Source organism: Myotis yumanensis, unplaced genomic scaffold, assembly GCF_028538775.1.
Source record: "Myotis yumanensis isolate MYYU_CA2020_CCGP unplaced genomic scaffold, mMyoYum1.0.hap1 SCAF_1, whole genome shotgun sequence".
In the NCBI taxonomy this organism is placed as follows: domain Eukaryota; kingdom Metazoa; phylum Chordata; class Mammalia; order Chiroptera; family Vespertilionidae; genus Myotis; species Myotis yumanensis.
In genome coordinates, this window is record NW_027223752.1 from 72,329,484 (window position 1) to 72,398,697 (window position 69,214).

At 52.6% G+C, this 69,214-nt stretch overlaps 3 protein-coding genes and 1 pseudogene across 7 annotated transcripts; 1 reads left to right on the top strand and 3 right to left on the bottom strand.

The window, feature by feature from the left end:
• Positions 1–6,356: 6,356 nt before the first annotated feature.
• Positions 6,357–8,632, bottom strand: CHST14 (carbohydrate sulfotransferase 14). The gene has a single exon (XM_070405071.1). It carries the CDS (start codon positions 8,301–8,303, stop codon positions 7,173–7,175), a length of 1,131 nt encoding a protein of 376 aa, XP_070261172.1. The 5' UTR covers positions 8,304–8,632; the 3' UTR covers positions 6,357–7,172.
• Positions 8,633–10,089: 1,457 nt separating this feature from the next.
• Positions 10,090–37,847, bottom strand: BAHD1 (bromo adjacent homology domain containing 1). Of its 4 annotated transcripts, none has more exons than XM_070425129.1 (7): positions 37,831–37,847; positions 18,771–20,210; positions 16,353–16,735; positions 15,257–15,416; positions 14,792–14,868; positions 14,001–14,101; positions 10,090–13,564 (listed from the first exon to the last, which is right to left on the bottom strand). In XM_070425129.1, the coding sequence occupies exons 2-7, from the start codon at positions 20,194–20,196 to the stop codon at positions 13,375–13,377; spliced, it is 2,337 nt and encodes a 778-aa protein (XP_070281230.1). In that variant the 5' UTR covers positions 20,197–20,210; positions 37,831–37,847; the 3' UTR covers positions 10,090–13,374. The 4 variants fall into 4 exon arrangements, with proteins under 4 accessions (XP_070281230.1, XP_070281242.1, XP_070281235.1 ...); XM_070425141.1 differs by lacking the exon at positions 37,831–37,847 and adding an exon at positions 36,477–36,722; XM_070425134.1 differs by lacking the exon at positions 37,831–37,847 and adding an exon at positions 36,477–36,559 and having other exon boundaries at positions 14,001–14,092.
• On the top strand, positions 10,918–13,199 carry LOC139004644 (importin-4-like; annotated as a pseudogene).
• Positions 37,848–55,850: 18,003 nt separating the features above from the next.
• IVD (isovaleryl-CoA dehydrogenase) lies at positions 55,851–68,170 on the bottom strand. 2 transcript variants are annotated; one of them, XM_070425152.1, is made up of 12 exons: positions 68,012–68,170; positions 66,909–66,998; positions 66,625–66,676; positions 63,802–63,971; positions 63,256–63,349; positions 62,956–63,092; positions 60,465–60,561; positions 59,215–59,308; positions 58,651–58,732; positions 58,042–58,146; positions 57,869–57,941; positions 55,851–57,187 (listed from the first exon to the last, which is right to left on the bottom strand). In XM_070425152.1, exons 1-12 carry the CDS (start codon positions 68,153–68,155, stop codon positions 57,054–57,056), a joined length of 1,272 nt encoding a protein of 423 aa, XP_070281253.1. In that variant the 5' UTR covers positions 68,156–68,170; the 3' UTR covers positions 55,851–57,053. The 2 variants fall into 2 exon arrangements, with proteins under 2 accessions (XP_070281253.1, XP_070281259.1); XM_070425158.1 differs by lacking the exon at positions 68,012–68,170 and adding an exon at positions 67,584–67,721.
• Positions 68,171–69,214: the final 1,044 nt, after the last annotated feature.

The following is a 69,214-nucleotide window of genomic DNA, read 5'->3' on the forward strand; positions in this document are numbered from 1 at the left end:
TGCAGAACTCCCTCTTCCTTTAGTCCCCTTGATGTCATTTACTCATCCACCCATCCATGTACTCCCTCATCCACCCACCACAGCCCCATCATCCACCCATCCAATCATCAGACCTCCCACTTCCTCAACCTTTATTGAGCATCATCTATGTACCAACAATACAGATAAACAAGGCCTGGCTCTTGCCTTTGGGAAACTCCCGGCCTATAGGCAGGGGCAGGAAAGGAACCCTCTGGGCTAAAGCTCTCCTAGCAGTGTGCGGCGCTAGGACCATGGGGCTTCGAAGGAGGAGAGCTAACTGATCGGCAGCTGGGAAAAGCCTCAGGACCCAGCCTGCCTGGGCCAGGCATCTGAGCTGTGACTGAGGCCACTTTCTTTCTTTTTTTTAAAATCATAACCTACAGATATTATTTTTAATTGATTTTTTGAGAGAGAGAGAGAGAGAGAGAGAGAAAGATGTGAGAAAGAAACATTGATCAGTTGCCTCCTATACTCACCACGACTGGGGAAGGGAGCTGCAACCTTTTGGTGTGTGGGACAACACTCCAACCAACTGAGCACCTCAGCCAGGGTCAACTGAGTCCCCTTTCTTGTTCTGTTCCTCCTCTGTGCCCATTGCTCCCCCAGTCCTCTGTCTATGTGTGTTGTTACATGTGGGTGCTTGGGCTTAGGGTAGTCTCAGTGAACAAAAATGAAAGAGTCCTCCCCAAAAGTTGCTGGCTTTTCCTCCCGGGTATCCTGCTTTAGTTAAACCAGCTCTCTCTTCTATGGGTACAGCTCTCTTTTTATTACTACACACTTGCACCCAGACAACAGGAGACCCCTCCTTCCAGGGGACCGGCCTGCCATTGTGTCCAACAGCTTCTGCGGAAGAGGCTCACTGCAGCTTCTCACTGGGGGTGTCGGGTTGTCAGTTGTCAGCTAACCCCCACCATGGTGAGCTTCTCAACCAGAACGCGTGGCCCATTTCCCCTGCCCCTGCCCAGCCAGTTCCACTGTTCTTCTGCCTGCCTCCAGGCCTCCCTCCAGACAGCCTGTGGCCCTTCACTCAGGGGCCAGCCTGACGTCCAGTTGCCATGAATTCCTCTGCTCTGATGGCCTCTCTGGACACAGTGCTTGGACTCTTGGTACTCTGGTTCCCTGGGGCACTGGCAGAGGCCCCAGGGCCAGCTCAGTCTCTCCAGGGCAGAGGACAGAGAACAGATCCAGTGGATGCCCCTGGGCTGCTGTGAGGCAGAATGCTTGGTTCCGTCCAGCTGCACACAAGTGGACACTCAGCAGGTCTGACACTGAGCCAGTGGCAGCAGTGACACGACAGGCTTCTCCTGAAGGCCCTCAGGCTTTCTGTCCCCCACGCACCACCTCAAGGCTGAGGCTGGCACAGCTTTCCCACCTGGGTCCTCTGTGTCCCCTCACAGTGGCACCATCAGGACTGATGCTGTGATTCTCTCTGTCTCTTTGGGACTCCTCCGCCGACTGGTCCAGAACCAGGATGTAATAAGCTCAAAAGCTCACCATGGGGCCCGGCTGACGTGGCTCAGTGGTTGAGCGTCAACCTATGAACCAGGAAGTCACAGGTTTGATTACGGTTGCGGCTCGATCCCCGGTGGGGGACAGGCAGGAGGCAGCCAATCAATGATTCACTCTCATCATTGATATTTCTCTCTCTCTCCCTCTCCCTTCCTCTCTGAAAATCCATAATATATTCAATAATAAAATCAATAATATATATATATTTAAAAGCTCAGTAGGGGGATGCTACAGAAGACCTGGTGCTATGGGCATGTGGGTCCTTGGAAACTACCTTTAGGGAGACTTTGCGTCCCTCTCAGGCTGCCCTGGAGTTTATGTAAATGATCAGACTGGGAGGAAGCCTAGACTATATCCCTTGGAGGTCTGGGGTTCCAGCACCCAGACTCAACCTCTGGGTGAGTCTGCTGAGCCTATGAAAGATGGAAGCTAGGCCAAGGTGATCATCAATATCTACCCAGTTAATGACAAAGGCACAAACCAAGGATAATCAAAACCTGCAGCAAGTTGGATAAACTGCAGAGGAAATACCCTGAAAATGACAGCATGGGCATTTGGGCATGGTGATGGCACACGTCCTCCAATGCCCACGGCAGGGGCAGTAGTCCCGCTATAAAACCAAGGAATGGCTATGGGAAGAGTTAAGTTCAGGATCCCCCAGACATCTTAGAGGTTCTTACTAGGGCAACAGCTGTTTTCTGGTTGTTGACCAGGTCATAGGCCAACAGAACTTTGGGGGACAAATGCCCATAAGTCAGAGTAACCAAGTTGGGCCTGTAGAGTGGCCACGGAGGTGCTGAGTTCACATCTTCCTTCAAGAAAACCTGCTGTGAGGAGTGTAATTGGCTGACAGCCCCCAGCTGCTGCTACAACTTTCTATCTCTCTTTGATCTGCCTCCTGTTTGTGCCGCCTTCCCATTTCTGCTCGAGGGAGGATTCCCCCAATAGGTACCCTTTGCCTGGGATTCCCCATTGGTCTTGCAGAGACTTTCTTAGAGCTGCACTGTAATCTGAGACTCTTCCCACACAATTTTTCCTTCCATCTCTCCTTTCACAGGTGTCAGGCTCTTCCAGCCGAATGATCCCTTCCCCTTTATCCTTGACAGCTGTTTCTCCTATAAATCTCTTGCACGTCGAATTCTGCCTTAGTATCTGCGTCTCAGAGGACCCAAGCTGAAAGTCTAGACTCTAGCATATTCAGGATCTGGGCCCAGCTCTACTCAGGGTGGGCAAATCTAGAGAATTTTATAATAACAGGAGAGCTCTGTGGACAGAATCGCTTGTGGAGCGTTGAAAAGAAGGGCTGGGAATGGGTGCAGAAATCAGAGAAAATGAACACAATGCTGTCAGCAAATGCAATGAGCGGGGTACTTTATGATGCATTTAAAAGGAGCAAACATTAGATGGAGCTGGGTTTTAATCCCAATCCCTTCGTCTCTTTGGGCAAGTCACTGAGGCTTAATTTCCTCATCTATAAAGTGGAAATAATGTTGCTTACCTTGCTGAGTTGTTGTTAGAATGGAGAGGATACATGTAAAGTACTTATCAGCATGCCTGGCACAGGTGCTCTGATTTCAGAGGAGCTATTGTTAAATATTAGTATTTAACTTCAGGCAGAGAAAGAATGCCTTTCCTCTTCCTTGAAGCCAGGCAGGGGCTGGTTCAATATTAAAAGCACTGGATCTGCCCTCACTGGTTTGGCTCAGTGGATAGAGCGTGACTTGCGGACTGAAGGGTCCCAGGTTCGATTCTGATCAAGGGCACATGACCGGGTTGCAGACTCGATCCCCACTGGGGGACGTGCAGGAGGCAGCCAATCAATGATTCTCATCATTGATGTTTCTATCTCCCTCTCCCTTCCTCTCCGAAATCAATAGAAATATATATATATTTTTTAAAAAGCATTGGATCCACCCTGGGAGAAGGCCAGGAGGCTTGGCCCCCTCTGGCGATGAGCCCCTGGAAAAGGTGAGGGTTCCATGTTCACCCAGGGGGAGGGCCAGCTGCTCCACTCAGATCTTGCTTCCTGTACAGCAAGCATGTCAAACTCAAAGGCTAACATGGGCCAAATAACATGCTTGCTGTACAGGGTACATGTGGCGGGAGCCTCCTGGAGGACGGGAACAGAGATATGAGAAGAAAAGGGAGAGGAAACAATCTCAGAATTTAAGGTGAGATGGTTTCTGGGCAGTAGTAACAGACAGGATGGAAAATGAACCAGAATTGGAGCCTGAAAGTGGAGTCAGGGCCCAGACCTGGAAGGCCAGGCCCCTTCCAGCCCCTCCCCTTTCCTTTGTTCACGGCCTCCAACCGGTGAAAGAAGTTAAATAATTGCCAGTCCCCCTGTGTCCAGAGAACTGAGTGGTTGGGAATGGAGTTATGAAGGGGACCCTTGTTTTCATAGTCAGTGGTGGAGAGCTTGACTCCTTGTGGGGATGAGAGCTGGCTCAATGCAAAGGGAGAATCCCAAGAAGAGGCAGTCCAAGTGTCCAGTCCTGAGAATGCCCCTGCCCCACCCCTGGCAACCCAGAGCTTGCCAGCTCTCATGCCCTCAGCTCTGGCCTAGGTGCCAATGTAAAGCAGGCTGCACTTGGGCCAGCTGGACCTCACAACTCTCTGCCAGCTCCTTGGCAGCTTCTTTTAAGAAGCCTATTTTCCTAAAAGGAGCGGTAGATGACAAATTGATTTCCTCAGGGGCTGACTCTAGAGGGAAAAATGACAGTAGGTAGCCATTTGTCTCAGCGGTCCCCCTCATCTTCTTACCTCAATCCCTCCTCCCCACACCACAGGTGTCTGATACTGGCTGTCAAGATGCTCTGCGGAGGGCCACCCTTTAATGCAGTGGTTCTCAACCTTCCTAATGCCGCGACCCTTTAATACAGTTCCTCATGTTGTAGTGACCCCCAACCATAAAATTATTTTCATTGCTACTTCATAACTGCAATTTTGCTACTGTTATGAATCGTCATGTAAATATCTGATATGCAGGATGTATTTTCATTGTTATAAATTGAACATAATTAAAGCATAGTGATTAATCACAAAAACAATATGTAATTATATATTCAATATGTGTTTTCCGATGGTCTTAGGCGACCCCTGTGAAAGGGTCGTTCGACCCCCAAAGGGGTCGCGACCCACAGGTTGAGAACTGCTGCTTTAATGCCTGAGAAGAGTATTCAATAAGCTAAGCACATCAAGGACTTCATTTGTCTCCTACTCCTTCAGGGAGGGGACTGGTAAATGTCAGCTGGGCTAAACTGGATTCTTTGCAAATGAAGGAATGAAAGAACTGAGGGAGAATGTGTGCAAATGCCCGTAATATGACCTCCCTAGCTGCCCTTCATCTTCTTAACCGCTGTGTTCATTCCTTCTTCCCTCAGCCTCCACCTTTCACAATCTCCATCTCTCTCTCTCTCTCTTCTGGCTCTGAATTGGGAGCACACAGACCTGGGTTGGACTTTGGGCGGGATACTTACCCTCTCTGTGCCAGTTTCCATGTCTCTAAAGCATTGGGCTGTTGTGAAGACTGAGATGAAGTAAACATAACAGCTGGGCCCAGCATCCTCTGGGTTCTCTGGGTTCTGAGTGGCTGCTATAGGTCTGAAGCGGCAGTTCCCAGCCAAAGAGGAAGAAGCTGAGGCAGAGTCGGGGTGGGGCCCATGAGGGGCAGAAAGCTCAGAGGATTGGCAAGCACAGGAAGTGAACACATAGGTCAAAGGGGCTCTACCCAGAGGCAGCTCTGATCTCCAGTGCTGGGTGGACACAGTGTCCTGGCTTCTCCCCTATCCCCACAGGCCACGAAGGGATCAGATATTCAACTAGCATGTCAAAGAACAATCACTGAACCATGTGTTGGAATGGGCCCTTTTACTCATTTTGTTTTCATTAATCCTCACAGCAATCGGCATAACATAGGTGTTATTATTCCCACGAGACAGTGGAGTATGTGAAGGCTCAGAGAGGTGGTTAGGCAGCTGGTGAGCAGAGGTGGGACTTGATCGGTCTGGGTGACTCCAAGTGCAGTGCTCTCTGGCTTGTAGCAAGATATACACCTTGGTTCTGCTGAGCCATATACATGCGTATTGTAGGCCAGTCCCTTGGCTAGTTTCTGGGAACAAGACAGACATGGTCTCAGCTTCACACAATTCAGTCTCAGTGGAGAGACTGACAAGTAACTGGGCCATTACAACAGAGCATGGTAAGTGCCATCTGAGTGGAGTCCCCTGAGCCAAGGGGGCCCTGAAGAGTGGCACCTGACCCAGACAAGAGATCAGATAAGGCAAGTAAGGCCTCCTGGTGAGTCATGGCAGAGAACCATGAGTGTCCATAGAAGCCCCCTTCCCCAACTTCTCCAATGCCAGGCCAATAGCAAGGCTAGCTATACATCCTCCCACATTGCCCATCACTTCCTCTGGACCTAAGTCAGCAAGAGCCTGCTCCTCACTCAACCTCCTTGCCTTCCTTGTAATTCTCAAGGCCAGAATATAGTAACCTCCCCTTGCTCACAAAACAATCCCCCTTTTCATCTGGGGCCTCCTTTGTCAAGAACTATTCCTGCCTAAGAGGAGTAGGAGCCAGTGTCTCATACCCACCTCCTTCTTCAGGGAATAAGCCATGGGGGTGTGCCATTCCTAATGGGGTTTGCCCAGCCAGCGGTGGCAGCCCAGAAGCTGAGTCTGTGATCAGGTATGGCCTATGGGAAGCTCCCCAATTCTCCATGCTATGGCAGTGGCCCACCAGTCTGGCCCAAACAAGTTACATTTTGTCTTCCTTTCTGTACCTGCAAGCTCCCTCTCCTGACCTGGGGAGATGGACATTTTGGAGATTTGCTCGATGCAGAGGAGCTCAGAAGGAGAATCAGAGATGCTGACTTTGTGTACAAAACATCTTTAATAAAAATGCAGCTATTAGAAAAAACAAAGCTTTCACAAGGGTTCTATCAAAAAGTACAAATTTTAAATAAATGTGTCAGAAAAGTGACATCCAGATACACCAGCCACAGTCACAGCCTTGGGGGAAGGGAGGAGGTGCCCAGAGCTCCAAGAAGAGGCTGGGCACAGGGTTCTTTGGGATGCCTGCAGGGGTGGGTCCTGGAGCTACCAGGCAAGAGCCCTAACTCAGTGTTCCTTTCCTTGGAAAAACAGAAAGGACATGGCAAGTGTAGGAAGCTGAGTCTGAAGCAGAAAGGCACAAAAGTTATTTGTAAGGCATGACTTCTAACTCGTAGATGAACGGGTGACCATAGCCACAGGGCCCCTGGCTCTGGTTGTGCTCCTATGGGTGCCACCTCTGGGTTTGGCCACAGGTTAAGGTGGGCCAAGTGCCCAATCCGTGCAATTAGTCTACAGAACAGATGTGTTACTTCACTGGCAAACTGGTATCTGGCTCTGCCAGGATAAGAAAAATCATACTGGCCCCAAGAAATGCCCCCAATGGGAGAGCACCAGGCCTCCTGTCCAAGCCCGTCCTCTGAGCCATGTTGGGCACCCACCCTGGACAAAAAACTTCCAAGGGCCGTCCCTGTCATCCAGATATCTGGAGAAGCTCCAGGCTCAGAGCCAGGATTTCTCTGAATGGCAGGCACGAGAAGCTGGCATTGTCAAAACCAGTCTCCAACAGCTGCTGGCCCATACCCATGGTCACTGGTGACAGGCCTCCCTCGTGACATTGGGCAGTGGGTAGGCAAAGAGGGAGAAGTCCAGGATATACTTAGGTAGCAAATCCTGCAGCAGGGACCGTGGGGCACTGCACAGGTGGTAGTGCAGGCTTTCCTGGCTGGCAGGCCGGTACCAGGCCTGGCGAGCTGGGAATCGGACATGGGGTGGTGCCCGCACCCACTCCAGCACCTGGTTGGCATCAGCCTCCAGCCTCTCATAGGAGCCTACAAAGTCATAGCGGACAGCACAAGGCTGGCACAGGTGGTACACAGGCATCCAATGCTCATTCATGCGCTCAGGATCCTCGTCTACTAGGTACCTCAGGAATTCAGGGAAGGTGACATCGTCCCCTGCAGGGCTGGGCCCAGCTCCTGCCCTGTACCTTCTCACGATCTCAGCCCCATAGCGCTGCTGGTACTCTCGGATCTCGCCAAACTTATTGCGGTAAGCAGAGAGAAGGCGTTCCAAGGGGTCCCGCACAAACAGGAACTTGAAGTAGTGCTGCAGGCGGTAGCGGATCTCCTCAGGCCGCAGGTCGGCCAGGAACACCAGGTCATTGCGGTGGTCCATCTTGAGGCGGACGTCCACGCTGTCCAGGACGCCCGCCAGCACCTTCAGCACCCGCTTCCAGTTGGAGCAGGCCACTTTGGGGACGTAGCAGTAGAGGAAGTGGTAGCGATCACTCACGAGGATGTGGCGCAACAGGGTGCGCCGCTGTCCCACCGGCAAGTCCCAAGGGTCCCGGGGCATGCCCGGCTGTCCGCACACTGCCCGCAAGGTCCGGTTTCGGATGTCCTGCCTCACCTGCAAGTCCGAGTCCCCGGCATCCAGGGTCAGCCCCCCAGGCCGGCGGGCCGTCCCGCGCCAGGCTGCGCCCTGGCGGTTGGGAGGGTGCAGGGGAAGGGGCTTCATTTCGGCCAGGATACCCCGCTCGATCATGAGCAGCAGCCCGCTAGAGGCCACGATCACCGCGAACATCAGCATGGACGGCAGCAGCAGGGGCGGCGCCCCCAGCCCGGCCCGGGCCCGGCCCAAGGGGGCCCGCCTCAGCGCCCGGCCCAGGGGCTCGGCGCCATTTGGGGCCGCCAGCGGGGTCAGCGGGCGGGGGAACATGGTGCTCCGGTGTTGGGGGCCTGCGTGGGCCGGCCGATCCCGGGCTGCCTGTCGGGGAGACGGGCTGCGGCTGGGGCCCGGCGCCGATGGTTTGGGGCCGCAACGCGGGCCGGGGTCAGGGAAGGGAGCGCTGACCCGAGACCAAGGCGCAAGCGGAGGCAGCCGGCTCCCCAGCAGAGGCGCCGGAGCGGGAGGCGGGCGGCGGGAGGCGGGCGGGCGGCGGGAGAGCGCAGGGAGAGAACGGGCCGGATGTCCCGCCCGACAGCTCTCCACCCCCAGCCCCGCGGTGACACAGGCGCGGGGGCGGGCCCAGCCGGAGGCGGAGAGAGGGGCGGACACCCCTGCTGGGAGCGGGCTGGGCGTGCGTGAGCAGACCCCTACCTGCGCCTAATGCAGGGCCACTCTGGTCCTCCGATTTTGGAGGCAAAAACTGACGAGGTCCCGAAGGCAAAAAAGATCCAGGCCCCGGCGAGTGCCTTCAGGGAGCTGGACGGAGAGGACCTGCACTCTACACCCTGCCGCACACGCTGGCCTGGCTGAGCCCTTCCCTTCTAACAGCTGGAGGAGCCCCCACCAAACTTGAGAGGCCAGTTTCTAGCTTGGAGCAGAGCCCCCAGTGTACTCCCCCTGTCCTGGCCACTCCACTGACCAGGGGCTCCTCTCCATGGTGACCCTTAAATTTAACTACCTGGCCGATTAGTGTTTATCCACTGTAATGCTGAATATCCCTCCCCTAAGCATGAAGAGGTGGGATAACTAGTGAGGAGCCAATGACAAGTTGGTGCCTTCTGACCAACGATGTGGTCAGCTCACATTTTGAAGGGTGAGCAGCTGCAGGGACAGAGCTTCCTTGCCTGGAGCCAAACAAATGCTCAAAGGCACCAGGTTGGCCACCTGGGCTAGAGGCTGATGGGGGAATGCCTTGGATGTCAGTGGCCAGCCTTTCCCCACCTGAACTGGGTTCTTTGCTAAGTACCCAGACTTCACCCTGTCATGTGTGGAGAGCCAGGGAGCTCTGAAGCACAGTAGTACTTTGAGAATCCACACTTCTTGAGGCAGGTCTTTGTATTCTCTCCTTCATTTGTCACAGTCACCCTGGGAGTGAGATGTCATGGGCATTTCCCACTGTGCAGCTGAAGAAACAGGCTCCAGGAAGCTGAGACTCTATGGAGCGGCCTGATTCTAAAACCTGAATTCCATGCTTCAGAGACGGAGCACAAAAGTAGAATGGCTGGGAAGGATGAAGTAGCTGACCCAGGACACACTGTACTGAGGGGGTGGGTGATGGAGCAGTAGAGTCCAGAGGCTTTGAGTTTAGTGGGAGAATGGCACTACCATTGATCAGATGAATTCAGAAGGATGACGGGTTGAGGGTTGAAATGAAGCTAGAAGTCTCTTGGTTGCCCCCCAATCCTAACAATATGAGCACATAGGATGAACCATCATTCCCTCAGCAGAGTACCAGTACCTAGGTATTGGGGCTCTAGGCCAATTCCTGCTGGCCAGTTTCCCAAGGGTATGGCCCAAGGTGATGAGGTGCTATCTATCTTCACTGACCAGTTCCCAGGTCACCAGCCTGATGAGGGCTGGCAACCCAAAGATTTCAGTCCAGGGAGGTGGCTCTGGCCACCACGGTGCTAACAAGTCAACTCTCATTCCGTCTCCTCTCCTCCCTCTACTTTCTTGATCTCTAAGCCCCTGCACTGCAAGGGTTAAAAGGGACCCCCAAAGCAATGAGCGCCCCTGCACCCACACACAAAAAGATGACAGGACACACAGAAAATGATCCTTTTCTAAATCAATACAATTTCTCAAATTTATTTTTCTTAAAGTACTTCTAATCTCTGTCAAAAGGGAGGTGAGGAAAGATCCTCCCTCCCTTGTAAACACTGAAATACAGATCTGAGAAACCAGGGTCGACACACACAAAAAGTGCATTTTACAAAATTATCAACTAAAATATATTTTACATGAATTATGCTCCATTGAAATTCTACCAGCTGCATTTTCAGGTTCGAAAAAATATTTCCACATCTAAGAGATTTCAAAAGCATTTAAGTTCTGGGTAGCAGACCCTGGGAGGAAGGGCCTTGATTTCTCCTGCTGGGTGGGGCTGGGCTCCTAGGTGGCAAGGGCCCAGCACCCTGGGAATCAGCAGGCTCCAAGACTGGCTCTTCAGAGCCCCTACTCTGCCAACCTCTCCTACTGCACAGCCCTCCTAGACCGACGCCTTCCTCCAAACAGCTTATTCCATTCAAGGGAACCTGAGTTCCTTCTCTTCAGGCTTGGGATTGGGCTTTTCCTGTGTAAATTCATCTCAAACATCCAGGCCTCCCCCACATCAATGACCAAGCAGGAGCAGCCCAGTTTTCTCAGGAAGAGCATAGGGTCAGGGCTGCTGGGAGTGCCCTCAGGATTCACTTCCATTTCCTCCAGACCTGGCCTGACCCCCCCACCTCCCAATGCCACCTACTCAGCCTGCTGGGTCCGTGTCTGCCCCTGTGGGGGTAAAGGACCCAGTGCTGCCCTCCTTGGCTCCTGCCCCCAGGGATGTGCTCACAAGCAGGCTCCCAGCACCAGGTCCAAGCCACACAGGGCTCTTCTCCCTCCCCACATGCTCCTCTTTGGTACAAACAGGGAAGAACCAGGCTGCTCCAGCCCTCCCATAGAGAACTTCATGGTAGGGCCTAGCTCTGGAAATGACAACAGGGGGCTGAGTCTCCTAATCTACTCTGGGGAGCAGTCTGAGAACAGGGCCCCTGGGCAACAAGAACAAAATGGGGTCTTTAGTTCCTAGAGTGAGTGGCTGCAGCTCAGCAGGTCTGTGGACTGATTCAGTGTTGTTTTTTCACTGGGATGTAAATTAGTGCAATCTACAAAAGACTAGGGTGAGGGGTGGCAGGGCAAGGGGAACACCAGTGTGGCCTCCCTTCCCTACATGGAGAGTATCTTTGAAGAAGTATTCAAAGCTCTGAAGCCCTCACCTGAGTGTGTGCAAGGCAGCCCATGAGGCTCTGGGTCAGTTCTGCTGTGCACTGCACAAGGCCTGTCAAAGCTGCCTCTTAGAACCCAACACTGCTGCTCTGCAGGCCACCCTGGCCGAGGTGGTACTGTCCTACATGCAGGCAGTATACGGGGAGTGGGAGTGCCAAATGGTGACAGTGCTGATGGCCGTGCTGGAGGCCCTGACGGGTGCTGCGCAGCTCTGGGATCCTCACATTGCAGCGCCCTGGGCGCTTCAGTGAGCTCTGCAACATGCTCAAGGCCATGCTGCAGAGGAAGACAGCCTGTAGGGGCACTGATGAGGACGAGGACCAGGCTGAAAATGACGCTGGTGAGGCCATTCCTGCCCTGGCAGCTGCGGCTGGGGAAGACGCTTTTGCCCCCTTCTTTGCTGGGTCTTTGCCATTATTGCTCTGCAAGACGAAACAGGGCTGCACAGTGGCAGGTAAGTCCTTTGCAGTGGGGAGTCTATTAAGGGCCTGGGTGCTGCCTCAGACCAGTTTGTGTCCCACCTGTTCCCCATCCTGCTGAGCGCTGCCTGGGAGGCAGACTCCGAAGTGTAGAGCAATGCCATCTTCGGGCTGGGTGTGCTGGCTGATCACAGGGGCTGCCCTGCCCAGGAATACTTCCCCAAGCTGGTGGGCCTCCTGTTGACCCTCCTGGCATGGGAGCATTGCGATCGTGTCCATGTTATCTGTGGGGCACTCACCCATCTACTGATGGCCAGTCCCACAAGAAAGCCAGAGCCCCACTAAAGGAGGACTAGGAGGAGTGGGTCACCATAGGGCACCGCTTCAGCTTCCTATACCAGAGTAGCCCTGACCAGGTTGTAGATGTGGCTCCTGGGCTCCTGCACATCTGTAGCCTCATTCAGGCTGATGACAAGATCCCACCAGACACCAAGGCTGCAATGCTGCTGCTCCTGACATTCTTGGCCCAACAGCACACTGACAGCTTCCACTCCACTGGGCTCACCGCCTGGCGATAAGGCTCAGGAGCTCCAGGCCATTCTGAGCCCTCACCCAGACTGTGGGCTACAGCTGGGCCAGAGAGAACAGCCTTCCCCGGGCCCAAAACCACCTCTCAGCCCAGTTCCACCTCATGCCTTACCAGATTCTGGGGTCCCAGCCCTGCTTGCTGCCTTATGGGGCTGTCCCTGGGGCTGGATCTGCTATGCTGTGGGACAACACAAATGGACTCATGACAACATATTGTAATAAAGGCAGGTTTGATTTCAGGTGGGTGTAGCTTGAAGAGTCATGTGTGAAGTTCTGCAAGAGGTTTCCTAGAACCTCCAAGTGTAAGGCATGAGGAAAAGTCTTCAATAAATCAGGTAGCAATTTTCCTTGCCCCTGTCCCCCACCCCCTCCTAGCTCCCTTTTGCCCTCCCAGACATGAAAAACTCCATGTTGATCAGTTAACTTCAGGGAAGCCAGACCTGCTGGGTGGCAAACAGGAAGCTGACACCCATGACTCTGAGGGCCAGGTAACTTGTCCCAGCACCAGGGGCTATTGCAGGGGCAAAGGAGGAAAGCCAGGGAAAGGCCCTGAATCCAGGAAGAGGAAGTCAATGCTCTGGAAGCCAGACTCTGGCTCTCTATCCCTCAAAGGAATGAGCTGGGAGCAGTGCTAGAATCTGAAAGAGGCTGGTCCCAGGCTGATGGGGAAGCAGCAGGTCACAGTGGGTGAGGTAAAGCTGGCTCCCACTATCCCTTGAAGGGCCCAGAGGAGGATAAAGAATGGCCTGTTGGGCCTGGTTCCTGAAGGACCTCCTCCTCCCCCCAGGGTCCCATGCCCCTCAAGCCTGGCCCAGCCTCAGGGAAGACTGCCTTCTTCAGGAGTCTCTGCCCAGGGACCACAGAGAGGTACCCTGGACCAAGCTGTGGGCTCTGATGCTTTTCTTATACCCCTTCCCTCCCATAAGACCCGGAACCCACAGGGGCCCTTGCCCTCCCCCCAAGAGAACCACAGGCCAGCAACCTCGGGTCCCTGTGGCCCCTTAACCAAGTGCTGTGCTTCAAGCAATGCCCCCTGGCCCGAGCCCCACTTGCCCGTGGGCAGGAGGAGGCTACTGGGGGTTTTTGAGGATGCGGCCATGGCGGAAGTCATAGACGTGGCGGCAAAGAAACACCAGCTCAGGGTCCGTGTCCTCGGGTACTGTGCGGTGTGGCGGGGTGGAGTAGTCTGCAGAGGGGGGCACCAGTGCTGTCTTTCGGCTGGGTAGACCCTCGCCTCTGCGCTTGGCCATGGCACAGAATCTGCAGTGACACACCATTCACCTTTATCAAACCACCTTTGCAGAAAGACCTTCCCTTCCCTTCCCTGCTCAGAGAGCTGAAAAGTAGCCTTCAACCCCCACTTGGTGCTGTCTCACCTGTCCTAGGGGCTACACCCTCTCTGCCAATTGCCAGTCTGTCACTGGGGAAACACACCTGCCAAGGCCTCCCTCATGACCACCTGCCAATTCTCCTTGGTATTTTCTGAGAGCCGTACTATAACCACCCCCAATTCTGTCCAACCACTCTGCCTCAGACAAATAACAATTTTTTTTCTTCTAAAAATATTAGATGGCAGAAGCAGGCTGTAAAGAAGAACCTTCTGGGAGGTCAGGCCCAGTGAGATTACAGGCAGCCCCCAAATAGCCCTGAAGAGTCTGAGGGGAGAGGCTAGCCAGAGACACGGGCCACCACCCACCTGCAGTACTCTGCAAAGGTCAGCACATAGCACTTCTCCTCGATGCAGGCCACACTGTTCTGGTCCTGATGTCTCGATGCAAAGACTTCATTCTGCAAAGGCTCAAGGGGAGAGAGGAGATCAGTTACCGGGGTTGGGAGCACTTAATTCCAGGGGAAAAGTGGACATTAACGCCAACCCCTCTGCTGAGACTCCTGACCTGAGATCGCTCCAGCTGGTGCCCAGAAAGCTGGGGAGCTTCCCTGGAATGTGAGCCTAACATCTCCTCACCTGGAACCCCAGGGCATTCCTCCCAGAATCTGAGGGAGCACCTGGAGAACCCAGGTACCCCCTCCAGCCCCTCATTAAGCTTCCTAACCCCCAGCCAGGGGAGGAGGGGGAGTCAGTGTGCATCTTCCCCAAAAGTCCCAGAGGGAAAGAGTAAAAGCAGGCTCAGATGGGGGGGGGGGGGGCGTGGGCAGGAACCACATCCAGAGGGTATTACCACTTCTAGCACACCACTGGGTATGGTGCTAAGGAATGTTAGGAGCAGCCTTTCTCCCCCTCCCTCTCATGCTGCAGACAGCATCAAAGGGGGCTAGGTGTGCCACTCCACTTCCCCTAACTCTTTGAAACATGAATTGGGGAAAAGAGGCTGAAACCCAGGCCCTTCCCCAAGTTCTCTGGTATCCAAGGTAACAAGTCTAGGGACTTGACTACCCATGGCTGTCCACCCCATATCACCTCCTTATGCTACCACCTCTCCTTCTGCCAAACCCTGCCTTCCCCATTCCATTTGCCTGGTAACTCACCTCGTGCATGCTGGGACTGCGGCCTCCCTGTAAGTGCTCTGGTCTGTAATACCACAGGAGGCTCATCATCAGCTCTCCTGGGGATACAAGAGAAGCAGTCAAGGCTTGAGCTGGCAATCCCAGAGTTACTTCGGCAGGCAGGCTGGCCACTTGCCCTGGAGGCTCATCCAACTTCAGTGCTGGGCCAGTGCTGAGCCTCTGCCTCAAGCCAAGCCTGGCATTCAGAAGCCTGGAATGCCATTAGGTATGAAGGGAGAAGGGGGGGAAAGCAATGACAGGTGAGGAAGGGGGAGAGGTGCCCAGGTTCTGGTGGCTGGAAAGGTTAATGAGCTGATGCAACCTAAGCGACAAGGCCGTCTGTCTGTAGCCCTCAGTAGCAGACAGACCCCGGATGAGTGGAAGGCAAACTGTGCCAAAAACACGGGGAGACCAGTGCCAGGTCAAACTCCAGGAAGGGGGGGGTACCTGATTCAGGGTTCTCCCAGAGGGCAGAGATCTTAGCCACATAAGGTGTAGACGTCTTTCGTGGGCCTGACTTGAGGAGGACAGTATCCCGGACTCGAATGGTCTCTCCATGTCGCTCCACCGCTTGGTAGCTCTTTCGAATGGCTGGTTCTGGTTCATCCTGTGCAATAAAGCAATGATATAAAAAGGCTTGTGCGGCTGCACCCTGACTACCATACCCCAATAACCGACTCACTCCAACCCCCAGCACTGGGTAGGTCCTCAAGCTTCCTAATGGGATAGTCCAGGTTTGGCCCTTCAACCACCACTGTAGGTGGTGTAGCCTTAGGTAAATTAATTACTACTGCTAAGCCTCAGTTTCCTCATCTGTGAAATGAGGATAATTATAGGAACATGGGGTATGTACCTCATAGGGTAGTGGTAAGGATGAAAGCGGATAATGCATGTAATTAGCACAGTTCTGGCACCTCAGAAGTGCTCAGTAAATTTTAGTCAACATCCTTTTCATCATCCCAGATGTTCCTATATCACTGATTTTCTCTGCCTATCCCAGTTTTCCATACACATACTTACCCAAAAAGCCTCTATGAAAGATATGTTTTATTGATTTGGGAGAGAGAGAAACATTGATTGGTTGCCTCCCATACAGGGAATTGAACCCACAACCTAGGAATGTGCCCTGAGTGGAAATCGAACCCGCAACCTTTTTGATGTACAGGACAACGCTCCAACCAACTGAGCCACCTAGATGAGTGAAAGTCCTCCATTTTAAAATCCAGAATAGAAGGGACAGCATGAGCAGGGATGAGAGATGAAAACACTTCAGATAACTTCCCTGAGAGTCCAAGACAGAGATGACAGCCACCAGCTGTCTGTGTGCATCCTCTGATCTCCCCGAGGTGCACAGTACAGGATCAGCACAGGACAGGGGAGCAGGCTGGGCCAGCATGACTGGTTCCTGGAGCACAAGTGAGCTGGAGCCCCTTGTCATCTTTCAGAGTAGCTAGAGCCAAGATTCCTGAGATGCAACTCACTTCAGGTCCTATGTCCCCAATGCCAACCTCTCTTCCCCCATCAGCTAAGAGCTGGTACTCACCAAGACATAGACCGCCTTCTCACAGGCAGCCCCAACAGGTACCCAGCCGTTAGTGCGGCGGCGGCGATGGCGGCGTGGGCGTGGGCGCTGGACACGTGGTTGCTTGGGGTGGCTGGGCCTGCGGGCAGCCTTGCTCCTCACAGTGTGCCTACAGCTGGAGCCAGTGCGTAAACCTGACTTGGAGCCACTAGGAGGCTTGGCGCTCTGAGGGCATGCACGGGCTACTGTCTGAGGCTCTGAGGTGGGTGTCTGAAGATGAGGGACGGGCTCTGCTGCAGGTGGCACGCTGGGCACAGGGCATCCCAGGAGGGGGTGGGCAGGTGAGGCTGGGTGGCCAGCTTCTGGAAGAGGAAATTCCAGCTGGCCCAGGGACCTGCAGCCTTCTGGGAAAAGGAGAAAGAAGGTCAGGACAAGTAAGGACAAGCAGTAACCCCACCCTGGCCTCTCTGCTTTCAGAACCTCTCCTATTTTAATTCTAAGTGTGAGCCCAAAGGCTGCAGAGGTGAAAAGTTGGGTCAGGGGCCTTTAAAGTGGATTGTCAGAGTGACTAGCCAACGGTGTTTCTTGACCTTGGAGACTGGGCCACAGTCATCTCCATCTCCCCTTCTAACCTGAAAGAAGGCGGTGGATAATGGGAACAGCTTTTCTAGCTCTGATTTAATCTCCTCTAAAGCTTCCACAGTGCTTAGGAGCAGAGGAGCTGGAATCAGACAGCTCAGGATATGAATCCCAAACCTGCCACTTAGTTGTGTGACCTCAGGCAAGTCCCTTGACCTCTCAGTGCCTTGCAATAGTAGTAGTTGCAAATATGTAGTCTGTTCTAGGTATTTTTCTTTTTTAAAAAAATATATATTTTATTTATTTATTTTACAGAGAGGAAGGGAGAGGGATAGAGTGTTAGAAACATGAATGAGAGAGAGAAACATCAATCAGTTGCCTCCTGCACACCCCCTACTGGGGATGTGCCTGCAACCAAGGTACATGCCCTTGACTGGAATCGAACCTGAGACCCTTCAGTCCGCAGGCCGACGCTCTATCCACTGAGCCAAACCAGTTAGGGCCTAGGTGTTTTTCTTATCAATGTATTAACTCACTTCATCCTTACAACAACCTTATGAGAAAGGGACCATTATTCCTATTTTACAATTAAGGAAACTGAGACATTGAATAGTTATTGGCTTGTCCCAGTCACGTGACTAAGGAAGTGGGAGAGAACATTTCGCTCTAAGTCTGGCTCCACAGTCTATGCTCAATTACATGCCAGGTGGCCTCCCATCTGTGAAGTGCTTTAGAACTGTGCCTGGCACATGGTGCTTCCACACGGTCCCAGGACAAGAGGGTAAGGACCTTGGGTCCCACAGGTTAGGTGTCTAGACTTGGAAAGTGATCCAAAAGAGAAGGAAAAGCCCGAGAAGAAGCCTGTTCTCATTTCTAAGAACTCCAACTCACACCAGAAGCTGAAACAACCAGTCTGGCCAGAGTCAACTGGTCTATAAAGTTGTTTTATAGACCCCCTACAAGAGGGGTGTGAGGGAGGGGAAGCCTGGGAAGGCCTGGCCTCTCACTTCACCAGCAGCAGGGCCAACTTGCCAGCCAGGATGGCTCTGGTCACCTTGTTTCCACTCAGGAGCCAGGAAGGGAGCCTGGAGAAGCATGTGAGGACACTCCTGCCAATTTGGGGGAAGAGATATCACTGTGGGGGTGTCTCATCAGCTGTATCACGAGCCTCTCAGGTGTCTGGGTCTTGCCAGGAAGGCAGACACCAAAGCCACAGGCCCTGCGAGCACCCTGTCAGTGCCAGGGAACTCTGTCTGTTCTTAGAGTGTGCCCACCCTATCCACCCCTAGCAAGGTGATGCTAAGTCTGGGCACTTCTTCTCTTTCAAAGCCTGTATAGCCAGGATAAAGCTGTTCTACTGCAGTTGGCATCACCTACTGGACCTTGTAACCCCCACCCTTTCTATGAATGCTGTACTTGGCTGGCATGCAGATGGTCTGGGCTCCTGGAAAGTAAGGAATTCTAGCTTTCTTCAAGGAGGACAGAAGGGACATGGAAACAACTTGGCAAAAGCCCTAATTTTAACAACTTGCTACTCAGAGTCTAAGATTGGCAATCCCAATGGGGAGGGAAGAGGCCCCTCCTGTCCCCTCCACCACAACAATGCTACCTATGGCAGCCAATGCTGTCAGGCCAAGAAATCTCTCCATAGACAGTGGGGACAGAGCAGGGCTGCTAAAAGCTAAACACTGGCCCCTTTCCTGGAACTGCTCCTAGGCTTGGGGAACAAAACAAGGGAAGTCCTCCCCTTTCAAAGCCCCCTACCTCCCATGCAGTAGTACCTCAAGGAGCCCACAACCCACCCTCCTGGGACAGTGTCTCAGAGACTCTCTAGTACATCCCATCCTCAGGAAGGCTTACCTGCTGCAAAAGGCATTTTGTAGGAACAGCCGCCACAGGTAGTGCCAATGTGGGTAAGAGAAGGGGGCAACATTTCACAGATGCTATAGCCATTCACTTCAGCATCCTCACTGGAACAGTAGTGAGAGCCCCAGGGAGGGTGCAGGAAAGGGGTGCCCGCAGGCACTGAGCTCGGGGCCACGAGGGGCCCCTCGGTAGGTGCAGCCACAGGGGACAGCTTGCCCTCGGGGAGCATGGGGCATGGGGAGTAGCCCCCACACTGCAGCCCATCTTGGCTGCAATACAGGTAGAAGCTGCCTAGCGCAGTGAGCTCAGGCCGACCACACAGCCCACTGTAGTCGGCGGGGTTGCCAGGCATAGGCAGGAGGGACAGCTGGGGTGTAGGGAAAGAGGGCTGGTGCAGTTCCTGCTTGGGGGCAGGTGACTCCTCTCCTGGGCGCCCAGGCTCTGGCTTCAGGGCTGCCTGTCCACCCATCAGCAGGGGCAAGTGGGGGCGCAGCCCTAAGGGGCTCTCCAGAGCCTTGCTCAGGGGCTGGTAAGGTAGCTGGCTGGATGGTCCATGAGGGGTTGCAGATAACCATGGCTCCTCAGGGCACCCTTGCCAGGAGGGTGGGCTTGCAGCTTCCCCAGAGCCAACCCCCTGCTGGGCCTTGGGATAGTTCTTGCCATTGACTTTGGCCCACTTTGGCCTCAGAGCCTTCAGTGCTGGTGGCTCAGTGGAGCGCCTGTCTGCTTCTGTGTGGGCACGAGGTGGCCGCAGGGGTAGCTCCCGCTCCTGGCTCAGCTTTAGGAAGGCAGCTGCATTCAGGCTGGCCAGTCTCTTGGGAGCTAGGTCACCATCTCGGCGGGCACCTTCATCCGGTGCTGGCTCTGGGGACAGATCCCGACTTTCTCCTCCGCGGTCCTCCAGTCGTGGCCGCTTCTTGGAGGAAGACCAGCCTCCAGTGGCCTTGTCACGATCCCGACTGTGGTGGTGGTCTCCGCCTCGACTGCGGCGGCTGCCCGCCAGGCTGCTGGTGTCCTCCCGCTCCAGCAGCAGGTTATTCAGGGCCTCGGCATTGAGGGAGGCCAAGCGCCGCTTGCGGGGCTGGGTGAGGCCAGTGTCCTCACTGGATGGATCCGGGCTGGGGGGCTTGGGAAGGTCAGGGGGCAGCTCATCGGCCTCATCTGCACTCCGTGGATCAGCCACATTTTCTAGGCGAGTCAGCAGCACTTTGCAGGCCTTGGGCTTCTCAGGAACCAAGGGACGCTTACGCAGTGGGTAGTTCTTGCGGCGCCCTGTGAGGTGCCCTGGGCTCTCAGGCATGCCTGGGTCCATACCCTCCGCCCCCTGCTCCATATTGCTGCCTTCCATTTGCAGGGGCTCCCGGCGGCCAATGGGGCCCGAACTCAGCATGGGAAGGGACTTCCTCCGAGTGTGTGTCATGAAGTACCTCCAATCTGCAGGACAGAAGGAAGGCAATGAGAAAAGCCTGCCCTGCCCTGCTTTTCCCCCCACTGCAGCCTATCCAGCCCCACCTACAGTAACTCCGGCCTACCCTCACCCATCTCCAGCCTGGATTTTCACGGTATCCTCTTCCACAGTGCAAAAGTTCAATGAGGTCAGGGTATCAGCAGCTGTGCAAGGAACGACTGCCCCATTCTTCTTTTATTTTTTAAATATATTTTTATTGATTCGAGAAAGGAAGGGAGAGGGAGAGACAGAAACATCAATGATGAGAGAGAATCATTGATTGGCTGCCTTCTGCACACCCCCTACTGGGGATTGAGCCCACAAACTGGACATGTGCCCTTGACCAGAATCGAAACTGGGACCCTTCAGTCCTACGTTCTATCCACTTAGCCAAACCAGCTAGGGCTGCCCCATTCTTCTTTTAGCCTAGGGCCCTTCTTTGAACTAAGCCCTGGGAGAGCCTACAGAGCAATGCAGGCCCCAGGGTCAGCAGACAGGAGCAACTAGGGGCTAAGCTCTTAATTCTCTGATTGTTTTTCTCCGGCTAGCTACTCTTTTCTAGCCAGGAAGAGGCTCTGAAGACACTGAGCCAGGATGGGGGCTTGGGTGGTGGGAATCCATCTATTTCTTCAAAAATATTACCAACCCCCTCCCCCTTGATGGGGCTTCTGAGATTGGCCATAGGATGATAAGGAGATGGACAGTGAGGAGTTGAGATGAGGAAGCTGCCTGCTGGGCCATGGAGGAGGCAGAGTCCAGCTTGTGGGGACACCCTGCTGAGCATGTAGGGCTGACAGCCATAATCTGGTCTTGCTGGAAAAGTCAAGGAAGGGTAAAGCCTGGGTTTGAGGAGTCGGTGGTCAGGGGAGGTTTTAGCCAGCCCTAGGAGCCAGACCCACCTTGACTCAGGGGATTCCAGGGAAGGGCAGCCTAAATAGTACTAGTGCCTAGGGAAAGAATGTCAGTAAAGCCAGGGCCAGCAATTTTGGGGGGGAAACACAGAGACCACACACTAGTGTGGTACATCTTTAACTCCTCCAATAGCCACTAAGAGCTGGGAAAAGAAAATATCATGGAGAAGAACTAACTCAGGAGGCTAATGGAAGCTGTCTTATTAATCCTGCCCTATTCTGCAGGTCTTCTACCTGACAGGCAAGACTCCAGGCAAGAGGCAGGATGGCGCGAGTACCAGGAAGCCCAGAGCCCCTGACAAAAAAAAATGCCCATGCCCAGGCACCATCCCCTAACTTTGCTTGTCAAACACTTCCCCCATCCCCAACATACCTGGGGCAGCCTGGACCCCATTCTGGGAGGGAGGCCAGAGCCAGGTGTGCGCTAGAAGCTGTTATGGCCAAGGCAACAGAGTAGTGGGGAGGAGAGTTGTCGGTGGTCAGAGACCACTGAGTGGCTCATTCCTCATATACGCCCTAACCCAAAGCAAGGTGCTGCCAAGTAAGGTGCCAGATTAGGCTCTGCCCTCCCCTGGTACCCAGCAACCCCCTTCCCACCCAGTAGGCCTAGGCTTTCCAGCTTTATTTTCCCACTGTAATTGTTATTCACACTCACTCTACCTCAGGAGCTGGAAGAGCTCCTGCTGGGCCAGGATTTAACCCTGGAAGTCCCAGGCCTAAGGGCTCCCAGGGATTCCAGAGCCCTTCCCAGCTAGCCCCAGTGGCCTTGGGTCAATGGCTGGGGTCACTGAGTATCTACTCTCCTGAGACATACTGCACTAATTGAGACAGAGTGCTCAGAAAACCAGGGCAGCATGGGTGTCCCTCATCCCTGAGAAAGAACGTGGAAAACTGGAAAAGAGAAACAGCATGCCCAGGGTTGCTCTGGCCACAATGCGGGGAACCTGCCACTGCCCAGAGACCAGACCCCAGGCATGACTCATAGTCACAGAAGGTAAATCCATTCATTTCTGAAGCACAGACAGGAGAGGTCCTAAAAAATCCCAGGCATCTGCTAGGCTCCTTTAGACTCCTGCTTCTAATCATGGTGACCACTCATCTCTGTTTGCTCAGCATGCTGATTAGCAATGTATCCTTTCATGCTTAAAAGCACCCCAGTTACTTATAACTCACGAGCCCTTTTCTCAAAGGCAGGATACCCCTGTGCCAGAGGTGGAGGAGCAGCAACAAGGAGAAACACATCTGTATTTCCTAGGAAAGCCTAGACCTAGCTCTCTCCCACCCCCAGAGGGCCTGTAGATGGAGGACAGTGAACAGACCACACAGCGGAGCAGGGGCCAAAGCCCCTAAACAGGCCCCAAGTTACCAGAGGAGTCAGGCCTGAGAATGGCGGGGAGCCAAGGCTGAGGTCACCTAGGCTTGTGGCCTTTAAGGACACGGACAAATACAGAGCAAGGAGGGGGTGGATGGGAAGGAGAGGGAGCACAGGGCGGTGCTTTCAAGCCTGGAAAACGAAAGAGCAAAAGAGCTCTTAACTGAGGGGTACTGGTCTGTCCCTGCTTCTCCCCTGCCCTGTAGAGTAGCCCTCTCTTTACATCCAGTCCCTCAGGGACACCCACTGGCCCCCTCCCGCCTCCAATCCCTCCATACTGATGCCCTGATTCTCTGGCTGACTATCCAGGGAAGCCTTTAAATCATAGAGGACGAGTCACATTTCCAAATCAAGCATAAGAGCCTCTTGCTAGCCTCCCTTGATTCTGCCAAATCCCGTCATCCACTAAAAACACCCAAGGCCATCAAAGGCACATTGCAAAACAATTCTTAGCTTCCGTGTGGTGCCTAAGGCTGCAATGTCACTCATCTCCCTGAGAAGAGGCAGGGGTGTCTACTGCCTGTTTCATTGCACTCCAAACTGAGAGCAAGTGTGAGTCATGCTTTGAAGCTGGGGCTACAGCTTCACCCTTCCCCAGGTGGGACTGGGTGGAGGGGGCTCCTGGCCTGCAGGGGGTGACCCAACTCCTTGGAGAAAGAAGATCCTGGAAAGCAGTAGGCTTGGTTCCCATTCCAGCTCTGCCAATCCTTCTGCTCTCCTGCCCCTCCCACTTGTACACCAGCTCAACCAGGAACTTGTCTAACTGCAAGAGACAAGGGTGCCTGGGTTCTCCCAGCATTATAATCTCTTCCTTCTCTGGGAAGCCCTGTCTTCCCAGGCACAGGCAGTCCAGGTCCCCTTGGGGGAAGGTTCCTAGGAGGGATTTCCCAGGGCATATTACCACTCACTTAAGATCATGTCAAGCAAGCTCTCACTGAAGAAAACCAGCCTGACTGTTCCCAGCTCTGAAGAGCAAATAGCCAACTACTATGAAGGATGGCCAGCAAACCACATGTTCAGTCCAAAATCCCAAGTGTACTCTATTTTAAAAAAATATTTTCATTGATTTTTAAAAAATTATTCTTTATTGCTGAAAATATTACATATGTTTTCCCTTTTCCCCCATTGACCCCCTCCAGCCACCCCCCCCACCCCAGGTCTTCAGCATCCTATTGTCTGTGTCCATGGGTTATGCATATATGCATACAAGGTCTTTGGTTGATTACTTCATTGATTTTGAGAGAGAGAGATATTGATGTGAGAGTGAAACATCCATCAGCTGGCTTCTGCATGACCCCCACTGGGGATGGAGCCCACAACCCGAACATTTGCCCTGATCAAGAATGGAACCAGCAACCTTTCAGTGCATGAGAAGATGCCCAACCAACTGAGCCACCCCAGCCAGGGGCAAAATCACAAGTGTACTCTAAAGACAGCCAAGGAGCCATCTCAGCCCCAGGCACATCAGGTCTTGAAATCAAGGGGGAGATCAGGCCCAGCTGGAGTGTCAAATAAGAGTCTGCTGGGGGAAGTCATCTCCACAGAAATAGAAAGGGGAGGACTGGTCTTTTGCCCTCAAGCTGCAGCAGCACTGTGCACCCACTCCACACCAGCCCAGGTAGAGCACATCCAAGGGGTGAGCAAAGGAGAGCCAGAGGTTTGGAGAAGTATGGCCTGTAGGGCTCGACTGAGGGGAAAACCTGAATAGACAGTTCCAGAGAGCAGAGGCTGGTCTATGGCAGGAAAAGGTCTGAGCCTTGGCCAAGGTTCTCCCTTTACTTACCTAGCTGTAGGCCACCCCCCCCCACCCCGAGACTTGGGGCTCTACTCTACTGCCCTTTCTGAAACCTTTCTTATCCACTGCATTTTACATTTTGCTTATTAGGCCCAGGCCAAGTAGCTCAGTTGGTTAGAGGATTATCCTGACATGCCAAGGTTGTGGGTTCAATCCCTGGTCAGGACACATACAAGAATCAACCAATGAATGCATAAGTGGAATAACAAATTGATGTATCTTTCTCTTCCTCTTTCTCATTCAATTTTTTAAAAAATATATTTTATTGATTTTTTTACAGAGAGGAAGGAAGAGGGATAGAGAGTTAGAAACATCGATGAGAGAGAAACATCGATCAGCTGCCTCCTACACACCCCCCACTGGGGATATGCCCACAACCAAGGTACATGCCCTTGACTGGAATCGAACCTGGGACCCCTCAGTCCGCAGGCTGACGCTCTATCCACTGAGCCAAACCGGTTATGGCTCTCATTCAATTTTTAAAAATTTTACTCTTAGGGCTTTCTGATTTATTTTAATGGGCGGGGCGTATTCAAGAGGGTCTTAGATAAAGACCCACTTAGTCACCAGAGAAAGGTCCAAGAAGAGCCCTGACTCAAGCCACCTCCCAATTATACCTAAAGCCACACAACTGGCACTGAGTTAAATATTGCCTTCCTCTGCAATCTCTCTTGGAATCACCTCCCGCCCCTCCCGAAGGAATAACACTTTCTCATTCATGAGCACTGAGTTTCTTCAATCTTCTATCAGAGAAGAGCAAGAGCACAAAGGTAGGTTCCTGTTCATTTTAATTTAGTTGATGCTATTTCATGAGAAAACAGAGAGGTGAAGCTGCTGAAATTCTTATGCTCGTGTAAGTACAGAGGTGTGGCTGGTATCCCCCAAGAGCTCATAGAGTAAAAAGAACCAAACCTTTTCGTCAGGCAGACCTGGATTTAAATGCCAGCTCTGGCCCTCAGAGCAACTTTCTTCTCTGAACTCCAGATTCCTCATCTAAAAAGGATACACCAAAATGAACCTTACTTAAGAGTGATGGTAAGGATGATAGAGTCACTGTGCACAAACCTACAAGGGTAGGAACCAACATCCTTCCCTGCTTCCAAACCCACAGACAGAGGTAGGTCTGCCCTAGGCTTCAGTGGTTCCCCACAGTAGGAGTCAAGCTTCCTCTGTGGGAAATCTGAAAACCCAGGGTGCACCTCAATTCTGCTCTGCTACTAGTCCACTGAAAACCCCAAAGTGTGAACCTTAGAGATTGATGAAGACACTGCTTCTTTCCCATGCAGGATCCACTGTGGGATGGATTATGGGAGGTTCAGTTTATAATACAGCAAGAGCACAGGGGCAAAAACTGTACCCCAAGAGACACTGAACTACCACTCCACACCGAGAAACAAGTACAGTGAAAGAGGAGCTCCTCAGATGCTAAAGGCCCAGGAATGGGATCAGAGGGTTTGCATCCTGCCTGTTCCCGCCATCTGACTGCCCCAGGGCCCCAGCTCCCTCGTGCCCATTCTGCCTTACTCACTACTTCAGGGTCTCAATTCACTATGAAATCAGGTTAGGATCCTACAAACACCTGGGCAGGAAGCAAGGGGCTCCCAACCAAAGAGAACTGGCCTGACCATCCTGGACTCAGCTTGTGTTATACATGCCCTCAGGTCTGGCAGCCATTTGAAGAGCTGAGCCTGTCCCCCAGAGGCACCAAGCCTATCTACAGCCTGTCAGACCACCTGCTCCTCACACTTCACACTGGGGGCTCCCAAGAGCCCAGTGACACAGGAGCAGCCCAGTTGGGAAGATCCATACCCACACCACGTGGGGTCTGGGGTGCAGCTGGCCCTGTCTTTGCCTACTCCTGTCCACTCTGGCCATCCCAGTAGGACAGCCCAGACACACAGGCCCAGAACTGCACCCAAGTATTCAGAACCTCCACTAACTCTGGCTCCAAATGCAAAACCAGACATCCCATCTCTTGTAACTATAAAGCAGGTGTGGGGAACCTTTTTTCTGCCAAGGGCCATTTGGATATTTATAACATCATTCACGGGCCATACAAATTATCAATTTAAAAATTAGCCTGCTATATTTGGTCAAACATTTTTGTTTGTTTTGTTAATCCTCACCCAAAGATATTCTTCCATTGATTTTTAGGGAGAGTGGAAGAGAGAAAGACGAGTGAAACATCGATTAATTGCCTCCTGCATGAGCCCCAACCAGGGACCCGGCCAGGGAGGAGCCGGCAACCAAGATATGTGCCCTTGACTGGAATCAAACCCAGGACCCTTTGGTCCGCAGGCCGATGTTCTATGGGCTGGTCAAACATTTAATTAACTCACCTCCAATGTCCTGGCAGGGCCAGACCAAATGATTTCTCGGACCTTATACAGCCCACAGGCCAGATGTTTCCCACCCCTGCTATAAAGGAACATAAATCTTAATGGGGAGGGAAGGGAGTTTTAACTCAGATTATAATAAAGTGGGACGCCCCCATTTTATGTAAGAATAGTAATTAAGTATAAACCTATATGAGTGGGCAAAAGTAGGTTTACAGTTGTGAGTATTCAAAACAGTTTAATCTTATATTATTTATTAATTTTTGTATTTTCCATATGAACAACTATAAACCTACTTTTGCCACTGTATATTAACAGTAGTGTTGGTGGAATCTCCTCCTCACTGGAAACTGCCAGTGCCCTACTTGTAGGGCAAGGTCCTTCCTGCAGGTAGTGGGCTGAGAGAGAGAGACAGTGTACCCTCAGATCTAGAAGTTGATGTATACACACAGACCCCTGAGCTAGGACAGTGGGCAGAGAGCATTGTATTTTAGTCATACAACAGTGCTCTGCTTTAAGAAACTCTAACCTGACAAATTAGAAAGTAACCAGGTACAGTACAAAACTAGCCTTTATGGCTTTCTCTAAAGGTACATACCCTTCCCTTACTTGAAGCAATCTGCCTTCCCCTAGCTTCTTCCCAGTGCACAGCTCCTATATGGCCGAGGTAGACCTATACCTGCAGGTGTGGGTCCAACTAAGCCAGAGCACCGTGGCTCATTCCCAGGCCTATGGCACCTCTGTGGCCTTTGCTCAGTCAGCCAACATTTGATGACCACTTGGTGCTGGAATCCTCTTGGTGCTACTGCTAATCCAAGTGGGCTTGGTCAATGAACTGAACTTCTCTGAGCCTTGGTTTCCTTGTCTATCCAACGAGGTTGTTATGAGGATCAAGTTAAATAAGAATGTGTTAAGTGCCTAGCAGAGTGCCTGGTATACAAAAGGTGCTCAATACAAGCTCATTCTTTCCCCCTATATTTCAAGTATTAGGTTAAGTGCTGAAAGAAAAATGCAAAAAAGCCTAAGAAATTGGGACCTTTGGGCTGGTAGGAAGACAGAGGGCAAGAGAGTGTGACAGGGACTGTGATGAAGTGCTTGGAACTCAGTGGAGAGAGCTCCCTTCCCACTGCAGCTTCACAGAGGGCACACTTGAGCCAGAACTTCATTCAGACAGAGGGCCTCCTTTATGCCAGGTGTATTGGCAGAACAAAAGCCCAGTAGGGAGTGGGCAGCACTCTGAGAAATTGGCTTCACAAACATTTGGATGCAGGAAGGGGCAACAGACAAAAGCTGAAGTCTTTTTGAGGCAGGAGACAAATGCCTCTTTCCTCAGACTCAGTCCTACTGGTTCCATGAGACATTTCAGGCTGGGGATGTGGAGCCTGGCTAAGCTTCCTCAGACCCTCCCACCCAGACCCAGCAGTGCCCAGGCTGAGCCAGCAACAAATCTCCTCCTGAAGGAAGACCCATTTGTTCTGGGCAGTTAACAATGTGGGATAAATAAAACAGAAATAGGGCTGGGTTCCCCAAAGCTCAGCAACAGCTCTCCACAGAATCAGGTGGAAACCTCATGTTACTAATGCACCATTCTTCAAAAAAACACAACAGCTCACCAGCCTGCTCCAGGCCCATGCCCAGGAGTGGCAAAGGATATGTGTTGGTTTAACCACCAGGAGACTCTAAGAACTAACAATTTAGATTTCTAACAAGGCTTGCCAAGACTTGAGGTGCTCTCTTGTCCTGAACAGAAGAAACTGTCCAGCCAGGCAGAGATGGGAGCTCTGCCCTCAGCATCTCCAGCAGGTGTGTTAACCTCCTGAACCAACCAGCCATGAGGAACAAGACCCAAGACAGGCCTTCCCAATGCTCCACCAGCACAAACAGAACCACAAAGCAGAGCCTACCAGAGTTATGGACACCCAACTGAGTATCTTACAACCTAACTAATTAACTAAGTTATTAGTGCTACCACCATTAGGATGTAACCTCTATGGGGACAGGCAGGCTCTGTTTTCCTTACCACTAAATCCCATCCACAGGACTTAGTAAGAACTTAATCAATGAAGATCTGGCTGCCCACCTGTCCCATCCCATATAATATTTCTACTCTAGACCAGTGGTCAGCAAACTCATTAGCCAACAGAGCCAAATATCAACAGTACAACAATTGAAATTTCTTTTGAGAGCCAAATTTTTTAAACTTAAACTATATAGGTAAGTACATTGTTATTAACTTAATTAGGGTACTCCTAAGCTGGCCTTTGCTAAAAAACGTCCTCAATCTGATTGAGGTACGTTCGCTGAGGTCAACCCCTTCCAACTCTCCCATCCACACTCGTCTTGTATACTTGTTTCGTCTATCTCCTTTCCGAAAACCGACTTCTACGCATGGGCCACGAAGTTTCAATTGGACTGTACGTGCACACCCGCACGTGGTATTTTGTGGAAGAGCCACACTCAAGGGGCCAAAGAGCCGCGGTTTGCCGACCACTGCTCTAGATTAACGGAATCACTTGGAGCCCAGGACAAGAAACTCTGACACTCCAACTCTCCCCCATCCCTGGGAGCCTCTTCAGTGTAAGCTGAAGTTCAATAGGACTACTTCAGGAAATCTCTTATATTTACACTGCACAACCCTCTTTCACTACTATCCTCTTTCTTCTCTCTCCCAACCTGCCCAGCTATCTTTTCAGGATTAATAGGCACTTCTAGCCATGAGCTGGCCCATCAAGTCAAGGCCAGGGACCTCATTCACTTCTTATCCCAAACCATTAAAAGAGCAAGGCTGGTGCTGGAGGCACACTTCTATCAAGACAAAGAATGTCATGAATACTAAGGTGAACGCAGTAGCAAAGAACCAGAGCTAGCATTCTCAGTCCTGAATCCCCTACGTGTGCAAGGTAGGGAATTCCTGATCCACCAGAGGCTTCGGGTATAAGCGGATGGCTCATGTTTGTCAAGCACTCACTATGCGTCTGCTGCCAGCTAAGCACATTACATTCAGTCTCATTTATCCTCACAGGATAGTTATTTACCCCATCTGAAAAAGGAGAAAACAGTGGTACAAAGAGGCAAATTCTTTTACCTTCTGTACACCACCCCTGCAACAGAGGACAGCTGCTGGGTCACAGACCAACATTCAAGTTCAACTTGCAAATTAAATTTTGTTTTTCTGTGCTGTTTTAATTATTGGCATAACACATTAATAGTTTTTCCTAATTTTTCATCTTAAAGGAATTGAAGGTGTATTCCAATTAAATGGCATCGGGGAGCTACAAACATAAACATAATTTTACAAACTGTTTCTACAGAAAAATCTGCTCAAAGATCCCAATAAATTCTTACTAGTATATGCCCTTTTTAAAAATATATAGATATATTTTTATTGATTTCAGAGAGGAAGGGAGAGAGATAGAAACATCAATGAGAGAAAAATCATTGATCTCGGCTGCTTCCTGCACACACCATACTGGGGAATGAGCCCACAACCCAAGCATGTGCCCTTGACCGGAATCAAACCCAGGACCCTTCAGTCCGCAGGCGGACGCTCTATCCACTGAGCCAAACCGGCTAGGGCTTACATGCACTTTTGAAAACAAACCCATTTCATATCCTAGAAAGGGTTTTGCAAAGGCTTCAAAAGCATCTTGTCTTGATTTTACAGTAAATCCAGAAAAGTCTAGACTTCCCTCCCACATCTAACCACACCTCTTTAATCAGGTACAATATCCTTCCTCCAGCCTGAACTGCAATGAAGACTGACATTTGGTCATACTCCAAACAGCCACCTTAATGTGAGAAGACATAGTAACTGCCCCTTTGCCCCCTCCCTTGGGACCGAATAAATCCAAGTCCTTTCAATTTTCTCTGAAGATCATGTCTTACAGTCATTTCATCAATTTTATAATTATTTTTTACATTATGTCCAAATTGTATGAACCCCTCCAGGCACACAACAGGGGACACTCGTCAATTCTGAGGCGGGTCTATAGTGGAAATATGAATCTTCCCTTCTGGCATACTTCTCAGGATATCCTGGCATCAAGCAGCACCCTAACACCTTTCCCATGATTTCTATAAAGATCCTCTAAAAACGGATAAATCACCTTTACACTACTTGGCCAAGTAAGAATGTGATTAATAAATTGAAATCCCCCCAAACATTTCAGACAGGTAGCGGCAGTTGGAAAAGGGCCTAAGTGTAGGCCACCCTTCTCCTCTGCAGGCAGGAAACTGAAAGCTGCATCAAGGGAGGGTGAAGGGCCCAAACAGGCAGTGGAGATGGACTGGAAAGTAGAAGCAGTCAACACCACTCCAGGTGAGATCCCGGGGTCACTAAAAGCAGAAATGCAGCAGGTCACTTTGCCTTAACTGAGGACAGGGAAGCACCTCCTCCCAAAACCTAGAAAAACTGATGTGAGAAAGAAGATGTAGACCCCAAATTCCAGCCTGCATCCATCCTGTTAATTAAGAAAAGTCACTTGTCATTTTTTTTCATTCAGATAACTTGGTCATTGTGCCGTGGAAAAAAAGTTCCCATTTTACATCTCACAGAGGCTAAGAGACAACCCATTCTTTTATTCCTGGTAGATCAGGCCTGCAGAGGACCTCAAGGACAGTTATCTTTCTGGGGGTGTGAGGGGGGGGGGGGGGGGGAACGGGACACTGAATCAGGTGAATAACCAACCACTCTTGCAGGTATATCACACTGGGAAAGACAGAATCTGGATGAAAATCCTTCTCAGAAAACAACACAGAGTCCTGGACATGACTGCCCTGCGGCCTGCTCACCAAACCTACAATTCTCTGGTCCCCAAGTTTCTAGACCAAGTTGTTTAAGGCAGGGTACCAATTCCCCTCAGTGAAATCCAAGGGCCCTGTTGGTTGGTGCTCAGCAGCTCTTCGTCTGGTCCTGAGTAGGCCGGCTGCCACTACTCTTCCTCCCTGTTAGCCCGTTTACTGCTCATTAGTGGTCGTACCAGGAGGTGAGCAGGGGAAACATAAAGGAACTGAAATTCAAACCAGTCCATTTTACTCCAGTTAGGTGCCTCCCATAAAACCAGGCCAGATTTCATCATCCAGGTCCTCTCTGTGCCCTGTTCTGGGGAGACTGAAGCAGCACAAAGGCCAGGAACTGTAGAATCTCAGGACCCCAGGCGTCAGAGCCAGTGCTTCCAATCATCATGAACTTTTGACTAAACTCTGTATTTCCCATCTTTTCAGAGTGAACAGGCACTTCTAGCCATGAGCTGGCCCATCAAGGCAAGGCCAGGGACCTGCAGAGCAGGAGTGCTGGGTCTGCCCTGAGTATCAAAGCATACTCTCCTTGTCCCTCCAAAGCACATCAGCAAGTTCACACAGCAAGTGAGTCCTGCCAGATTGTGCTAGCAATTCCCATAAATACTTAGACTAGGGTAGTGCTGCTTATGTAAAATGCTTCCCCATTGAGAGATGCTGCTTTATTTACATTCTTCCCAACCCATTCATAAAAAGGAGGCCCTTTAATGTTGGGGCTGTCTGTATAATGCTCCATAAACCTGGCAGCTTCGGCTGGCAGCCTTAGTTCAACACAGGCTACTTCTAAATTCCAGAGACATTTTCCCCTTAAGATTTTTTTCTCTTTAATGACTCACCTTGTAACAGGGCACTGAGGCCAGATGTTGCCCAAGCAAGGCCAAGAGGAATAAGAACAGATAAAATAAAAATACACAAGTCCTCCTGAATATTGGGACAGAGAGGTAGAGATGAATGAAAATAAATAAACTGAAAAATCTCTATAGAACTCCAATGTAAAGTAAGTATATTGGTAAGCTGAATTCCTTTCAGGTTTACTGAAACTTCCTTTATGGATGTCAAAATGCTCCCCAACTTATACCCCTATATACCAGAGAAGGTGTGGAGGGTTGTTTTTTTTAACCCCAAAGAAAAAGTTAGAAGAGGGCTCTTTCTGGTTTTTAATTTGGATGGCAGACGAATAAACAAATATTTATTTTCTTTGCTTCTTCATAAAAGTATTTCAGGGTTTGTTGGATCTAAGAGGGGCACAATTTGCTCAGGGTGAAGAAACTCAGGAAAACCCCAGAAAGAGAGGAAGGGCTATGTTCTAGAACACACAGCAAAAACAGCCGGAGTAGCTGAGGAGAGAGCCCAGGAACTACATTCTGAGGTAGCTTGTCTCCTGCTACAGAAGCAAGGAGGAGAGAAGTAGGAATTTTTTTTTAATTGACGGGGAGCGGTCTACATTGCCATGGCAACTGTGAGGGGTAGCCTTCCAGCTTGGAAGGGAAATGCTGGTCCATTAATCATCAAACTGGGGCACAAAAGGGAGGTTTGGGGGGAAAGGGGATGGATGCAGAATTTATTTTTTCACTGTCTACACTCAAACCAGTCACAGTCCTCATTCCTATTTCCCCCATGGTCCAAGGTTGATGGTAAACAAAAACTGAAGTTCTGAGACAGCTGGGATCATAGCTCTCCTTTCTGAGGGGTCCAGTATGGGGCTAACGCTACCTCCCATGTCAGCAATGCCCCTATAAACACCTCTTCCAACACCAGTGCCCAAAGTCCCATCCATGGGTCAAACCCAGGAATCCTTTTCTTTTCTGTTGTCAGAACCCTGTTTTCTCCCCATTTACACCCAGGATTGAGAAGAGATAAAACATATGGATTCATTTAGCATGGACAACAGGAAGATTGCATAAGAGCAGCAAAGCCGGGTGAAGGGAATGGCCTGGTGAGGTAGGAGAAAAACAGGATTATAGTCTTTTTCCAATTCATATCTCTGTGGTGTCATGTGAGCAATCCATGGCAGATTCTTCACCAGCCAGAATATCAGAAACAGCTAAATTTCATTTGTTCCCCATGCTAAAGCATCCCAAAGATGCCCCATCTATAAACCTTTGACAGAAAAGGTTGGAAACCACACGAAGGGCTCCACACTGAGCACTGCTGGGAAAGCAGAAGGCAAGTCTTCCCTCTGTTCCCACCCAACTAAGCAGTCAACTGCATTTACTCATTCAATAAAAGCAATAGCACTCGACGGGGGCACAAAACACACACACACACACACACACACACACACACACACACACACGTTTAACACTCAATATTGGCCTGGAGTGGTCTGAGTGACAGGGAGAGGATGGAGGAGTAGGGTTTAGGCTGGAGGAGAGGAAGGTAAAGGGCTCTTCACTGGGGACAACTGTGGAAAGCAGCAGGAGCAAAGATGCAGGGAGATAAATGTGGATGACATGGCTAGAGGAGAGTCATAGGGGAACTGTCAGGGATCAGGCTGCAGGAAAATGGGAGCCATTGCAAGTCCTTGGATAGGGGAGTTACAGGGGGAAGAAGTGCTTTAGGAAGAATGACCTAGCAGCTGTGGACAGACTGGGTCAGATGGACCAGAGGAAAAGGGAGGCCATGACAACACAGGTCTGACACTGGAACAGCAGGACAACAGAAAGGAAGAAAAGGAGGGAGATATAAAAGACAGAAACTCTTCACTGGCTAACACCTCTCCAGAGTAAACCCTCCTAAACACTTGAGCTGACTGACATGAGACTCCTGCCAGGTAAGAGCCTGTCAAAGAGGAAAATCACTGTTGTGGCAATTAATTACCCTTTACACCCAGTGGCCAGACCAGGTTACCCTCTTCTTACTGCCACCAAAAGAAATCACATACTGTATAGCTCCAGACCAGGCACGAGGGCCTTCATCATTCTCCGAATCTTAGACATACAATTAAATTATCTCAGAACAAACTTTAATCTCTCACATGAGGTAACACATCTCATCCCACAAGCCTCAACTTCACTCAGGCTGGGGTCTAGACCCCCTTGGGGAAGATGGAAAGTGGGCATAAATTAACTCCATGCCCATACTAAGCAAGGCTGACAGGCAGCTTTCCCAGAGTGAGATTACAGCCAACCACAGCTGGGAGCAGCTCTTAACCAACACCTATCTGAGGTGGGACTCAAACCCAGATTCTCAGCAAAAGTCTGCATTCTATACAGCCCGAGTCTCCCTGTCTTTGTGTTCCCAACTCTTCCATTTTGGGATCACATAGGGGGAGCTCTGAGTGGGTTTTTACAAATGGGAAAACAGCATCTAGTTTAGAGATGGTCACTGGTGGGGGTCAGAGGAACTCACAGCTTAAGCCACTGGTTCCAAAGTGTCCTCCAGCTGGCCAAGTACAGGGCTGTCCCACCAGGACATGTCCCTCTGGGGCCCTTTTGGGGAAGACATGGGATGGAGAAAAGTAGGAAGTAAAGTCCCTCAGGTGGCACAAAGGAAAAGGATTGCAAGCCTTTTTTTATCTAATCATTAAATTTCTGCCTGGATTTATAAACAGCTTTTCATTTCTCCATGTGGATACCTTCTTTGGCAAAAAAAAAAAAAAAAAAAAAAAGTGCTGAAAGCAGTGTGGATGGATTGCTGGAGCACATCTTGCAGGGTGTCTCCTAGTCCCCAATACAACTGATCTCTGTCCTCTTAAAACTGTCGACAATGGGTGACAGGGAGATGTCCCAGGTGGGATTAAACCTCTGCCCGTGGGCAGACTGCTTGCTGAAAGCCTCATTCCTGGCAGGCTCTAGGGGTTCACAGGGCTGTTGCCTAGGTGAGTTCAGCAACCTCGTCGTTACCTGCCAGGCCCACCGAATTGGCTCCCTCACCTCTGCTCCTGTGCCCCTCCAGCCTGACCGGGTCGACCCCCACTCTTCCTAGAACCTCAAGGCGATCCGCAGCGGGAGCGGTGAACCGGTGCCACAGCTCCTCCCGGCGGGCACCCCGGCCCCCCGCCGTCCCCGGGGCAGAGTACGGGCCTGTCGCCCGCCCCTCGGGGTGGGTCGTTCGGACCCGCTCCCCTCCCCGACGCCACCACCTGCGCCCGCTCCGGCGCCGCCTTTGTCCGGCGCTTCAACGCCGAGCGGGCCCCTTGGGCCCGACCTGACCCGGCCCCAGAGGAGCGGCGGCGAGGCGGGCAGGGCAGGACCAGGCCGGGCCGCGAGCACGGGGTCCTGCTGTCACTTAGAGGCGGTCTGACAACTTCGATCCCTCCGCCCCACCTAAGACTCGGCCGCCGCTCGGCACGGTCCCCGCCGGGCCTCCCGCGGCCCACACTCGCTCCTCGAACCGGTTCCCTTCCGTCTTCGGCGCCTCCCTTCCTCTCAGTCCGATCCGGTCGGGTCTACACTACCCCCCGCCCCGGCGCGGCCCCCGTCCCCTGCCCCCCATCCAGCAATAACCGGTCAGCTCCCAGCGCGGGAGAGCGCCCCCCACCCAGAGCGGGCAATCCCGCGGCGCCGCCCCCGGCCTCGGCCCCTAGCCTCGGGGACCGCGATGGGGGAGGGGGTGCGGCGGGGGAAGGGGGCGCGGCGCGGGGGGGCCGGGGCCTCGCCGCCCGCGCACTCGGAGGCGAGCCGGCTACGCCGCGGCGAGGAAACAACCGGCGTCCTCCCGCCCTCCGCGGCCCGGGACGCCCGCGCCGCCGCCGCACGGCCGAGCTGCCACCCTGCGGCCGCCACCCACCCCGCCCCCGACCATCGAAGCGAGAGGCCCCCGGGGGCTGTCACCTCGAAGCGTGCCGCGCTCCCCGATGGCGGGACTGTGGCGCCGGACCCTGGGGAGGGAGGCGGCGCGAGTGAGCGGGCGGCCGCACCTGCTTCGCGTCGTCCGTCCGTCCGTCCCTTCCCGGGCTGGCGGGGGCGGCGGCGCGGCGCTCTCGGTGGGGCGCGCTGACGGGCGGCCGGTCATCTCCCCTTCACTCGTCCGCCTCCCTTGCTCGTTCTCTCCTGCCCACTCGCCCCTTCCCCCCTACTCGACCCCAGCCCTTAGCTCACCGGGACGGTGGCGCGGACGGCGCGGCTCTGGGCGCCCGCAGGCCCCAGCCGGGCTGGAATCCGGCGGCTGGAACCCCCCGGGGGCGCTCAATTCCCGGGCTCCACGCTGCTGCGTCAGCGCCTCCTCCTGGGGGCCGGGGCCGGGCGGGCGGAGCGGGGGCCGAGGCCGGGCGGGGCCGTCGGGGGGGGCGGGCGCGCCGAGGCGGGCGGACGGTGAGGGCCGGACGGGCGGGGCAGGCAGCCGGACGGGCGTGCGGCGGGGGCCGGGCTCCGGGATCCGTTACGCTGCTCGCGGCTCCTCCACAAACTCCCCAAGAGCGGAGCCTCCGCCACCCTCCTTCCTGCTTCCTCGTCCCCAGCCAATCAGAGGCGCGCCCCTCGGCCAGCTCCGCCAATCAGCCGCCCCGCCCTGCGCTGGCCCCGCCAGCCAATCCGGCCCTCGGCTCCCCCTCCCAGTCTCCGGCCAATCAGAACCGTGGGTCGGTCGTCCCAACGCAGGGGGCAGCACGAGGCGGCTGGGGGAGGCGGTGCGGGGAGTGGTGGGGCCTGGGGGGAGGGGTACGGTGCCAAGGGTGGTGGCGGGTGGTGGTTTTCTTTCCGGGCTTCTGGTATTTTTTTCTTCGTCTGCAGAGCCTGAGCCCGAATCCCACGGTGACCCGACCCTCAAGTCCCAATCCCCCAGCTGCTGCCCCCACCCGAGAAATCTTGTCCCCGCCCTGGCCGTAACCCCTCTGCATCCCTCTTCCCCCTTCTCCTCCCTAGCACCCACTGGAGAAAATTGCGGGCCAAGGGACACCCCCGCCCTCGCCAGCGGCTGCTGCCCCCAGGGCAAAGCTTCGGGAAGACCAGACAAAAATCAATCGAGGACAACCCCCCTTTCCTGCAGAAAGGGCCCCAGGCTCCAGCGAAAGGGCCCCGACCGCTGAGAAGCCCCTCCCGCCCTTGCCTCATCTTTCCGACTTCCCTGCCTGCCACGTCTCCTTTCCTTTCAAGCAAGGTCGGTCCTGGCTCCGTAACCCCTCACCCGCATCTCTTTTTCCTCTTTCTACCCTTTACCTACCGCCCCCCACTCCAGCTCCTAATTCACCCTTCTCAGAAGCAGAGTGTGGAACCCTTATCCATTTCCAGCCGACAGCAGAGTCTGGTCTGAGAGTCCTTGACACCCACATACCCTCTCCCACCATCGCGGGGAACATCAGAGCTTTCCGCCGGGAGCGGGTCGGTGGAGGGCTGGGGGGTGTGGGGGGTGGGGCGGGGAGCGGCAGCCTGACAGCCCACGCTGCACTCCCTCCCTTTGGTCCCCAAGCTAGGATGGGACCCAGCATGGACACTTACCTGGCTTCCCCCTACTCACCGAATGCTGTGGCTCCGTCTCACACCCACAGACGTGCCTTTCCAAGCCCGAGCATGCTCGCGGGGTCAGCGGGGTGGGTGGGCACAGCAGGCTGAGGTCACATGGAGGTGTGGGAGGTCCCTGTGAGGTGCGGGAAGGGGCTGTCTTGGGCACCTAGTAACGCCAAAGCCGGCGTAGGGCTTCACTTCAACCAGCATTGAATGTGCACATAGTAGGTTCTTGAGACATACTGAGTCCACCCCAGAACAAAGCCTCATTCCCCATTCAGGAGGGGGAGGGGAGCGTTGGGAGTTAAAAGGAGCAGCAACAAAAAGGGTAATGTCAAGTCATCAGAGGGCTGGGAACAGCCCAGGGAGGTACCTCCTCCAGCTGAGAGAAGCACCCGCAAATGCTGGGCTGCCTAGGCTGGAGGAGAAACCCAGCCTTGGAGTGTGACTGGGGGGCTCTTCCTGCGCCTCACACGCTCTCGCCTTTCCTAGACCTTGAAACTCAAGCACTCACCGGCAGGCAGCCTTGAAGACAATCAGGGCTATTTGCCTCCATGGCTGGAAAATAGAACCCTAAAGGATGGCTCCCCATCTGCCTCTAGAGCTGTCAGTGAGGCCCAGACAGTTTTGGGTATGTTGGGGGAGATGTTTAAAGGAGGGGGCCACCCAGCAAGTCAAGTGTGTGGATGAAAGCTAAAACTGCGTCAGGGAAACTCAAAGAAGCAAGTTTTCCTAGGACAACTGCCTCTACAAAGCAAAGTCATCCAAGCTATAAAAGTAGGACACTAAAGATTCTCCCCTCCCTGAGCTTCCCAGGACAAAGATTCCCCACCATCACCAGGCCAGCTCTATCCCCACCTCACAAAATGCACCCTCTCCCTGCCCCAGTCTCCCATGGGCTGATGCTCCCATTGGCAGACTGGAGCCAAGACAAAAGAGGGGACAGAGCTCCTGTCAGCAGCTCAACCTGGGCTGACCCTGGCTTCATGCCCACAAACGGGTAGAAAGGGATTGAGGCTACAAGGGTCCGAAGAGAAACGTACTTGTCTCAGGGAAGGAGACCCAAGTAGCAGAAAGCCCCTGCTAGGAAGTGGTTGTAGGATAAGGTTGGAGGTCTGGGCGTTTCCTCAGCATCCAGTGGCCTTGGGTTAAGGGGTAGGGGAGAGAGAGTTGTCTTTATATGGGGCCCTCTTGGGAGGGAAAAAAGGGGTCACTGACTGGAGAGGAGGCAGGGTGGTCGTGAGGACCCATTCAAGCCTGCCCAGCTTGCCCTGCCTGGCAGCTGGAGGAATTCTACCTGCAGAGCCTCCCCCATGCGGGTGGCTGTGTCCTTTCCCCCAGGAGGCTCGGACTGAGTGGGCTAGGTTCAGAGACAGGCTGGCAAAAAGTATTTGTTGTTCCTCCTATGCCAGTGTACCCCTATTCTCCCCCACTTTGTTAAAACTGGTCAACAAGCCAGGGAAGAAGAGGCCCTGGGCTGCACACCCTGCCTCTCCCCCAAGGGACCTTCCGGCCAGGACTCCTTCACCTCACTTCCAGGGACCTCTGTGACCGGGCCTCCTTCCTTCCTTCCCAATCCAGAGCCCATCTACACCTGGAAAGAAGGACTCCATCGCTTCCTCCTTCCTTCACCTCCTCTAACCCTTCCTGAATGAGTGCTGCCCCCACCCCACTCCAAGGCACCTTGGCACACCCAGCAGCCCAGAGGTTCCCCACTGAAAGGGGTTTGTGGCTGGGTCTGGAGAGAGGAGTAGTTCCATCAGGTCTCCAGGGCCACCCCCTCCCTGCCTCCAGACAGACTCTCTCTACCCTGGCGCTTCCAGACCCATCAGGAAGGATTAACTGCCTCAGAGCAGGAGAGCAGAGCCGAGAGAGGGAGATGCAGAGAGGAAAAAAACAGGGCTTCGAGCAAACACACCGCACACCCCTCCCCCACCACCTACGACCAGACTGACAGCCAGGACAGACTGGCTGCTCTGTCATCTCCAGTCCAGCCTCCAGGCACCTCCCTACTGCCCGAGCAGTCCCTGCAGACTGCTTGCCCTAGGTTCCAGCCACCTGGCACCAGGCAGGACACCCCAGCGGGGCAACACAGTCCTTATAGTGGTGGCTGTAACCACCCTCCCCTTCCTCCATTCCATGCGATGGTCCCATCTTTCCAGGGTGTGAGCCAGCTGCTCCCCACCCCCCTTAAAGTGTCTGAACTCTAGGTCCCAGGATACTTACTGAGACACTTGGTCTCAGTCCCACTGGACAAACTGAAGGGCATAGCTCCTTGAGAGAAAGATACCAGGGCATCAGTTAAATTCGGCTGCAGTGCTTGCCCCTCCCTCTCTCCCCAATAATGAAAGGTGGGTTTTTATTGTCCTTTTATCTGACCCACTCCCTCTTAAAGGGATGGGGAACGCCCTCCTTAAAGGGTCTCCAGAAATGATTTGCCCCTAGGCAAAAGCAAGTGCAGCCAGCCGCCTGCGGGGTCTTTACCTGCTGGGGCCCCTTCCCTAGGGGTGGGGAGGCAGAAGTACTCTTTCTGTGACCGAACTGGAAGGGCAAGGCCCTGCCAAGGAACCAGCTGTTAAATGCTCAGCAAAGAACAGGAGCTCTTCCTCCTCTAATGGCACCCACTGCCAAAGCCCTTGGGGGTGGGAAGGTGTCAAAATGAAGTCGGGGCCTGTGTGGGCCCAGGACCTTCAACCTTCGTAAGAAGGAACAAGGGAGGGGGGTGTTACATGCACTCAGACTTTGGGGAACACATGTCCAATGCGCTGTGTCCCAAACCCCCATGTGTCCAGTGCTAGCTTCCAGACTGCCGGCCAGGGAAGTCTTTGCAGGCTGCTGCTCCCCAAGAAGCTACTTCTGCATTCTTCTTCTCTCCCAACTCCTCTTACCCTCTTTGGGACCCTAGGCCTTCCCCTTTGGGGTGCCCTCTCCCCCACTTATCCAAGTTGCCTCCACCACAGCCCTAACAACTACAGACGACACCCCGTTTCGCGCCCTTTTAGGCCTCAGTCGGCCGTGTCCCCGAGGTCTGTCTCACCACCCTGCGCCCTCCCCCCTCCCAGCCCAGGGGGTGGGGGATGGGCACACCCTGGCTCCCCGTTGCCCCACTGAGCTGCATCCTCTCCCTCCGGTCTGCTGGGCTCCTGGTCTCACCCTGCCCGTGAGGCTGCAGGGTTCGAGGAAGGGTGGGGTGAACGGGGCGGAGGGGGTCCGAGGGCACTCCAGCTCCAGAGAGGGGCAGAGTCGGAAGCAGGCACTCACTGCAGCCACCCCTTCTGCCCCTCCTCCCTTCGCCCGGGGAGGGTCGGGGCTGCCGAGGGAGGGCTTCCCGGGCGCCTGGGAACTCGCCAAGGCCCCCACCCCTGCCACTCCCTGGAGGACAGGCTCCCCTCCGGACTGGAGCTCCGAGCTCTACCCCACCCCCCTCGGCAGCTGCAGCAGCCTCCGGCGGAGGTCAGGCTCCACCTCCTTTCTCTGGAGGGAGAGAGCGAGGGTTGTTTGTTGTTGGGGTGTGAGAGGGAGAAGGTTCAAGATCACCTGGCCCGGTGGGCACGGGCTCCCGGAGCGGGAGGGAGCCGGGCCGGCTGGGCTGGGGGCGGCGGGAGCCTACTGCAGAGGCCGGAGAGCTGGCCTCGCCCCCACCCCCGCGGCTTCTAGAAAGGCACCCCCACCCACTGCTGCGGTTCTTCCATCCAGCTGCCCACTCGCCGGCGCCCCCGCCCGGGGTCCGTCCCGTGAGGAGTGGCCAGAATGCCCCAGGCGAAAGGGTCAGCTGGCCCTCGGGTTGACACGGGGAGCAAGACTTTTCCTGCTCTCAGGAAGCTTCCAGTCGGGGCAGGGGGACAAGGATACAGAAAACAGTGTGCCCAACACAACTCCACGACAGCAACACGTAATGGCTGCCGAGGAGGCAAAGGGAGGAGTGGCAGGGTCTCCCCCGCGTGGGGCTGGAGCGAGGTGCGCGCACGTTCTGAGAAGGAGCTAAGCCAAGAGCAGACTCTTTAGGAAGGCGCAGGCATTCATTCTTCCCGCAGACAGGCCATCAGTCGAACGAAAGTTGGGGACATCCACACAGGGGTACGGCTTTAGGGGTGGTGTCGAGCTGTGAAATAAATAGGGGGTAAGGTGGGGCCGCCGAGGCTTGGTAAGTCCTGCCCAGGACCTTCACCCCAAAGGCTTTGGGGACACTGGGGGGCGTTTAAGGGAAGCAACGTCCTGGTCGGATCTGTATCTGACAGAGACCTGGGAAGGCAAATGGGGAGCAGCCTCGTGTGGCTCATGCTAGAGGGACGTTGCACTTTGCTTGTCATCAAAGCTCTCTTCCCCGGGGGATATTTAACCTTGAGTCTCTGCCCCCGTCCTAGGTGGGGGTCAGGCAGAAAGGGTCCAACCCTGAGGAAGAGGCATGCCTCGGCGCTGCTCCCAAGCGCGGCTCCCACCACCGCTAAGCAGGGGGCTCTGCCTCGGTCCTCCCCACCCCTCCTCCCTCACCCGCTCCTGCCCTCCCAGAATCAATGCCATTTCCTGTAACAACCACAATAAAGAAGGCAAAAACATGGAGACCAGCTTTCCCTTCCAGGTGCTCTTTCCTCACCCGACTTGGGACTAGAATTCGCAGGCAGTGGGCATTGCTGATAAAAACCATGTAAAGACGCTGGCAAAGATCCCTCACTGGGGCTGGCAGCAGACTGAGAACTTTACTTTGGGAGCTGGTTTCGTCCTCACCCCCTCATTGCCAGGAGATAGATAGGCTCACTGTTGCCATTTCTCAGATTAGGAAACCGAGGCTTAAAGCCATGAATGCCTGTCCTGAGGATTATAGTCTGCTCTGCCTGACTCTCATGTCAGGGTTGGACTCCCTGTAGCCCCAGCCCACAGCGCTGCCTTCTACAAGCCTACAGAGCCTGGCCCCACTAGCCTGCCGGTTGGGACCACTGTCACAGCCAGGGATTGCCAGGTCAAGTAGGACAGGGTGTGGGTGTCATCGAAGCCTCATACTACAGAGCCCTGCCTTTTCCAGCGAGCTGTTTCCCACTACACCTGGAAGCAAACCCTTCAGGGCTTTTCTCGGGGTCCCCAGAACAGGTCGTGCCTGTCCGTGTTTGTTCCTGGAACTCCCTGAACTCTCTGTCTCCGAAATCCTCATCCTCATCTTCAGAGTCTTAAGCCTGATTTCCTGGAAAGGTCTCTCAAAGCTCAGGTGAAGGTCTCCGGAAGTAAGACCTTGCTCCCTGATGCCCTGAATTCCTAGGGCCCCACACGGTCTCCTGCTATGCCTTCCTGACCCTCTGCTGCTTTGCCTTGGTCTGTGATGAGACTACTTACCTCTGGAAGGCAGGAGTATGGCTTCAACTTCCCCTTTATGGCTGCCTGTGTGTCTGGCACTCCCATGCACCCAAAGAAGGATGGCATTCTAGGTCTCTCAGAACCTGGCCCCAGGACACAAAGCCCTTTAACTCTCCCCTACCACAGATCCACTCGGGTCCCAAATGGCAACCTTTAAGCAGAATTCAGCAGGCAGACAAGCTCTGTTTTGACAAGTGTTTGTTTCAAAGGACTTTAAAAAAGATTTAAATTAGGAGCCAATGCTGATATTTTTGGAGGTTTAAAATAAAAAGCCAAATTTCCAATTTCTCTTGAAAACTTAGAAGATCTGACTATCTTTGGCCCACATTTCCACTTGCAATAATAGGCTAGTGCCAAGTAGCAAATGCCATCTTTACGGGGCAGGCCTGCTCTAGTTTGCCACGGTCCCACCTTGCCCTCTTCGGGCACTTATGAGACCTGCCTGACTCTTGAAGGTTTTCAGGTTTGTGATCCTTGCATTGTGGCCACAGACAAGGATGGTCTAAGCTTTTGGAGTGTCTGCCTCCATTGGACCCACTTGGAGAGCCTTGTTACATTCTCACAGGCCATCTCTAATACAGCCTTTATTATTGCCTCAGGTCCAGATGTTTAATGAGTGCTCTCCAAGATCCATGGAACTAGGCTGGAGATGGAAAGGGAAATTAAACATGAGCCAGCACCTGTGGGCTTCTACTCCTAAGAACATGACATAATGCCTGGCAGATAGTTGGTGCCTAATAATATTTGATGAACTGAATAGTCGATGATTGGTAAATAGCAACTGAATAAATTAATGGTGAAGGGAAGACGGTTCCAAGAAGCATGAAATGCCTGTGATGATCTGGATGTGGTCGCTTGGGACCTCAGCTTGCTCAGGATCACTGCTATTAGGACGCTTTGCTCAAATAGGAGTATGTTAAAGGGGGCCCCTCCCTGAGGAACCCCAGAGGCTGTGGACTGGAAGTCCAGGAGTGCACCCACTATGGTTCCTTGAACCCAGACCTGCAGACTGGGATGATGAAGACACCCAGATCTGGAACAGGCAATGTCTTCTAAAACCAGGGGTCTTAGAGAAGGCATGGGCGCACAAACACCTTTCTTTCTTTTTTTAAAAAATATATTTTTATTTATTTCAGAAAGGAAGGGAGAGGGAGAGAGAGATAGAAACATCAATGATGAGAGAGAATCATTGAATGGCTGCCTCCTGCATGCTCCCTACTGGGGATCAAGCCTGCAACCCAGGCATGTGCCCTTGACCAGAACTGAACCCAGGACCCTTCAGTCCACAGGCTGATGCTCTATTCACTGAGCCAAACTGGCTAGGGCCACATTTCTTTATTTAATCCTAAACAACCCTTTTAGGTAAATATTCTCAAATTTACAAACAAATAAGACACCTGGAGTATCTGAGTAACTGCTCAAGATCACACAGGCTTGGAGTGGCTCCAGACTTTTGCTTTTTAAAATATAGCAGTTATGCCCTGTCTGGTTTGGCTCAGTGGATAGAGCATCGGCCTGCAGACTGAAAGTTCCCAGGTTTGATTCCAGTCAAGGGCATGTACCTTGGTTGCAGGCACATCCCCAGTGGAGGGGTGTGTGTGTGTGTGCAGGAGACAGCTGATCGATGTTTCTCTCTCATCAATGTTTCTAACTCTCTATCCCTCTCCCTTCTGCTCTGTAAAAAAAAAAAAAAAAAAAAAAAAAAAAATCAATAAAATATAGCAGTTAGCATAAAGGTTAAACAGAGGTCTAACCCTCCGTAGGTCTGAAACCCTTACTCTTTCTACATTTCATATAATGTAGTGGCTATAGAATACAAACTCTGCAGCTAGACTTCCTGAGTTGGGGTTCTGGCTCTGCAGTATCTTAAAACATGCAAAGTACTTAGAAGAGTACCCGACTCTTAGCAAATGCCCCCCATTTGTGGTAGGTAACATTCCTACTTCATCATACCCCCATTTGGCCGTGTCTATAGACTGCACTGTTTCTGGAAGCCAGTCCTGCAACCCCTGTTTGCACCTCTGTCTCCCATATGGAGTCCCTACTGTGTGGTATCCATGGCTGTATTCTGTCCATCCAGCTGCAGTGTGTCCCACTCTGCCTTAGTCAGGTTGTGCCTCCCTTTGCTGGGTCTGGAGGAGGGGCCAGCCTCCCTCCCCATGGCTTTCCCACTCCACCCTCCCAACACCAGGGCTGTCTCTGTGACCTTAGCCACCATCTTCCTCTACATTTGGAAAGACTTTCCGTGGCATCCCTAATCACATTCCCCAAGGTGAGGTGGCTCCACCTTCTACATGCTTCCAGCCACAGCCACCAGCCTCTCTAGTTTTTCTAAACCAACAGCAAATGGCTCTTTTGCCACTTTCCCTTAACCACAATGTACCCGCGCGAGCCAGGAGCAGCCTCTCCCAGCACAAACGCACCCTGGAGTGGTCTCCAAACTACAGGCCTCTGCTAACCAACCACAGCCTCACTCACACTCAGCACTGTTCAGGTACCAAGGGGACCTGGAAGATGATGCAGATAACATTGCTTCTGACCTTGGAAAGCTTCCATTCCACCTTGCTGAGCCTCTGAAACTAAAGATCCCAGCGAAGCATATATAACCCAAGAATGACTGGGCCAGGCAAAAAATAGCTGGGTAGGTGACATCTAGACTCAGGCACCAGGTCTAACAATTTTCCCCCTCTGACTTGTGAATAATTCTGTGTTAAAAAAATATTTTAAAGGGATTTGTAAAAGTCGTGTTATATATGGGCAAGTCTTTATTATTGCAAAACATATGTATAAGTCAGCAGTTTCCTTTTTCATTTGTTTCTCTGTTGGAGTATAGTTTGTAGTGATAGGTAATATCTCTAGAGAGATTCCATGAGCTAGGTATTGTGTTAAATTCTTTCCTCTCTCTCTCTCTCTCTCTCTCTCTCTCTCTCTCTCTCTCTCTCTTTAGAATAAACACCTTTACTAATGAGCTAAGATAGGAGGGAAGAAGGATTATTTGCTGTTCCAGGCCTTGATTTTCCTAAGAACTGCAGCTCCTTGCCCTCCAGCACAAAGCCATCTGTTGAGCCGCAGTGGCCTGGTCTTGAAGTGATCAACGCCAGAAGCTTGCCCTGCTGGACTGGCTCCTCTAGAGGACGGCTGATTTTTGGCATTATTTTTCCTTTTATCATATTTCTTCTGAATTTTCTATGATCGTTTTTTGTTTAAAATCTCTTCTTCTTTAGGAGTCAGCTTGACCCCTTTCCTGTGGCCCAGGCCAGTGCCTAGTGGGACTCAGACCTCTGTGGGTAGAGTGTGCTGTCAATGAGCACAATGCAGGTCTTTACTAGGGTCTTGGTGCGGTCCCCTTTGTAGTGGGATGCATTGTAGACAACATCAATAATCTTTGTTTTGCACGTACAACCCTCCGAGCCCCAGGAGAAGTTGCCCACATCCAGCCTCAAGGTGCTGTGTACTTGTGGCTTCCCCGCACTCAGACTGTATATGCGGCGGCCGGTGGGGACAGGGGGCAACCTTAGTGTAGGCAGCAGGGCTTCCCAGCTCCTGTTCTGGCTTCTTATGGTAAGGCTTTCTCTTACTACCCCGCCACCCCCAGGTCTTGCACGCTTGCGCCAGTTATCCTGAGAGATGCCCATGGCTTGCCAGCTGGAAAGAGTATACACTCTCTTAATCCTCAACCAGCCTTATGAAATAGGAAGTGTTATTATTCCCACTTTACTGATAAGGAACCTGAGGCGTAGACAGTTTCAATAACTTGCCCAAAGTCACACAGCTAAGAAGTGGTGGGTCTCAGCCTTGTCGCTTTGAATTGTTCCTCCATCATTTGTTCCTAAATGAGTTTCCCCAGACAACTCTCTGTTCTTATGTTTTCCAGCCATCCGTTAGCAAATCACTTGGATTCTACTCATAAAGGTGCTGTAAGCCACTATCAGATTGGGGGTAAAATGTTGCACGTGTATTGTCATATTTATTTGTAAAAAGAAATATTCCTTGTGCAAAGTCTCATCAAAAGTACCCTTCCCTGCCCTCTGCACTCATTTTGACACTGAAATAGCAAGGTGGTCCTTCAGGAACATCAGATACACTTCAACTGCCTTCCAACCACCAACAAACCCAGTGCTCTCCCAGGGCTTCCATCTGGGGGTAAAAGCACCACCTCCCACCCAGTTTCAAAAGCCAGGAACCTGCAGGAGTCATCCTTGGCACCTCCCTCTCCCTCCCAGCCGCCACCCATATCTAGTCCATCGCTACAGCCTGACTGTCATTTACCTCCACACCTGGAGCCGAACCTCCTCCCCACCCCAGCAACCGCAGCCCTGGCCTCCCGCGGCCCTTCGGCCCTTCCCATCCCCCCACCCCTCGCCCCCCAGACTTTCCCACGCACCTGCCACCAGGATCCTTTCAAAACAGATCGCATCATATCCTCCTCCCGCTGAAACCCGTCTGTAGCTCCTGCTATCCAAATCTGAAACAGACCCCTGAGGCTGCCTCAGCCGGGAGGCTGCTGACCCCTACATGCCCCGCCCCCCCATCTCACTCCTGAACCTGCGACGTTCCCTCCCTCCCTCCCTCCCTCCCTCCCAAGCCCAGCTTGTCAAGGGAGTGGTTCCAGTGAGGGCTGTCTTCCGGACGAGGCTAGGGTGGGGACGTCTGCATCGGGTCCCACTGTTTCCCCACAGCCTGGCAGGGTAATGCGCGTGGTAGGCTCGCAGTAACAATTACCAAACGATGAATACATAAAATGACCGGCAGAGAAATGAAGCCTTGCCTGTACCTCCTGAGCTCTGCAGTCCGACTGCTTTGCCACGTGATCACAGTGCCGGAAAACTACTTCCTCTAGCCACACTGTGTGCCAGGCCCTGCCTGCTGCCCTTAGACGCACTCCTTCCAGCCCAGTTTGCCTGTTTTCTGGAGTCACTGTGACGTTACCTTGGTCTCCGAGTCTCCAGTGTTAGAGGGGTTTGTGATTTGTGTACATTTTTACTATAAAATTTACTGACTTGATGAATGCAGTGACTGGATTCCAAGTTATGGGTTTGACAGGGCAGAGCCTTTGAAATCTGGAGACATAAAATTTACAGTTCTGGCTCTGGCAGACCAGATGGCTTCTCCAAGAAGTTAGAGCAGGGGTGGGCAAACTTTTTGACTCGAGGGCCACAATGGGTTCTTAAACTGGACCGGAGGGCCGGAACAAAAGCATGGATGGGGTGTTTGTGTGAACTAATATAAATTCAAAGTAAACATCATTACATAAAAGGGTACGGTCTTTTTTTTTTTTTTTTAGTTTTATTCATTTCAAATGGGCCGGATTCGGCCCGCGGGCCGTACGTAGTTTGCCCATGGCTGAGTTAGAGTCTGTGGCCCCCGGAACCCCAATCTTTTAGCTGCTACTATAAAGATTGGAGAATTGAGTTCCGAGGCAAAGCCTTGGGATTTCCCCTGCCCACTTTGGCACCCGCCCTCCCTCCCCCCTCCCCCCGCCACCCCTCCCCCTATGCCCCTGCAAGTCTGCCCCTGATGTTTCAGTTAAATCTGATTTCATTTAGATAAGCTTGGTTGAGAGAGACAGGATAGAGGTGGTCCCCTCCCGCAACCCCCCAGGGCAGGCATTCATCATGCAAATATTTCTTATTCAAGAGTCTCCATTAAGCCAGACTTAATGCTGGGGATACAGCAACAAACCACAGACAGGTAATGTTTGGGTGAGCGGTGCTCATGCTAGGCCTTAAAGAATAAATAACATTAGAATTGATTGGAGTGATTGAACTGATCTGTTTTATGTCTATTTCCTCAACTAAACTGTAATCACCTTTGGCCCCATGACTGTTATTGGTCTTTGAATCCCCAGCACCCCCTGGTGCAAAGCAGCCACTCAGTAAATGCCTGTTTTGTTCTGAGCCAGGCATTGGTGGGTGCAAGGATGGGTCACTCAATGGGCTGAGCCAGGTATGTGCTGACTGGGGGCAGGAAGCTGGACAAGCAGGTCCACCCACTGACTGGGGACTGAAACCCTCACAGGAGGTGCAGAGAGATGAAGTTTCCAGGAGGCTGCAGGGAAATGAGTTTCGGTGGCTGTCCTGGTGGGAGGGGCAGGCTGGGGTGAGGGGTTGGGTGGAGGGAAGGGGCTTATCAGAGGACCTTGTGGGGCATCACAAGAGGGCTGAGCCCACAGGAGTGTCCACTTGAAGCAGAGGGGAACGTGGAAGTTTTAGGAATGCAGAATATGGGATAGGGAAGGGCATCCTTTAGTGAGGGATCTGCTCTCAGCTAAGACTGTGAAGCCAGCTTTGACCCTTTTTGTTTTTCTTTATTGATTTGAAAGAGAAACATCCATTGGTTGCCTCCTGCAGCAGTGGGGGAGGGGGCGGGGGGAGCGGTGGTTTGAATCCCAAACCTAGTATGTGCCCTGGCCAGGAATCAACCCAAGTTGCTTTGCCTCTTCTTTGGGGAGCGCTAACAGCCACAGTTAGAGGTTATTTTGCGCCTGTCGACAACAGGTTCCGCACTCCGAGGCCCCCACCCCCAGGGCCTCTCTCCAGGGCTCAGGAGTCCTGGACCTGAGGCTCTACCCCCTTGCAGATGTGAGTGACCAGGTGGGAGAGCAGAAAAACTGCAGCATGAAGCTCTCCGGTTGGCCCCTAAGGGCCAGCGAACGGGCGGGGTGGGGGTGGGGTGGGGGACATAGAGGGGTGTGTGGCAGGGTTCCAAGCATCTGGGTATTCCCCCCACAGAAGACTAAGGGGGCCCCACTTACTTTCCAGTGAGAACTTCACCTTCCTTCACTCTGGAGCCTGGTAGCCTCCCAGGGAGGGAGGTACCCCAAGGAGATGGAGATCTCCAAGACCAACCTGCTTCCCTCCCCCCTCTTCTCAGCCTTGCAGGGCCCAAGTGTGTACTCTGCCCATGGCCACCTGGGAGGCGGGAGCAGGGAGATCACAGTGAGAGGGGCTGGTGCTTGCTGGGTCTGAATAGCTAGGTGGTGATGCGTTAGCCAGAAGTGTGGCCAGCTCAGCCACTGGAAGCAGTCTCAGCATTGGGGAGCAGATCCCTGTTTTCTCAAGCAGCAACAGTCATATCAAATTCACATACCTCCAGCCTTAATTAGCAACCTCGCAATGGCCCCAACCCCACCCTTCCACTCTGGGTCAACAGACCCCACCCTCCACTCTGGGCCAACAGTGGGAGTCTGGAAAGAAAGGAAGGAGGGGGCAGGCTGCAGGCCAGTTATGAGAGGACACAGAGTCTCATCTGACTAGCCTTTTTCTCATTTCAGAGTCCTCCTCCCCTTATTTTAAATCTTAATTCATCTTATAATAAATTTAATTAAACAATTTTACTTCACCAAGAGACCTACTGCAGAGTCAACCCTGTCCATCCTGGCAGCATCAGACCAAAGGGGTGGGGGGGTGAGGTGGCTGGTGGGGGGTGGAGTAGGGACTAAGAGACTTTGCTACCCCATTTCCATAAATAGAGCAAGCATTTGGGGTGGGACCCCAGGTTGTCCTGAAGACACTAGGCTTTGCAGAGGCTGCCTCTTGGGAGCCCAGGCGGATGTGCCAGGGGGACTCTCAGGGCAGGCCAGGCCGGCCCCTGAGCTAGGCTTATCTCCTGCGGGCAGCTGCAAGCTCATGCTTCTGGTCTTTGCTCCTGCAGCATATCTAACAGCCTGTCTCTCGGTGTGCGCCATGTCTGCCTTTGGATGGGCACAAGGAAACAGGTGTGTTTGGATGGAGAGGGGTCCATCTCTGTGGTTCAGAGAGCCCCAATCTTCCCTCCCTTCCCTCCCTCCCTCCCTTCCTTCCTCCCTTCCTTCCTTCCTTCCTTCTTTCCTTCCTTCCTTCCTTCCTTCCCTCTAGTGATGACAAGGGCAGCCCTCTGTCCTTCCTCCCCTGATCCTCTCTCCTCTGAGGAGGAGGAAGACAGTGCCTGTGCTGGGACATCCGGAGCCTGAGATATTGTTCCTCCTTCAAGAAACTCCCATTTACCCATCCCGCCCTTACTCTCCCATGTATTCCAGGGCAAAGCTGTGTCAGGCTGCCTGGCAGCATAAGTGGGAACACAACTGTCCCTCCCTTAGGCGGCTCTGCGCTAGCTCAGTGCTGCCCCCCAGCCCCTGGCCCAGGGCATGGCTCTCAGCTTGTCTGTAAAGGTTTGGAGACCATGAGGTTGATGGGCCCGAGCAGGGAAGCCCGATGCACACTCTTGCATCTGACTTTTCTCCCTTGCTCAACATCAGCTCATGCAGCTGGCCCTGAGGCTGGCATGCCACTTCTGCCCTGGGTCACCTCTGGGGGCATTATTCTAAAAGATATGGGTGCACAACTACTTTGAAAAACAGTTTGGGATTACCTAGTAAATCTGATCAGGTGTATACCCTATAACACAGAACTTCCATGCTTGCACACACAAACCAGAAGACATATAATGTTTTCGAGTAGCCCCAAACTGGTAGCAACCCACATGTCCATGAACACTAGGATGGATATTAAATTGCAGCATTTTCACAGAATGGAATACTATACAAGAAAAAAAATTTGACCAAATTACAGCTCTACTCATTAATATGAAGAAATCTTTAAAACCTGTACAATGATGACCCCATGAAACAAGACATGGAAGAATTTATTAAGTCTGAGTCCAATGGAGAAAATTTAAAAACAGGCAATCTAAGCAATATTGTTTAGGGGTATACACATAAAGAAAAGTGAGGAGAGGACTTTCACTAAATTCAGGATGCTGTTTCCTTTGGGGGAAATGTGTCAGGGAGGGGAACATGAGCTTCTAAGGTAATTGGAATAGTCTCCTCACTGACCTGGTGCTGGGTACATAGGAATTTATTACTGTTCTTTGCATTGCATATGCATGGTACATACTCTTGTGTATATACCCCATATTCAACACACACCTCCTCCCCCATTCTTGTCCTCAGCTGGCAGAAGAGTGGCCAGCGTCCTTCATCGCAGTTCCTTCCTGTTACTGAGTGGGCGAGAGGAATTTGGGGGGTGAGGGCCTCCCCTCTGCAGCTGGGTCCTGGCCACTCCAGGGTGACGGAACGCAAGGCCAGGCGAGGCCGGCTGGCTGTGCTGTTCCTGCCAACTTGGGGGATTAGGCCAAGGCTCTAGCCCACCTGTTGTTTCACTCATTCAGCATGAACATAGCTGAGGGCTTTCTGTAAGCCTTGGATGCTGTTGGGAGGATTCGGGTAAGTGAGAAATGGTCTTTGGCCTCAAAGATTTTACAATATACTCAGAGGTGATCACATACACAAATAACCATGATACCAGAAAATGTGAGCTAAGTGACACATGACAACCCAGCTACTCTTTCAATAAACATTTGTTGAGCATCTATTATGTGCCAGGAGCCATGTGGGATGGTGAGCATGATAAAGGCAGTTAAATCACAATCCTGGCCCTTAAGTTCTTAGGCTGATCCAGGGGAAACAGACACATAAACAAGATAAATATAACAGTGGGGCAAGCCCACAGGCATAGATATGGCCAGGGAGACGCAGGAAGGGGTTCCACTCAGGATGGGTAGGATGGGGACGAGCAGTGGGAAAAGGCTGGAGAAGGGAGGTCTTCCTGAGGGGCCAGCTCCTGAACTGAGCATTATGGGTGGGGAGGCAAGGGCAAGCTGCAGGGCTAGGACATCCTCTGCAGAGGAATCAGCTGGGACAAAGGCACAGGAGTAAGAAGCAGCACTGTAGGTACTATCTGCAACTGAACCCAAGTCCTCAAGGGCATGGGGAGAGGAGCCACAGGAGGGGGAGGCTGGGCCAGATCAGAGTCCTATTTGCCTTGCCAGATCTTGGATCTTACAGGTGCTGGGAGCCCCTGAAGTGTTTAGGGGGAGCTTGGCAGTTCACTCTGGCTCAGTATAGAGGAAGGGTTGAGGGGCATGGATTGGAAGAAGGAAGGCAAGTTGTCAGACTATTGTGGACCCAAGAAATATTTAGACAGGCTAGCTGTGTCTGAGAGGGTGGATGGTGGGTATGAGAAAGGCCAGCTTCGAAAACAGCTCTCTGCTGGAGTGACCAGGTGGAGCACACAGGGAGAGGGGGCTCCCACCTGGAACAAGTGTGGCTCTGGGAACTGGGGAGCACTAAGTATGGGCGGAGTCAGGGGACAGCCAGGCATGTGGATGGGACGCTGCACCATCTAGTCCCAGGGCTCCCAAATTCTGGCTTGTGGACAGGACTGGTCTGAGAAAGTGCGGAAAATATGGGCATGTAATGAGCTTCTTATAAGCCAAATGTATGCACTTTAAAGACCATCCTTAGAAGCGTCTGCAATTAAATCAATGTGCATATCACTTACAGGCATTAAGTGAATTACCAAAATAAATATCTTAAAGATTCAAAAGTGGTGAACGTTGTTTGTTTGTTTGTTTGTTTTTTGGTGGGGGGGGGGGTGAGGGATGAGGCATTGGAGACAAGGATTTTATTTTTAATTTAAAGGGTTTTAAAATAAGCCTTTTAAAAAATATATGTTTTATTGATTTTTTTACAGAGAGGAAGGGAGAGGGATAGTTAGAAACATTGATGAGAGAGAAACATCGATCAGCTGCCTCCTGCACAACCCCTACTGGGCATGTGTCCGCAACCAAGGCACATGCCCTTGACGGGAATCCAACCTGGGACCTTTCAGTCTGCAGGTTGACGCTCTATCCACTGAGCCAAACTGGTTAGGGCTAAAATAAGCCTTTTAAACGATCATATTTAAAAACTCATAAAACATACAAAATTTTAAAAAGCACCACTGGCCTTTGTTCTGAGTTCAAGTCCTTTCTTTTAATTGCTAAAAGTGGACTTTCTTGTATGAAACGATACAAAGACAGCAGGCTTTTTTCTCCCCTGATCTCACTGAGCCCCGAGCCGTGCAGAGCACCTACCAAAGGCTGAGCGCACGGTTCTGCGCGCCTGCGACCCCGCGGCCGGCCGGCAGGGGTCAGGCGAGCCCCACGCACGGCCCGCGGAGCCGCGCCGAACCCGAGAGCCAGAGCCGCGTTTCTGGGCGCGCGGTGCCTCCCGGGAGAGGGGCAGACGGAGGGCCCTAAACCTACCTTAAACTGGGGGGTCACGACGAACAGCCACCTGGGTCATGAGTCCGGGCTCCGCGGGGCAGGATGTGAGCTGAGCGTCGCCTCCACGCTGTGTTGACACCAGCTCTGGTTCCACCCAGCGTCTGGGCGGGGCTGGCTCAACTCCGATTTGTTCGCGTGCCTCTGGGCCACTCACCTTACCCGTCTCTTGGAATGGGGCTCTGGTGCAACCTTTAATTGATTTATTTTTCCCTTATGCTCTCTTCCACCTCCATCCACCCCTCCCCCAACCCCGTGTGCCACCTTCTCTTCACAACCGGGTTGTCAGGAAGATCAAGGAATTAATATGTCAAAACGAGAGTTGAGAGGGCTGCATAGGTAAGGTATTGCCATTACTAGGTTATATGGGTTTAGAATTAGGACTCAGGCCTCTGGGAAGCGTCCTGTAGCTACAGCCCCAGATAGACCAGTTGTTCTGAAAGGTGGCCTGTGCCTCAGAATTACCCCTGGAGATGTGATTAGGTCTGGAGCCCATCCAGGAATCTGCATTTTATTTTTTTACAGGTTGCCAAGCTCTCATAATGGGAGTGCCCAGACCACACTTGGAGAACCATTCCCTTAGCTTCTACTACCATCCCACAGGGCTAGCAGTGGGGAAGCAGGGACGGTAGTCAACGGGGGAGCTTGGGCCGATAGTGTGACTGGGTTACAATTGGAGTGGAATTAGAGGCAGCCCCAGGAAGGAGGAGGGCTGGCCACCGAGGCCGTAGAGTTGCACAGTTCGTTTAAACAAGCAAGGACTCCCACAAGAACCAAAGTGGAAGGGCCCTGCTCTTCCATTCATGACTCACTCAAGCTACACATTTTTTTGGTGTTAGGAGAACCATCGCTTTCTTCCCAAGTTGGTGGCGAGGTTTGTAACCCATCTTGACCGGACGAAACATCCCATTGTGTCACACTGTGAATGTCTCCGGGCTGGTTGTTCCAGCTACACACTAAACCCCGTAAGACCACCATTTTAGCCGCATTCATCAACACAACAAGAGGCCAAGTGGGGAAGTGAGGGGGCAGTGCCACGAGTCCTGGGTCTGGCTCCCTTAGGCTGGAACGGGCTGGGGTCGGTATGGAACAGCACTTGGCTACAGGCCAGGACCAAAGATCGAAAGGGGCATCACTGGACTGAGAACCCAGAAAACCAGTGCTCTCTTCTAGGGAACCTGGATGGGATGGAACAGCCTAACCTGCTCCTCTCTGTGCCCCATCCAGGCAGCTGTGCAGTGGGGCCCATGATGGCATTTTCAGAATGCCCATTTCTGTTGCTCTGGATTCTACATTTCCAGTTCTGACCTTGGGAAAATCAACTGTCATGCTCTTTTAGAAAACATGGGGATGGTCCTAGCCAGTTTTGCTCAGTGGTTAGAGGGTTGGCCCTCGAACTGAAGGGTCCTGGGTTCCTGTCTACTCAAGGGCTCACCCCTTGGCCCTGGACAGGTGCATGTAGGAGGCAACCAATGGATGTGTCTCTTTCTCATCAATGTTTCTCTCACTCTCTCTCCCCTCCACTTTCTCTAAAAAAATTAATGAAAAAAGTATCCTTGGGTGAGGACTAACAAAATAAACAAATAAACAAACAAACCATGGGGATGGTTTCCAAAAATTTATGAGCTTCCTTCTAGCTCCAAGGCTCTTGCCACTCTGGCTTCCAACTGCCTTTATAAAATCTCTGGGGATCTGGAAAAGAGAGGCTGAGACTTCTTCTCTTCTAAGGGCTGATTTCACGCCGGTGTTCCCCTTTCAATGAGCAGACTAGAGGGCAGGACCCAGACCGGTCACTCTCCACGGGGCTGGAGCCAGACAGGAGGCAGGCCAATTGCTTCTCCCCAAAAACAGCAGAGTAGAAGCAGATGGGGCTGCTTCGAAACGTTTAATATAAAATGGCAGCAGCCGCTGTGCAGTTGTAACAGAATTAGCCGTAGGGTGTCCAGAGAAATGTACACAGGCAGCCCTGGCTGGAGTGGAGCCAGCCAACGCAGGCCTGCTGCCCAGTCAGCTGCGGGCTGTCACATGGCCAGGACGATGGTGGTGGTGGCCCAGCAGTGCTGAAGGGCTCAGAGGTGCTGATCCTTTACAAGCATGCTGACCTCTACCCCACCGCAGAGTCTAGATCAGCGGTCGCCAATCTTTCGGACCTCACAGACCACCAGTGGTCCGTGGACCACCGGTTGGCGACCGCTGGTCTAGACGGCACATGTTCTGAGATGCCTGTTCCCAGAGCTCCAGCCCTGAGTGGGGGATTTCAGCCCTAAAGAGTGAAGCCCCTGGAAGGATGCAGGGCTGTGAAGAGTGGGTGCCTGCTTACAAGCCGCGAGGGGCTGATGCCTCTGGAAATCAGCAGAAAGAAAGGCTAGGTTTTGGGGTTTTTCCCCCTGGGAAAGCCACCAGGTTTAAGTAAATGAGCAGAGGGCTCCCTGCCAAGGCTCACCCCCAAAACGGAGGTGACTGCCTGCCTGCCCCCATGTGATCACCTTGGGAGGTGGGTGCGTCAGGCTTGGAATTTAGAGAGCAAGGGCAGTCACCAAAGCCCATCCCCGTAGCCCAGAAAAGCCACTATGCTTCCTGTCGAGCCCATTTTAAGCCACTGAACACTTCCTAGGCTGGCTGGCCTGGCTCCGCGGCCCCCAGTGCTTGGCTGCCATTGTAGAGGACGCAACCTCGTGCAGAGGCCAGCAGGCGGGTGCAAGGGCAGCCAAGCCCCAGGACCTGCCTCAGGCAGGGGACGAGAGCTGCCACAACTCTACTTCCAAAGAAAGGCCTCGAGGTGCTGGGAAGAGGGTGCAGGTCTTGGCGTTAGTGGAAGTCTGTGTTGAAGGCTCTGCCGATGACCAGCCGCCTCACCTCACTGGTCCCGGCCCCGATCTCATACAGCTTGGCATCTCGCAGAAAGCGGCCCATGGGAAAGTCATTGATGTAGCCGTTGCCACCTGTAGCCAGGGTGTGGGCAGAGAAGAAAGGACAACAGGAAAAGTGATGGGCAGTGGGCAAAGCAAGAGAAGCCAACAGAAGGCCAAGGATACAGAAACAGGCCAGAGGAAGAGAGACTGATGAAAGAGAACCAGCAAAAGCTGGCGAGAGGGTGGGTGTGGGGAATACCCTACTTGGGAGGACAGTGGACAAGGGGCCGGAAGGCCACCCAGAGGGCAGAGGACAGCAGGCAGGCAAGAGGACCACGGGTGGACATGGAGAAGGGGGATAAGGCGATACTGCATAGCATTTATGGGGTGCCAGGTTCAGAGAAGTGAAGTAATTTGCACAAGTCACAAAGCTGGTCAGTGGTACAACCAAGACTCAAACCTAGGCCATCTGGCTCGAGTGTGTGCTCTTAACCACGGTGCAGCTTTGAAACCAGGCTGTCCCCGCCTCTGAGGCATCTCTCTCCACTTCCCGGTGTCCGTAGGACTAGGCGTGGGGGGGGCATGCTGCCTCTAGCAGTTTTCTCATTTGCTTTTCCATGTTCTCGTAATAACCGGGGCAGAAGCAGCCGAATAGCACCAGCTCTGCTGCAGCTAGCTGAAGCTCAGAGTGAGGGGTGAAGAGGACACCTCTTTCTGGAGGCAGCCACAGGCAAGCCCTGGGAAGGGGAGTGGGGAGAGGGGGCCACTCACCGAAACACTGAATGCCATCCAGGGCCACCTGTGTGGCACACTCAGCTGTGTAAAGGATCACACCCGCGCAGTCCTGTGGGAGGAGGCCCAGGTCAGCAGGCCCTGCCAGGCCACACAGAGAGCGAGTCCCAGCAGCCCGCCCGCCGCCTCCTTCGGGGCAGGCCCACCCTTACCTTGGCGGTGCAGTGGCCCTCATCGCAGGCCTTGGCGACATTGTAGACGTACTGCCGACACGCCATAAGGCGGGTGTACATGTCGGCCATCTTCCCCTGCATCAGCTGGGCACAAAGGGAGGTCACACGTCAACTTTCCTCTTAGATACTCTCCCTAGTTACCAAAAGCAGACCGGCAGCAGCAACCTGACAGCCAGAATGGCAACATCAGGGCACAGAAAGCGGACAGGACTTGCCTAGGATGACAGAGAGGGTAGAGGGCTGCTGCTGCTCCCTGAAGTGGCCCTCCACCCACCACCACCCTCGCTCACGCCCTGCAGCGTCTTCACACCAGAAAGGGTGACTAGAAACGCCGCCCCCGGTACCCCACGCCTCACCCTCACAGTGCCTAGTTCATTCACCTCAAACGAGAAGTGAGGAGACATGGGGTGAACTTCCCGACAACCTCCCAAGCCAGGTAGCACGCTGAAGAAGCCTGCCCTCCAAGCATTCAAACCACTCTGCTGGGGAAGACTGGCAGATGCCCAGAGCACATGCTCCACGTTCTCATCTGTGAAAGAAAACTTGAACCCAGTGAAAGAGGACATGTCGACAAAGCATTCCACTCACCTGGAAGTGGCCAATCTTCTGGCCAAAGGCTTCCCTCACGTGCAGGTAGGGAATGGTGTGGTCCAGGACGGACTGCATGATCCTGTGGGGAGGACAAAGACACTGTCCCCCCGCTGCCAGCCGGGGTGGCAAAATGCCAGTGTGAAAAGGCTTGGGGGGCGGGAGGGGACAGCTCAGTGGGGCAAAGAGCTGGAGTTCCAGAGAGGAGAAAAGGAGACTGAGGACACTGGTTGCCCCTGCTCGGTGACTGCACCCCAAGACCAGACAGAGCCGCAAGACCCCTGTGCAGTGGGGCCTTAGAGCCTGGGTGTCCTGTTTCACATCTCAGGTGACCGAGCAGTATTGCTCCTCAGGCATTTTGTCTTTCAAAGAATGTTCTTTACCTTCAGTGTGAATAAATAACGCATGGGAGTAGGAGGTTGTTTTCATTTCCAGGAAATAAGGTGCATTGGCCAGGAGGGGAAGGCTGCGGCTGTGGCTGCTGTTTGCCAGGGCACTGCTTGCCAGGGAAGCTAAGAGCCCAACCCCCCACACCCCCCACCCCACCCTGAGCCTCACACTCACCCGAGGGGCCCACCAGCCAGCACCAGCCGCTCCAGGTCCAGCCCACTCATCAGCACGTAGACGCCCTTACTGAGATGGCCCAAGATGTTCTCAGCTGCTGGGAAAAGTGCTGGTCAGAGGGAAGAGGGCTGTCCACCGCCCACAGACTTCTCACTTTATAAGACCTACTAGGTTTGGTACCATGGCTCTCATACCAGGCACTAAAATATGTCACCTGACCTTCAACAAGGGAGATTCTGGATGAGAGAAAAGGATGAAGTTTACCATTCCCCGTCAGAAGTAGAGCCTGCCAGACAGACATCCCCGCCCCCATACACACACGATCCACAGGATCAGACACAAAGGCCCGACTCTTATGTCTTTTCCTCCTCCACTGCCTTGGATGGGAAGAAGAAAAGCTAATTTGGTCTAGAAGTCACCCAAATCCTTCCTAGTATTATCATGCCTGTGTCCGTAATTACCCTTTCCCTCAGGTTGAGCCTGCTCTGGTCCAATATCACCCGTCCCCTCCCCTCCAAGAGTGTCCATGGAATAGTCATCGTTCGGCAGATGGGCCAGTCCACACTGGTGTCAGAAACTGCTGAGCCCCTCTCCTCTCCGGAAGCCGGGACCTTGGGTGGCCTCCGAGTGTTTTCCTGCTTACGAAGGAGGATCTGCACTGATCCCCCACTCCCTTGATAATCTTTGTAACCAAAGCATACTTTTCTTGGGTGGTGGATCGTGAGGGTGAGGCGTGGTCGGTGGCTGAGGTGCAGAGTAAACCTAGTCGGTGATCAAATCTATGTCTTTGGTCTCATTAGCACATGAAGGGTGTGCTGGCTCTCCCACAACGTGTCCCATTTTCAGTTACACTTCAGGGGAGAAAATACCCAAACTGATGCCTTCCCTTCACTGAGTCCGGCTTCCATCAGTGTACTTGGATGGTGTTTGAGCATTGTTAATGAACACCTCACACAGGCTGTACCGGGAAACGTGCAAACAAGGACGTCTGAAGGACGTTAGCGGGCCAGAGCGGATCTTATCTTTCTATTCCAGATACTGGAATCCAAACCAGACACAGTGTGCTATCCACACAGGAAACAGGCACACAGGGAAAACGCTGCCCCTCAGCCCCAGAGTCCCACACGTATGGGCCCGTGGGCCAGCCACAGTCATTGGTAAGCTAACAATGGGAGCCTCTCTAACCCAGAGATGGGCTTTCTCAGCTTCTGAAGGGGTCAGCACAGGGGCTCACCCTTTCTTAGACTCACCAGGAACCTTGCAGTCTTCAAAGATGAGCTCACAGGTGTTAGAACCCCTCATCCCCAGCTTGTCCAGCTTCTTGGCGGTGCTGAAGCCAGGCATGCTCTTCACAGAAACAAAAGGTGGCCTTGAGTACACACCAGGCCCAACAGGGTCTAGTAAAGGGAAGACCCTTGCAAAAAGCCCACCTTCCCATCCAGCCCCAGTACTCCCACGCACACCAGCATTCCGATCCCAGGGCCCACCCTGTACGGGTCCACTCCTGGAAGCTCCAGCCCTAACACCCCACCAGACCCTAGCCTTCTCTGCCGCTAGCTTGCGCTCTCCCCATTTCTCACGGGGGCACTTCTTTCTCAAACGCCTGATCCCTGGGGCCCGCTTGACCCTTCCTAGCTTTCTTTCCCTTCCTTAAGGAAATAATTTCCAAGATATTCTCACGGGCCCATGCAATTCCTTTGGCCCTTTGTTCCTCTGCCATCTGTACCTAATTGAATCACAGCTGGGATCAATTCAACCACCTGTGTGCTTTGGCCTGGACCAGTGGTCGGCAAACTCATTAGTCAACAGAGCCAAATATCAACAGTACAACGATTGAAATTTCTTTTGAGAGCCAAATTTTTAAAACTTAAACTATATAGGTAGGTACATTGTTATTAACTTAATTAGGGTACTCCTAAGGCTTAGGAAGAGCCACACTCAAGGGGCCAAAGAGCCGCATGTGGCTCGCGAGCCGAAGTTTGCTGACCACGGGCCTAGACTAATCAGATGCACTGTGCATGGGCAAGTGCTCTGAGCGCTTCCCTAACCTCCCGGCTGCTGAGTGGCGTTACACAACCTTGAGGTTTCCAATCTTAGCCAAGCCCTTTGGGCTACTCAATTCTCATCCTCCAATCCTAGCCAGCCACTTTCTCCCTCTCCCTAGGGAGGGTATTGCAAACCCTGAAGACACTACCAAGTCCCTCATCCCTGTGGTCCCCAGACCTCACAGGTGCCCCGGCTTTCCACCTCAAGGTCACCAGGCACATCTTCCTCCCCCATCACCTGTACCAGCCTTACCTCTTCTTCCTCAACTCTCCATTGTGTTTTGCTCACTTGCCCAGACACATCTCAAGTTCTCCCTCTCCTGAATTTCTTTCTCTTTATCAAAAAATTTGCTCAGTTCTTTCCCATTCTTTTTAAAAAATATTTTATTGATTTTTTATCAATAAAAGGAAGGAAGAGGGATAGAGAGTTAGAAACATCGATCAACTGTCTCCTGCACACCCCCTACTGGGGCTGTGCCTGCAACCGGAATTGAACCTGGGACCCTTCAATTCCCAGGCCAACGCTCTATCCACTGAGCCAAACCGGTTAGGGCTCTCTTCCATTCTTTTTTTTTTTTTTTTATAATATATTTTATTGATTTTTTACAGAGAGGAAGGGAGAGGGATCAAGAGTTAGAAACATCAATGAGAGAGAGAAACATTGTTCAGTTGCCTCCTGCACACCCCCTACTGGGGATGTGCCCGCAACCAAGGTACATGCCCTTGACTGGAATCGAACCTGGGACCCTTTAGTCTGCAGGCCGATGCTCTATTCACTGAGCCAAACCGGTTAGGGAATCTCTCCCATTCTTAAAAACAAACTCAAACTCCCAACTTTTGTTGTTGTTGTTAATCCTCACCAGAGGATATTTTTTCCATTGATTTTTTTTTAGAGAGAATGGAAGGGAGGGGGAGAGACAGAGAGAGAGAAACATTGATATGAAAGAGACACACTGACTGGTTGCCTCCTGGATCAAGCCTGCAATCGAGGTACGTGCCCTTGACCGGAAGTGGCGCTCTAACCAGGCTAGGGCCAAACTCCCAACTTTTCATTCTACCTTCTGCCCCATCTCCCTCTTGCTTTTATTGTCAAGATCTGGCCCTAGCCGGTTTGGCTCAGTAGATAGAGTGTCCGTCTGTGGACCAAAGGGTCCTGGGTTCGATTCCAGTTAAGGGCACATGCCCAGGTTGCAGGCTCAATCCCCAGTAGGGGGCATGCAGGAGGTAGCCAACCAATGATTCTCTCTCATCATTGATGTTTCTATCTCTCCCTCTCCCATCCTCTCTGAAATCAATAAAAAAAAAATATATATATATATATATATATATAAAAAAAGATTTGAAAGGTGCAGTCTTCATTCCGTCTCCACTCGAATTCCCATTCACACTTCCACTTCAGTCTTCCACAACTGCTCTCAGCAGCCCCCTGATGACACGTTCATTGTCAAATCCAGTTCTCCTCAGTCCTCATCATCCTGGCCCTGTGTGTGGCCTGGCGCAGTGGGCGGCTCCACCAATCTCAGACTTGACGCAGCCTCCTGATGCCACCCTCCTTTCAGTCTGCTCTTCACCCCACCCCAGGGAGCCTTGGCAGGGCACACAGGATAGCTCGTGTTTGCCATCAGGGGAAGGGATCTCTCTCTGGCATCACTGTCAGGAGACAAAGGCCTCCCACATGCACTCCCCCTCCATTCACCTTCTCCACGATGAAGGCTGTGATGCCCCGAGAAGCGGGCACAGCAGCCAGGTCTGTCTTGGCATAGACAACAAGGACGTCGGCATCAGGGCCATTGGTGATCCAGAACTTGTTGCCATTCAGGATGTAGTAATCTCCTAAGAACAGGAATTTAGCCCATGTTGGCCCATCTCAGCCAGTCAGTCCACAGACTGCTAAGCAGGAAGCTGCCCAGCTAGAAATAGTTCTGGAAATCTAGCAGAGGCCACCCCAATTATTGTCCCTCTGCCTTTTCAGCTCCCAAGTCGAGAGAGGCCTCACCTTTCTTTTCAGCTTTTAGCTTCATGGAGACAACATCAGAGCCAGCATTGGGCTCACTCATGGCCAGGGCTCCGATGTACTCCCCACTGATCAGCTGCAAAGAAAACCCCAAAGGGCCTGGTTATGACTTTAGAAGTACCTACAGGAGCTGAGATACTTCCTGCCTGTTTGTATGACACCCTTTCACACTTCTCTCAAAGATCAGGCTATTGGTACAGTCTTACAAAAGAAGCCCAGTATGTACAAGGCTGAAAATCTCTCTCCTTTTCCTAGTCCCTTTGCACAGAAGCAAGTCCTAGTCTTCAGTTTCTGAGAGTGCTCCCTGCAAATGCTGCCCAGTGATGAACTCGGAAGGTTTGGCCGTATTTTTAATTTTTTTGACTGAAGTATTTGAAAGCCAAACCCTGATCCCTTCCTAACTGTACCTGGTTCAGGGCAGCGTGCGACGGAAAGCAAATCTGACTGGCCCTCGACCACAGGGAGGGCGCCTCGTGCTTGGTGGTTGCACTGAGATCAGGGTGTGTTTCTCCGTTCCCACTGCCTCACCTTGGGGAGGTACTTCTCCTTCTGGGCCTCATTCCCATTGCGCACAATTTGATTGATGCAGAGATTGGAGTGGGCACCATAACTGAGTCCCACGGCTCCAGAAGCTCGGGATATTTCCTCCATCACCAGCACATGTTCCAGGTAGCCCATGCCAGAGCCGCCATACTGGGCTGGGAGTAGAGGTTGTGCAGGGGAACAGAAAAGGCAGCTCAGGTTAAACCAGGACACTTATAGGATCCTAACAGTTATTGGAAGCAGAGAAACATCCTTGTAGCACCTATTCCAAGTTCTTGCTGACAGAGTCAACAAGTTGATGCCATGGAGTCTGTCTACAAACACACAGAACCGTTCTGTTTGCTGCCTCTGTCAGCTGAGGTGGTTTAGAAAACAGCCATTGCAACCCCCACTTTATCCCAGACAAACCTCTTAATGAAGGCAGGAGAACCTGAAGTGCAAGACAGATGTTTGTGTAAAAGGCCTGAGGCAAGTGAGATGTGCACAGCATAGGTTTGGACCTAAAGAAACAGGACTATCAAATAAACAAATCGTACACCTTAAACACATAAGGTTACACGTCAGTTATATCTCAATGAAAACAGTTAAAAAAAAGAAGAAAAAAAGCAAGATTAGTAACAGGAACAGGAGAGCCACAGCCTGAGAGAAAATCTGGTGGGCAGTGCAGTCGAGATGCTGGTTAGGGAATTTCGGAACTCTTCATAAAAATGTGCCTTTTCCTTGGCAGTAGGTCCTAAATCAAAATGGCTGGCTCAGTGGATAGAGCGTTGGCCTGCGGACTGAAGGACCCCGGGTTCGATTCCAGTCAAGGGCACATGCCTGGTTTCGGGCTCGATCCCCAGTATGGGGTGTGCAGGAGGTAGCTGATCAATGATTCTCTCTCATCACTGATGTTTCTATCTCTCTCTCCCCGCTCCCTTCCTCTCTGAAATCAATAATAAAAAAAAAAAGTGGCTGGGTCCACTGGTACCAACCGCTGCCCTGCTATTTGGGTAAACCCTGGTGAGATTCTCTGCACATGTTCACTCTTGACCAAGAAGTCAGGCTCATCCAAGGCTCCCTGGAAAGGCTGGCCCGACCCCTGTAATTTCGGGAAGGAAAGCCCTCAGGTGGTGACACTGGAAAAAGCCACCGAGATAATCAGGCAGAAACCAGAACTTATATCTGGCTTCCTTTTCAAGTTTCTGATTTTTTTAAAAATATATTTTATTGACTTTTTTACAGAGAGGAAGGGAGAGGAATAGAGAGCTAGAAACATCGATGAGAGAGAAACATCGATCAGCTGCCTCCTGCACACCTCCTACTGGGGATGTGCCCGCAACCAAGGTACATGCCCTTGACTGGAATTGAACCTGGGACCCTTCAGTCTGCAGGCTGACACTCTATCCACTGAGCCAAATCAGTTAGGGCAGTTTCTGATTTCTAACTACCTTCTTCTTCCATTAAAATACCATCTGGTTCAGAAACATATTCTTTTTTTTTTTTAAATATATTTTACTGATTTTTTACAGAGAGGAAGGGAGAGGGATAGAGAGTTAGAAACATCAACCAGCTGCCTCCTGCACACTCCCTACTGGGGATGTGCCTGCAACCAAGGTACATGCCCTTGACCAGAATCGAACCTGGGAACTTTTAGTCCGCAGGCCGACGCTCTATCCCAGGGGTCCTCAAACTAGGGCCCGCAGGCCACATGCAAATACAAATATTGTATTTGTTTCCGTTTTGTTTTTTTACTTCAAAATAAGATATGTGCAGTGTGCATAGGAATTTGTTCATAGTTTTTTTTTTAAACTATAGTCTGGCCCTCCAACGGTCTGAGGGACAGTGAACTGACCCCCTGTTTAAAAAGTTTGAGGACCCCTGCTCTATCCACTGAGCCAAACCAGTTAGGGCAGAAACATATTCTTTATGGGGTTCATAAACCCCCAAGACACAGAGGAAGAAAGTCTTGTTTAGGAGTTTCCAGTGGCCTTCCCCCTATTTCCCATGAAGGTGGTCTAAATTAATTTTTAAGTTGTTTCATTTTATCATTACTCATGATCTAACTTTCTATGGTCAGCTCAAAACCAAGAACTGTCTCCAAGGGGTTGAGGGGGAGATGTAAGGAGAAGTATATTGTTTTCCACCTCCATTCCTATGCCCAAGGAATACCAGCTGAGGCAGGCTGTGCCACCCCGGGCTTTAGCTGGTGAGGCCACAGTCTCATCTATTTATTGGGCATTGCAAGCCAGCCCGGGCCTCTCCTTCAGAGGCCAACATCCAAATCAGAGACCACCAGCTCCCTGCCCTTTATCCCTGGAAACAAGTAGTAAGCCCACAGGGGACACAGGGCAGGCCCAGGGACCGGGTATTTAACACATCATCTGGCCACCTCATGTGGAGGCTCAGCATTCCTCCACAACTTCATCTGTTTCCAAATGAGCCCCAGGACCAAGCTGCATGCCTAGATGTTATTGGTAGAAGAGTTAAGAGCTTAGGGACTAGACGAAGGGACTAGGCTGCCAATATCACCTGGGGGAGCTTATTCAGCACGCAGACTTCAAGAGTCCAAGTAATTCTGACCCAAGTGAACCACACTGGCCTAATCCCTTTGTCATCTCAACGTCACTGCCTAAGAAAATAGAAGGGCTGACAGTCAATGCGAGCTTTCCTAGGACCAAGGGGGAGGAAGTGCTGGATTTCTTTAAGCACAATCCTTTTTTTTTTTTTCTTTGAGCACAGTCTTTTCAATCCTTTCCTGCTTCTTTTAGCTCTGGTGTTAAAGGGCATGCAAGAAAAGTTCTCTTTAGGGAGTGAAACGATACTCACCCGGGGCTGTGATGCCCAGGACTCCCAGTTTGCCCAGCTGCTTCCAAAACTCCTGCCACCAGAATGGAGAGAGCACAGTGAGTGGTGAGAAGGCAGCCAGTCACAGGTGCCTGGACACCTGGAACAAGGAGACCCAAACCCTTCACAGAAAGGGGCTGCATTTCTTAAGGAGGTTTCATTTACCGGAAGACTGTATGAGTTCTTCCAGGCTGCAGTGTAACTCTCAGCACCGCCCAGCTCCCAGACTGCCCCCCTGCACCCCCAGTGTGGACCTCAGGACTCACTCGAAGGTTCTTGAATTCATTGCTTCGATCAATCTCCTGGGCCTGGGGGGCTAGGTGCTCCTGCAGGAACTTAGAGAGGGTGTGACGAAGCTAGAGGGAGAGAGGTGCACAGATGCCTCTTTAACATTTTGCCACTGCAGACGGCGTCTCCACTGCTGAGGACACATTCGGGGAAACAGGCTCCACGACACCCCCCCAAACGGCATCAGACGGAAACTTAAGAGACCTGTAGTTTATGCTTCCTCAGAGATCATCTTCGCCCCTCTTTCTTGAGGTCCTCAGTCTAGACAGCTTCATGATTATTTTTTAAATGTCACTCCCCTACATAAAATCATTCCATGGCTTTCCTTCCTACTTAGAAGGCCGAGGCCCTTCATAAACTGACCCAACCCAACCCCTCAGCCTTCTCCAGTACCCACCCCCCACCCCCGCCCCCCCACTCCTACCCCCGCCCCCATTACAGTTGTAAGCACCTGCCGGCTCTTTTCTGCCCTTTGTCTCAAAGGGACTACTCAACGAGATTAGAAACTCCTCTTGGCAGGAAAGTTTGAGAACTAGAACTGCTTTCTAGTTCTCCGGTGTGATTGGAAGCTCTGCCTGCTGTCTGTGAACCCGACTGGGCTTGGAGTTCCGGGAAACACTGGCACATGCTCGCTGTTGCCACAGGAAAATCACCTGCCGGGGAGCCGGGCCAAGTGAAGACTCCTCCCTCCTGGAAGGGCTCTGCCTCGGCTCCAGTTGTAATGACATGTTTCAAGTACTTAGTGCTCCGACTCTGTGGGTGAGATTCCACTGCCTTTCAAAGCCCCCGGGGTGCGCGTTGGAAAGCGATTTCTCGGGGAGAATGATTAACCTTGGCGTTCCTTCAGTGTGAGCGCGCTTCAGGCGGACTGAGGCCCCCTTGCCACGCACCGGCGGCCCCTGCCGGACCGCCACCAGAACACGCTCCGTTCCAGCAGCTGTCCTGCCTGCCTCCGCATCTCCCTCCCGCAGCCGGGCGCACGGGTGGCAGGTGGGCAGGCGAGCGCCAGGGCGACCCCGAAGCGGGCAGCTGGGGCCAGGCCGGGAGGCCTACGGGCCGGGAGGAGGGTCAGGCTCCCTACCTGCTTCTGCTCCTCAGTCAGCCCGTTGATCGCATCGTCCACCGCCAGCAGCGAGTGGGCCCGCCGGGAAACGACGCGGGCCAGCGGCGCCTGCAGCCGCCAGCTCCTCGCACGCAGCCCCAGCAGCCGAGCTGTAGTCGCCATCTCCGCAGCGCACCGAGCCCGAGCCGAGCGGAGATGAGCCCGCCCTACGGGCTCCGCCAATCCGGCTGCGCTGCCCCACCAATCGGCGAGGGGGATGGGTCTGCAGCAGCCTATCCCGCTGCCCGCGGCGGCCCCGCTGCCCTCCGCCCGCGCCAGAGCTAATCGGCGGTGACCCCGCGGGAGGCGGTCTGAGTGCCAGGCGCGGGACCCGCTGGCGTCAGCGCCCAGCCGGGCTGGGTCTTCTTTAAGTAGAATAGCAAGAGCAGTGTCTTCCTTTTCTGAGTGGAGGACATAGTACTTCTCCTCCACTGAAAACCGGGTGTTAAAACAGCAAAGAGAGCCCTAGCTGGTTTGGCTCAGTGGATGGCGCGCTGGCCTGGGGACTGAAGGGTCCCACGTTTGATTCCGGTCAAGGGCACATGCCTGGATTGTGGGCTCGATCCCCAATGGGGGGCTTGCAGGAGGCAGCTGATATCTCTCTCTCTCCCTCGCATATCTGGCTTTTTGGCCAGACCGGGTCATGCTGTGCTGTCTGTTCTTAAAACACATAGATAGGAAGGTACTGAACATCAGGCTAGGCCTTGAGATATGGTCTCATGGCCCCTTCCCAGCACGCGGCCTTCTTTCTCTGAAGGCCCAGAAGTCTCATTCCAAATTTGCAAGACAAAGGACTGGAAAAAGTATAAATAAAGAGTTTCCTCCATATTGGGGGCCCAGAATTTGAAAGACACATTTTTCTCTGGGCCTCCACAGAATTTAATAATAAAATGTAACCCCTGCTTCGGCAGGGTGCTGTAACTGTAGTCAGCTGACCAGCTTAATAAAGGCTCTTAAATTTAAATTCTGAGTCGGTGGTCTATCTCGCTGAGTGAACCCATAACACCTTTCCTCTCTGAAATCAATAAATATATATTGAAAAAACAAAATGGCAGCAAGAGAAAAGCAGTTAGTTACCGACAAGGGGGCTCCCATAAAACTGTCAGCTGATTTCTCAACAAACATTTCAGACTAAAACGGATTGGCATGAAATATTCAAAGTGATTAAAGCAAGGATCTACA

Coding starts and splice junctions, on each gene's coding strand:
- CHST14 (XM_070405071.1), bottom strand. CDS start 8,303: ATGTTCCCCCGCCCGCTGACCCCGCTGGCGGCCCCAAATGGCGCCGAG.
- BAHD1 (XM_070425129.1), bottom strand. CDS start 20,196: ATGACACACACTCGGAGGAAGTCCCTTCCCATGCTGAGTTCGGGCCCC. Junction 16,736..18,770: donor CAAAATGCCTTTTGCAGCAG/GTAAGCCTTCCT, acceptor TCCTTTTCCCAG/AAGGCTGCAGGTCCCTGGGC. Junction 13,565..14,000: donor ACCTTTGCAGAGTACTGCAG/GTGGGTGGTGGC, acceptor GTGTCACTGCAG/ATTCTGTGCCATGGCCAAGC.
- IVD (XM_070425152.1), bottom strand. CDS start 68,155: ATGGCGACTACAGCTCGGCTGCTGGGGCTGCGTGCGAGGAGCTGGCGG. Junction 66,677..66,908: donor ATGAATTCAAGAACCTTCGA/GTGAGTCCTGAG, acceptor TTCTGGTGGCAG/GAGTTTTGGAAGCAGCTGGG. Junction 57,188..57,868: donor GGATGGCATTCAGTGTTTCG/GTGAGTGGCCCC, acceptor CCCTGGCTACAG/GTGGCAACGGCTACATCAAT.